This window comes from Camellia sinensis, chromosome 11, assembly GCF_055761805.1.
Source record: "Camellia sinensis isolate YWXY chromosome 11, ASM5576180v1, whole genome shotgun sequence".
NCBI lineage: Eukaryota > Viridiplantae > Streptophyta > Magnoliopsida > Ericales > Theaceae > Camellia > Camellia sinensis.
Window position 1 is genome coordinate 166,555,524 of NC_138971.1, and position 72,089 is coordinate 166,627,612.

The following is a 72,089-nucleotide window of genomic DNA, read 5'->3' on the forward strand; positions in this document are numbered from 1 at the left end:
TCAGTTAGTTATGTTCTCCTCCATTGCCCTTTGGTTTGGAAAGTGTTGGCTGCAATGTTGAGCTGGTGGGATGTGTGTTGCGTAACTCCGTGTTCTATTGAAGCTCTGCTACAATGGTTGTTTGGCGCTAGATTCAAGAAAAAAGTTTTGTGCATATGGAAGATTGTGCCATTGGTTGTATTGTGGTCAATTTGGAAATTTCGAAATGAGATTGTTTTTAATAATGGACAGGCAAATTTTACAGATTTGGTGGGAGTTATAAAACTTAGAGTAGATTTTGGGCCAAGAGTTGTGTGCCAGGTTTGCAAAACTTTGTGCATGACTTCTTGTGCAATTTTCAGCAGATCAGGATGTGTTTGTAAGGGGTAGTTAGCTGTTGTTGTAGGTGTTGTTGCTGGTGGCTACTGTCTGCTGTTGCTGGAGTTAAGCTGAAAAGTTGGAGAAGAAGATTTGGAGAATCATCCCATTTGCAGTATTCTAGTCTATATGGACTTTAAGGAATGATTGTATTGAATCAACAACTACTTGGGGGAGATGGTAGTGTGGATGAATGCCCAGTCTAGTTGGTGCTCTGTCTATTTGTTCTGTTTTGGGCAGCAGCAGGAGAAGGTTGCAAATTTGGTCTAAGGTTGCAAATCTGTCTACTACTGGTTGGTGCAAATCTATGTATTGAATCAACAACTACTTCATCATCAAATCACAATATCAAGAATTGCACACTTACTAGGAAGTAAACAAGAAGATACAAATTTCCTAAATGCTGTTGTGTGCTGCTGTGGTGCTGAGATTGGGATCTGTCACTATGAGTAAATTTTGGCATTTTGGCTGGAATCTGATAGAGTGCATTGAGCAGCAGGGGGCAGTTTTCTTTGGTTTGTTTCTGTAGGTAGTCAGTTTTCTTTGATGATGTTTTTGCGGTGTTGGGTGTTAATTACTTAGTGTATGTTGTTTTGCTGGTGGAGTTTGCTAGAGGAGGAGTTGGCAGCCCTTACTGTGTGGCTAGGTGGCTTTTTCTATCTTTTGTTTTGTTTCTCTGTTTTGGATTGGTTCCTCGCCAATTTGTGGGTTTAGTGCTAACAGATGATTGTGCTTCCTTCTTGGTGCCAACCTAGTTGGGATTGTGGAGTGTTAGCTATGATATTTTTTGCACTTCCCTCATTTATTGATGTATTTCAATGCTTGTTCTTTCTCATCTCATCAATAAAGTTTCCCTTTTTCTTTGCTGATAAAAAAAAAAAAGAAAAAAAAGAAGAAAGAAGTGTGAATTGAATGTCATTTTATTTAAATTTTAAATTTTAAATTTGGATTGTTTTACTATAATAAAAATTATAATAATATAATTGTAAAAAATTATTACTTAAAATTCTTATCTAGTGTCAACAAGCGGAAAAAAGAGGAAGAAGTTTGGGGCGACATGTAGGGCTGAGAAAGGGAGAGAGGGTGGAAGGTAATGAATATGCTGGTTCAAGCTTATTAGAAAACAAAGATTGATTATTTCTTTTTATTATGAACTCTAGGGTTAAGTTGTTTTTTTTTCTAGATTGGGGATTGCTAGTAGGCTAGATCACAAAAACAAATCAAATAAATGAATTAACCAGAGGCAGATCTCCAGAGGGACGAGAGATGGCCATAGCTACTCGTGCCCCCCAAGTTTATCAAAATTATATTATAACCTCTATATTTCATTATTATTTGTAAAATGTGTAAAAGGTAGCCTCTAATTTTAAAAAAATTATTTTAGTAACTCTCAGTTTTATTAGTATTTCATAATATATAATAAGATGATTTCTAACTGTTTCACATGTGAGTTTTATCAAATCAATTTTATTTATACAAGATGTTTTGGGTTGAAACTTCTCAGCCATGCTCTCTTTTCTCTTTTGGATGAATCGACATTGTAATGAAGTTGGTTGTACTCATGAATGAGGGCCTTTTTGCAATGTATCAAAGAATTTGAAGGCCATGTCAAAGTAAGTCGAACTTTTGAAAACGAAAGAAAGTCCCCCTATTATTTATGGCTAATGCTAATAGGAGCACTTTTTTTTTTATCAGCTAAAGAAACAAAATTCCATTGATAAATAAAAGTACAACCATGACTGTTACATCAACATATAGGATGGAGTGCAAAGAGCATCACAATAGTCTTGTACTATCCCAACTAGGTTGGCACCGTGAGGACTATTCGATCATATACTAGCACATCTCGAACTTGGTGAGAAACCAACAAGCTAACAGGACACAACACACTAAAACTCCCAAAGCTACACAACCACAACATAATAAAGCTGCTACTAACTCAATGCTACAAATTTCCTCCCAAGCACACCCTAATTTGACTCAAATTAAATATAAAATCATTGATTGAGAAATGAAAGTCCTTCAGTTATGGACTCAACTACAGAGTTACCCTGGTCTTAATCAGCTCACACAACTCAGCCCTGTTTGGAGTAGATGATTTGAAGATGCATTCATTTCTAAGATTTCAGATTGACCACAAAACAGCTAATGTGATAGCACTCCAGATTTTTCTTTCCATCTTCCCACCTACCCACCATAGCAATAATTGCTCCACAGAGCCTGGTAAAGTCCCTTAGATCCCCCACCAATTTAGCATATTAGTCCAGACACTTCACACAAAAGGACAGCAGACTAAGACATGATTCACAGATTCAATATCAACCATACATAACACATACAGATTAGACTCATACACATTTAGGAGCCCAAGTCTTTGTAAAAACTCCGTTATCTTGATTCTCTTTTTCCAAGCCATCCACCCAAATACTTGCACCTTAGGAGGAATAAACTTTAACCACACCAGCTTACTAATTATGAGGGTTGAACCAAGGTTATCAACCACAAACTTATACATTGATGCTACAAAAAACTCACCAGAGTTAGATGCTGACCAGATAGGCCTATCCACCTGTTCAGGTCTTAACCCAGGTCTTAACACAGGGTTTGCCAAGCCATCCACCAAAATACTTGCACCTTAGGAGGAATAAACTTTAACCACACTAGCTTACTAATTCTGAGGGTTAACCAAGGTTATCAACCACAAACTTATACATTGATGCTAAAAAAAACTCACCAGAGTTAGATACTGACCAGACAGGCCTATCCATCTGTTTAGGTCTTAACACAAGACCTACTGCTAATTAGTTTAGAAGATTCTGAAGCTTTACCACCTCCGATTCATATAGATCTCTTCTGAATGCTAGATTCCATACACCTGATGCATCTTTATTGTCAAAGATATCTTTCAATGTAGCACTTTTCTCCGGGGATAATCTATAAAGGCTTGAAAACTCATCTTTAAAGGAAGGTTGATTACACCATCTATCAGTCTAAAAAATAATTCCTTTTCCATCTCCAATCTTCAACTGATAATTATTAAAAAAGATCTCTTGTAAGCTAGTACTCTGCTCATCAATTATTATGATTTCTTTCCGTACAACTGAATGGTTATTACTAGCAACAAAGGATGGCAACCAGCTTCCATCCTCCAATTTGTATCTGCTGCAAATAACCTTTTTCTACAGAGCTCCAGTTTCACAACCAAACCTCTACCACCTTTTTAACAGTAGGCATTTATTAACATCTCTCACCTTCTTTTTTCCTAGCCCTCCCTGCTCCACACTTTTACATAATTCCTCCCATCGAACCATGTGAATCTTTCTCTTTAATGTTGAACCACCCCACAGGAATAAGGCTTGAAGCCTCACAAATTCTTTAGTAACCCCTGCAGGTATCTTAAACAGAGATAGATAATACACTAGCAATGAAGATGTCACAGCTTTAACAAGTGTTTGCTTCCTGACAAAGGACAACAACTTTCTTTTCCACCCAGCCATCCTACTTCTGACTTTATCCAACACAGGTTTCCATGTGGATTTCTTCCTTGGATTAGCCCCAAGAGGTAGCCCAAGGTAAGTGAGTGGCAGGGATTTCAACTTACAATTCAACACTGAGGCACAACTGAGCATTGTATCATCTGAGACCCCCACCCTACACACAACACTTTTATGGTAATTAATTTTCAACCCTAACATTAATTCAAAGCATCTAAGCACTCTTTTCACATGTTTCACCTCTTCTACACTTGCTTCACAGAATAAAATTGAATCATCTGCAAATTGAAGATGAGATAAAACTACCCCATTTGAACCTACTTTCACTCCCTTTAGCAGTCCTAAGTCCTGAGCTTTGGATAATAATAAGTGCAGGCCTTCGGCAGCTATGTTAAACAAGAATGGGGACAAGGGATCACCTTGCCTTAACCCTCTATGTGGACTAAATTCTTCAGTTGGAGACCTATTGACAAGCACTGATACCCTAGCAGAGGTTACACATTCCTTAATCCAGCTGGACCATTTAGCACCAAATCCAAACTTAAAGATCATAGAGAATATAAAGCCCCAATTGATGGAATCATATGTCTTCTCAAAATCGAACTTTATAATTAGCCCATTTTTCTTAGATTTTTTCCACCCCTCTACAACTCATTAGCAATTAACACCCCATCTAAAATATTCCTTCTAGTTACAAAGGCTGACTGTGTTTTACTAATTATCCGAGGCAGCACTAATTTTAACCTGTTGGCCAATAGTTTAGCAATGATCTTGTAGATTGACCCCACCAAGCTTATAGGCCTATAATCTGCTAGCCCTTGGAGATTCTCTTTCTTGGGTATAAGGGTTATAAAGGAGCTGTTTATACCCTTTACCAGCCTTCCATTCTTATGGAACTCATTCACAAAATTTATAACTTCTCTTTTCATCACATGCCAGAATTTTTGAAAACACCCTATATTAAAGCCATCAGGCCCTGGTGTTTTGTTCCCATCACAATCCATCACTACAGCTTTAATTTCAGCTTCTGAAAACACTGTCTCTAGCCTTTCAAACCCATAGCTGCATTGTACTGATTTGAAGGAACCTCCTAATTCAGGTCTCACTTCCTAATCCTCAGAAAAATAAGTCTTGAAGTACTCAAACACTTTTCTCTTCACATGACAAGGATCCTCATACACCACCTCCTCATCTGTAATTGAATTTATTTCATTCCTTGTTTGTCTACATTTAGTCATAACATGAAAAAATCTTGTATTCTTGTCTCCCTTCAATGCCCAATTTAATCTTGACTTTTGGAGCCACATTTTCTCCACCATCTTGCTCAACCTTCACTCCTCTTCTCTAACCTCACATCTTCTTGTTTTTTCGGAGTCATCAAGATCTCTAATCTCAGCAACAAGATCAAAATTGTGTAGTTCACTCTCTACTACTTTTAGATTATTGATTACATTTCCAAACACCTTCACATTCCAAATTTTAAGGCCTGTCTTCAAGGTCTTCAATTTATTTAACAGAATAAACCCAGACCAACCTTCTATACTAGCCTCTTTCCAACTATTTTCCCAAAATGAGTGGAGGCTTTTATGTAAGAACCATGCATTCTGAACCTTGAAGGGTTTAGAGCCCTAGTCCATTTCATTCTCCATCAGTAGTAGGGGACTGTAATCAGATATCAACCTTGGCAATCCCCATAATTTTAACTTGAAAGCCTCTAACCACTTTGGGTCTACTAAAACTCTATCTATTCGACTCCACTTTTCACCTTCACCTAAATTGCACCAGGTAAACTTCCTTCATAGTAGTGGTAAATCAGACACTTCACATCTATCAATGAACCCATTCGATTCCTTCATGCCCTTATTCCTTCTTGAACACCCTTTTCTTTTACCAGTATTTCTTATCTCATTGAAATCCTCATCCATGCACCAAGGCTTAGGGAAATCCTTATTCAGCTTTACTAAACTATCCCATAGCTTTCCTCTTAGGCCTACATCGTTAGGTGCATAAATATTTAAAATAGCACACTCAAAAGAATGAAAGAATGTACCTGACATAAAGAGAAATCTCATGTTGCTGTAGCTCTTTGAGATCTAGAATACATCTGGATCCCAAACACAACGTAATCCTCCAACTGAACCTTCAGAATCCACAGCCAAAAACTCAATTTTGTCTCTCACCCACATGTATCTTATTTCAACTTCAGAAATTTCTATTTTTTTTTGTTTCTTGGAAGAGCACCATATCCACATTTCTTTCCTGGAAAAGCTTCCTTAGCTTATCATGCTTTCCCTTTTTCCCCAGCCCTCTAATGTTCCATGATAGTATTTTCATAACAACACATTGAGACACCTCGACAGCCCCCATAAGGTATGCTTCATACCTCAGTTGTAGCCCTCCCTTCAATTCTTCCTTAATCCTTTACCTCGAGCTCAATTATCTTGTTTAGCACTTCATTCTCCATCGCATTGTACTTCGTGCCAAAATTTCTCCCATTTTCAAAGTTGCTTGTGCTTTCTTCAGTAAATGTCTCCCTTTATCAACCTCATTCTTGCTCAAGGTTGATAGGGAAACTGCTGCTACTGTTGCTCTCCATACTGCAGGCTTTGAGACTGCCTTACTTGTTGATACCCCTCTTTGGGCATACTTCCTAAGTAAACTGAAAGAGCCCTTATTTGGATACTAATAACATTTAGCTGATTTACTTCTTATCTTCTTCCTTCCCTTCTTATGTTTGGCAGGTTAAGATCTATGCTCCAACTCTTAGGCTTCAGACACATTTGATTCTTTTTCAACTGGCCCATTGGCACCACATCCTTCAATAGTGTTACCAACCTGGTCTCTGGGCCCAGGTTGGAGTTGGTTCTCTTGGTTCAGCCCATGTCTCTTGCATATCCTATGATTACGGCTCAAAACAACGTCAATTTCTACTCCAAGCCTATTTAGACTTGGCCCATTTAAGCTTCTAACATAGCCTGGTGTGAGCACATGCTCATCAATGCTCTGACATTTGCCAGCGCCCACTTCAGAGCCGTTTTTTTGGTTCTCTACACCCATCATGACCTTGCATGCCTCTCCATTAGTCTCTTTCCTCACGCCTCCACTAGACTTTGCAACTTTTGTAACACTCTTCCCACCCAACACCTGCTCTACATCCTCACTCTTGTTCTGTCCACATGCCTTACAAACTTTAGCCACTTTATCTTTGAGTTCCAGTGCATAGTCTGAGTCATCTTCCATGTCATCCTCATCTTCCTCCTCATTGTTACTCTTTTCTATGCCCTGTTTCTCTAGGTCGTTTGAGCTACATTTCTCTTCCAACACTTTATCCTTCTGGCACTTGCACACCATACTCATAGTTTTTGCCATCACCACTTGTTCTTCACACACTCTTACTGGATACAATAAACCTTTGCAATGCAATTTAACAACCATATTGATTGGTTCCATGCATTTGGTGGAGATCTTAAGCTTGGCACACTCAAAGGACTTAGAGTGGCCACTATCTCTATCGAAACATAGGAAATTTCCCTACAAACCACCAATTCTCCTCAGATTTGTACTTTTCCATAAGTTTAATGGAATACCATAGCAGCTGATCCACACACACCTTTCATGTTCCAAAACCCGTCCATGTTTCCCTTCAAACATAACCTCACACCAATCCAAAATTAACTCCTTAATAGGCTGTATTTTTAGAACCATATCTTCCTTTGACTTGAATGTTAGCACCACATCATGGCCTCCACTCTCTCATATCAGAACATCTTTCATACCTATACCTTCAAGTTCCTTCTTCAGGTTGACATTGGCATACTTATCCTTCAAGCGAACCACCACACTTTTGCATGGCCACCCATTCCCTATTTCCTCAGCCTTCAGAGTAATGATGTCTTTCCCAACACTACATTTTCCTATCACTGCTTTTGCATATGACCTCTGATCGGTAGATACTCATACCCAGCTTCGTCCTTCGTTTTGGTAGCCATTGTATCTTGTTGCTTGAAGACGCACTGGGCCTGTTACGCCTTGTCCCCCTACCTTTTCCATGCCAAAAGCTGCATGCTTTACCTCTATTGCCATATCATCCACCTGTAATCCATTTGCTTTTTGGACTGCTACTTTTGCAGCCATAGGGCTGTCAAACCTTACAAACCCAAAATATGTAAAGATGTTGAAAGGGGACCAAGGGATTCTGCTGTGAGAGTAAGTTGCCGCAACTATCTGTGGTGCCTCTGTGAAGATTTTTTTTTGAGTCTTTTTTGATAATCCGAACCATTAATGTTATAAGGTTCATTGAATAGATTATCCATACAAAAAATCAAATTGATTGGAAATCTATAACTCAATAACAATAAGACATTTGTTTGTTTTAAAAAAATAAACGGTTAACATAATCTTGATAATTTTTGTAAATAATTTGAATCTGATCATGAGGTTGCTGATTTTTGATTAACTTAATTTTTTGTATGAATGATATATTCGACAAACCTGACAATATGAATAGTCCAGATTATCGAAAAAGACTCAAGAAAACCCCCATCGGACCACCACAAATCCCTTTTGTGACTAAAGTCACAGCAAGATCCCTGAGTCCCATTAAAAGGTGTGTTGATTTCAATAAAAGTGCATCAAAATTAGTAAAAATTGTATTATATTCTACAAATATTTTATCTTTTATTGTGTCCGTACGAGCACTTATTAGCAAGACCCATTAGTCAAAGTTTAACAAGTTTTAAGATTTATTAAACGAAATGAAGTATTATTAATTATCTTTATTTGTTAGCATTACCTCTTCATTTTTTTTTTCAATATAAGAAAAGAATGGTGTTGTTAGCAATAATATTACGAATTCAGGCTTAACTATTTGGAAATTATTTAAAATAATTATTTTGCGATTTAGATTTATTCTACGTATAAAACTCAGAATATATAAATTTAATTTTCATCACACAATCACCTACCCAAAAAAATCTAGGTAGATAATTTTAGAATCCCAGGCTTATTCTGTTGGTGGGCATCGGCGCCACTATGGGATTCATTTTTTTATATTGTTGAGTTTTAATCTGAAAATCATAATTATATAATTATATTATATTTATCTTTAAAAAATAAATAATTTATTTTTAAAATTATAGTTATGGTTCACTTTTTAGATGGTTGCGTCAAATCACATTTATATTAAGTTTTATATTTAAAATCAAACCTGTCATTAATTTTTTACATACAAATATAATTTGATGGAAATATTATTAATGTCAATTAATTTGATTTTTTGCACGACAATTAAAAATTATTTTTTGTTAAATAAAATTATTTTTATTTTAATTTTGGATTGAAATTTGAGAGACAACTTAAAAGAGATATCAATAATGTTAAGTATTATGAAAAAATATCATGAAAAGTCCCCATAAAGATTATTCACCATTAGATTAGTTGTAGTGTTTTATTGTATGTTATGAAATCATTTTAAATTAGTTTCATGAAACACAACATTATTCAAGAAAGATTTAGGAAAAAATAATGGTAATTAATAATTACTTTTCAATTTTGTTTCATTATATATGGCAACTAAATTCAATTCAGTAACCCAATTCAATTTGATATTTTTCAAAATATTAAAAACCCAAATAAATTACTAAATAGAAAAATGATATATAAGTCTATTTTTTAGATCCATTTTATAATCCCAATGATGAGTAAGTGATATAATTAGTTAATGATTAGAGAAAATAAGAGAGATAGTGCTACATTTAATATTTTAATTGATTGTCACATCATTAAACTTAAAAATTAAGCCTCCGTTTGGGAAGTGGGTTGGCTTTTTGGCTTTTTGACTTTTTTGGCTATTTTAGCCTGGGCTTAAAAGCTTGGTTTGGGAAGAGTTTTTTGGCTTTTTGACTTTTTTGAGTTTTTTTGTGAGAGAAGAATGTAATGATTATGGGTTGGATGTGATGTTTTGTTTGTTATGGCTAAAATAACCTATTTTGTTTTTTGTGGCTAAAATAGCCAAAAAAGTCTGCAAACCCACTTGCCAAACACAGGCTAAGTCTATTTTTTTTTTTTAAAAAAAAATCTTAAATAGCATTGCTCTTACTATTCTATCGAATGTGTGGACCCATAGGGTCTATAGTGAGATACACCCATATTGTATGGAATAATTACTAATTTATTTGAAATTTCTAGATTGTGCAATAAAATATGCAACAATGATATATCCCTCTAAAACTAGAGCTCTTTGAGCTCTAGTAAGGTGAAAATATTTTTTGTAAAATATGCCAATTAAATTAGAACTCCAAAATATTTTTGTAAAATATGCCAATTAAATTTAGTATAGATAATTTTCAAAATATTCTTTTTAAGAGCACGTAACTTTTTCAATCTATTTATGGAAAATGATATATAAGCCTACTTTTTAGAGCCATTTTCAAAATCCAATTTATATAAGTGATATAATTGGTTGATGATTAGATAACATATGATAGAGAGTGTTGCCTTTAATATCCTAATTGATTATCACATCATTGGGCTTGAAAATTAATTCTAATTTTTTGTTTTTAAAACTCCCTCCACCCCAAAATATTAGTCCCTTATTTTATTTTTTATTGTCCCAAAATATTAGTTCATTTTCAAAAATTAAGAACTAAAATAATATGAATTACCTATTTTGCCTTTTTTTTAAATTCATTAACAACACAAAAAGTACAATTATGACAATTGATATTCTTAAAAAAAATATACTATCAAAATGTAATTTTGAAAAATTAATATTTTTAAAATGTAATAATTGTACTATAAAAAAAAATTAGATTCTCCAAAAAGACTACTATTTTGGGACGAAGGAAGTAGTAGCTTGGTTCCTTTTTGCCAAAAATGCTTTTCAGAAAATTCTACTTTCTTGTTTTTCGTGTTTTTTTTTTTTGTTTTTACTGATTTTTTTTAATATTTTAAGGAATTGTTTTACTTTTTAAACACACTTAACATAAATACACCTAAAACGTAAAAAAATTGTAAAAAAAATCTTTTAAAAATTCACTAAATATCAAAAATACAAAAAAAAAAAAATACAAGAATTCAGTATATTTTTTGTATTTATTAAGTTTTTTAAAATATTTTTTCATAAATTTTTTACTTTTTAGATACATCTAAGTAAGGTGCATATAAAAAAATGAAAAAAAAATGTTTAAAATTTTAAAAATATACACTAAAAAAAATATGAAAATAAAAAAACTCAATTTTCTTATTTATTTATTTAATTTTCTTTCAAAAACTGTAAATAGGTTCATTGTAAGCAAAAATAAGAGATGATTAATGTACCCTGTCGATCATGTGTACTGTCAATGTGGGGATCTGAATAAAGCCTTTTCTACTGAAAAACATCATACAAAAACCTCTCTCTCTCTCTCTCTCTCTCTAAAAAGCCTCTCTATTTCTAAACCTCCATCCCGGGTCTCGCTGTTGGCCAACCGGCCATCGCCTTTGGCGATGGCGGTCGGCTGGCCTCGCCTCTTTCGTGTATGATCGTTGTTTTCTGTTTTAATAAACTTGAATCCCTATAGTTTTTCCATTTCTTTTTCAGTTATGTTGGGTGTTTGGGGTGGTTTTCAGTCTTGGGGGGTTTCGATCATGGAAGGCGCCTTGAATATGGGAGGGTTGGATTTGTTTTGGAACTTCATTCGTGCGCTCCTACGCAAGTGAGAGTTTGAGGGGTGGATTTCAGTCAGATCTGTGGAGGCCGGCGTTGGGCCGATTAAAGAGCTGTTGGTCTTGGGGGAGTCCGGAGTGGGTGAAGTCCGGTGTGGGAGTTACGGCCATAGTGCGCAAGTAGCAGAACAGCAGATCGTGGGGGTTCTTGTTGGGTGTAAGTGTTTGTCTCGATGGGTGTCTCGATATTGGAAGTACCGCAAAGGGAGCAGTGCTACGGCGTGGGAGTTCCGCCAGAGAATTCGAGTAGCAGCACAGCAGAACGGAGATGTCAGGCGTGGGAGAAGGCTGGTGGAAGGAGTTTCTTTAGGCGTGGGAGAAGGCAGGTCTGCCGGGTTTGTGCAACGGTGGAGGCAAGGAGTTTTTCCGGCCATGTTGGCTATGGAGTTTTCCGGCCATGGAACATCCAGTGATGTGTCTTTATAGGATCATATTTTGCACAACTTTTGTACTTATTGTATCGGCTCACACAGTGTGGTAGATTACTAGTAGGAGTGTTAATGTGAAGGGTGGAGTCGGTAAGTGGGCGTTGTGCAGGGTTTTGGGCTGGCAAAGTTGAGCAGGGTTTTCCATAGCTGGCAGGTTCGGCGTGGGTGTGTAGCAGCATATAGGTGAATAGACTAGTGTTGTCAGGTGTTGGAGTGTAGCAGGTGTCGTTGGGTGTTGTAGCAGCATAGGTGAATAGACTTGGTTTTAAAAAATAGCAAGTTGGCGTAGGGAGTGTAGCAGATTTGGATTTGGTGTTGGGTGTTGGCTGTGGCTTTGGGTTTTGTAGGTTAATTTTGTGGGGATTCATGTATTTTATTTTTTAGTTAAGTCTTTCTTGACTTTTTTTTTGTTTAAAAAAGAAAAAGTGAGGCCAAGGGGTTGGTTGTATGGGTGCGAGTAGCAGTAGTAGGGGTATTTTATACTTTCCGAACCTCTCTCGATGCATGTCATCTTCCTATACTTTTAATTTCATGTTATTAATGAAATTTTTCTTTGCTGATCAAAAAAAATGTGGGGATCTGAATCACATTAAATTTCTTTCCATTCAATCTTTGTTCTCTGATTAATCTATGAACTAGTTTATATATATAGTTCTCTATATATATAGATGTATAGTTCTTTTACAATCATCGATAACATTAAGCATTGTGAATTACTCATGGCAAGCATGGCTTTCATATTGATTCTGAGTCTCGTATGCATTTTCAATTCACACCCCACCATGGCTCAAACATCAGAAACTCCATTGACAGACCCAACCATTTTAGAGACCTACATCGTTCACGTAAACTCGCCCAAGGCCCGAGTTTTCTCCTCCGACCCTAATGATATCGAACACTGGCACCAGTCATTTTTACCATCGTCGTCTCGCTTGGTTTATTCTTATCGAAACGTTGTCACTGGTTTTGCAGCCAGACTGTCGCCAGAGGAAGCAAAAGCCATGGAAAAGATTGATGGGTTTGCGTCAGCTCAGCCCCAAAGAGTGTTGTCATTGCACACAACGCACAGTCCAAGTTTCTTGGGGTTGAACTTGCAGCAGAAATCAGGGGCTTGGATGGGCTCAAACTACGGCAAGGGCGTGATCATTGGAGTTCTCGACAGCGGAGTTAATCCGAACCATCCCTCGTTTAACAAGGGAGTCCCGTCTCCGCCGGCGAAATGGAAAGGGAAGTGCGAGTTAAACGGGACGATGGCAGCGTGCAATAACAAACTAATCGGAGTGAGGACTTTCCAGTCCGATCCAGCCGAGGGCCCCCTTGACAATGTCGGACATGGCACCCACACAGCGAGCATGGCTGCCGGGAATTTTGTGAGGAATGTAAGTGTGTTTGGACAAGCCAAAGGCACTACGGCGGGGATGGCCCCACTTGCTCACTTGGCCATTTACAAAGTTTGTTCGAGAATTAGTTGTTTGGAATCTGACATTTTGGCGGGAATGGATGCTGCCATGGAGGACGGTGTCGATATTTTGTCTCTATCAATCGGCGCACAATCGGTCCCTTTCTACAAGGACAATATTACAAAGGGCGCGTTTTCCGTAATACAAAAAGGCATTCTTGTAAGTTGTTCAGCGGGTAATGATGGTCCTTTACATGGTACGTTATCAAATGAGGCTCCATGGATTCTAACTGTTGGAGCGAGCACCATAGATAGAAGCATACGAGCCACGGCGGTGCTTGGAAACAAAGAGGAGTTTGACGGCGAGGTGCTTTCCCAGCCTAATAATTTCTCGTCTACTTTGTTGCCTCTTTTTTATTCCAGCACCATCAATCCGTTTTGTGACTTCGACAAGCCAGCCTACGGCTTCAAAGGAAAGGGAGTGTTGTGTGATGGTGGCAGCTACACAGACAGCAACCTGAAAGGACTGTCGGTTTACACCGCTGGTGGGGGCGCCATGATGCTCACGAATGAAAAGAAAGACGACTTTACTACGTTGGCCAACGCTCATTTCTTGCCAGCAATCAAACTGAGTTATGCTGCTGGACTAAAGATGAAACGTCATGTTTGATTCACAAAATTAATAGTAATATATTAATAATCTTATTAAATTAGTGTGGTATTCACTATCTAATTGGATTAATATTTATTGGATTAATAATCACTACAAGAATTAACACTTTTGGCAACAAAAAAATTGGTCGCTAAAAGTCAATTTTTGGTCGGCAAAAGTTATCCGCGACCAATTTTTTTGGTCGCTACTTTGGTCGCCAATTGAGGGTCGGCAAAAGTAATTCGCGACCAAAATTGTGGTTGGTCGGCAAAAGTTGAATTTCGCGACTAAATTTTTAGTCGCTAAATGTTTAATTACCGCGACTAATTTATTTTGTCGCCAAAACACTTTGGTCGCAAAAAGTGATATTTTCGGGACCAAAAAGTTTGGTCGCCAATTATCACATTCAACGACCAAAAAGTTTGGTCGCCAATTGTGACATTCCGCGACCAAAAAATTTGGTCGCCAATCGTGACATTCCGCGACCAAAAAATTTGGTCGCCAATTGTAACATTCTGCGACCAAAATTTGTTTGGTCGCCAATTGTGACATTTCGCGACCAAAAAATTTGGTCGCCAATTGTGACATTCTGCGACCAATATTTTTTTGGTCGCCAATTGTGACATTTCGCGACTAATCAATTGGTCGCCAATTGTGACATTCTGCGACCAAAATTTGTTTTGGTCGCCAATTGGGACATTTCGCGACCAAAAATTATGGTCGCCAATTGTGACATTCTGCGACCAAAATTTTTTTGGTCGCCAATTGTGACATTTCGCGACTAATCAATTGGTCGCCAAAACTATAAAAACCAAACCAAATTTTGGTCGTCAATACCCAACAAAATAAACCTGTAATTTATAATAATTCATCCAATTTATTCAATATAATCTGTAAAAAGAAGAAATCATTCAAACCATCAAATAAATTGAATCATCAACATTCAACAAAATACATATATCAACCATTTCTGAACCTGTTTAATTAAAGTCAGCAACTATTATAAGTTTACATCCGCAAATAATTCGAAACTACATATTTCATTTAGCATAAAAATTAAACACATAACAAGTACTTGTTATTATGTTTTAAATTTTTATCCATGTGCATCAACCCAAAAATATAACTAGTAGTCTACCAAATATTTTCTATACACACACATCCAAAAATATAACTACTAGTCTACCCTAATATTTTCCATATACATCTATACAAAAATATATAATCCTTCCAAAAATACAAAAAGTGCCAATTTGTCCTGTACAATTTAGCTTTGTGCACGAGTTCATCCATCTGTACCAAAGAAAAAGAGAAATAATGTCAGTTAAAATTGGACAAATAATGAAAAATGTCCATGAAAAGCAAAGGTCACATTAGCAAATTAAAATGACTACCATTATCAAATTGTAAATAAAACAATAGCATTCTTATGTCTATAGAATAAATTGGATGAGCCACAATTCCCCGTTTAACCAATTTGTGACTATTGGATAGTTTTATTTCTAATCGTTTTTATTTAGAGATAAGTATTAGAAAAAGAAAATACTAATATATTACTTTATATTTATCATGCATGTATTGATCAGTGATATAAAAAAATGTTTAAAACAAAAAATAACATATAGCAGCTCTCTAATAAATTTGATACATCGATGATTAATAGTTTGTATTTATAGTTGACTGTCACCTATAAATACAAACTATGAATTGGTGTTGATAGTCACCACCATATATAGCACACCACCGAAAGCATCCAGACAGATCTGATGCAGACCACCAAAATTGCTCCAGATCAGTCCACCTTCATGACTGATGCAATACTTCACCATGCAGACCACCAAAGGAAGAGAAAAGAAGGAAAAAAAAGAAATAGAGGAGCTAATTCAGAGCAGTTTTGGACCCCAAACGCCCCGGTTTTGCCTACTTTGTCACACTTTTATGTCCTACATAACTAATAATGCGTCCTATCGAAGCGTTGCTTGCTTTCACAAGTTTGTTTGATCTAGGCCGAGGTGACCGCTACGATCTCGGGTTGTTTCCAGGCTGTTTCCAACTTTTTGCCCCAACCGGCTCGTTTTTGCCTTATCTATCACATTTTGGTTTCCATGGAACAGTCACGAATTCTTATTTAACTAGTCATACTTGGATCAGTGGAACATTACAATGTTTAAAGTTTCTATACTGGTCAACATAAACTAAACTGTAAATTCCATCTTTTATATAGTTAAACAAAAATTAGTTTAAAGACAATAATTTCTCTATGATATTCTCATCAAACGTTTATTTGCCTTTACTTTGAACATAAATATAATCAAATATGGTTTAACACACTTACCAATTACCATGACTATCTATTGTCGAGAATTTGGTAGATTGCGATTTTCCAAAACTTGCGCCAACATGCTCTGAAGTCCAAAAAGCTGCCGCTGCATCTCCTCACGTTGTCTTGTATTCTCTGCCTCTTTCATTTGTAAAAAAGCTATAAAAAAAATTAAATTAAAATTAAAAAAAAAAAGATACTAAATATCACTACTGAATGGATAGCAGAGAGAGAGTGGTTGAGAGATGACTATCAGTTTCACTACTTGCCTACAAAATTAACATACTAAATATGCACTAGTTCATTTTGATGACAGGAAAAGATTATAAAAAATAAATAATTAAAAAAAAAGAAAAAGAAGAAGAAGAGGAAGAAAGAAGAAAATGCATTAGTTACGTAGCTTTGCATACACTATGCATTTAATCATAGATGTATATATGCACATAGGTACACATAATACATGCTCGGTATATTGTTTTCTCTTGATCTGTTGTTCATGTTATAACAGGCTGGAAGACATTCTTGATCATAATTTTCTCAAACATGAATGTCTAATTTTCTCAAAAAAATGTGCCCACCTGAACATAATAACCCACTCGCGAATAGGTTAGTCAAAAAGTCAACCTGGTTTACTCCTTCCAATAGCCTCAACTCCATCTCATTATGTACAGGAAACAGAACTACTCACTTATGTCCCAAACTATCTTGGTAAAAACTAATGTGTAGTCTAGATTTTTTTTCTGTATTTTGGTATATAACTAGTCAATAGTCTTTCTTCACCAAGAGTGATCGATGGGGCGGCCCCTACCACCTTGCAACCAAGTTTCTATTTTGTCTTGGGTACTTGATGTTCTTGCTATTTTAAGGCAATTAGGTACGTTTATCATCGACTAGAGAAACAATTTCTTCACACATGACTGCAAATTTGGTACAACTGAGTTATGGTTGATGGGGAGGCCCCTACCAGAGTGTAATGCTGTTCGAGCTAAGTCTGCCAAATGAAAATGGAGTCAGATTTTGTACTAGACAGTTCATCCTCAGAGAGTATGTCTTGGTTTGATGACTAAGAAAATGATACATGAATATTTACCCCCCTTTCTTTTTACCTCCTACGTACGAACCATATGTATAAATATAGGACCTATCATATCTATAAAATAATAAGATCCACCATTATTTTTCAACAGATCATGCTAATGACAAATTAATGTGTAGTCTAGATTGTTGCAGTGTTTGTGGCGGGCTTCATCCCGTTCTTTTGAAGATCCTTCTCAATGTCAATCATATCACGTGGTAGTTCAATTCCTCGGAATAGCAGTTTCAGGTCGTCATCAACCTTGATTGGCACTCGAGGGTCATTTGGATAGGCTATGTCCTCTTGCGAGTCGAAGTTCGACAACAGCCAGATTTGACCAGCAGCTTTCAAAGCCTATGAAGAAAATACAAATTTTGCTCTAAAACTCCAAGAAAAACGAAAATTAAAGGTTATAATGCAAAGTCCATGCAAGTATTTGGCTATTATTTTAGGCGGTAACACAAACCTGTAGATCCTCCATGACAGTTGGGTATGCATCCTTGAGATCAATAACAGCAATGCCCTCTGGAAATTTACGTATTAGGATGAGTAGTTGATTCTTGTCCTTCAGAGCATGTTTGGACTGTAATCAAATAAAGACCAAGTAAATTCTCAGCACAAAGACAACTTTTTTTCGAAGCTTTTTGGGCAGGCACCTGTAACAATCTATGAACTCTTGGGGAAGATAGAGAAGTTCAATTGTCTGCCAGGGTTCCAGGTGAAAAGATTAGGATTTACCTTGTAAGCGAAGCACCTCCCATCATAGTTCACTTTTGGGTTATTCCTCAAACTGTCAAAGACAGCCTTGTTGGAATTAATGTCAACATAACATGCTTCATTTATTTGCTCTGGTGTAAAGGCTTGCCTTGTCTGCAGAACAAGAAACATAAATAATTAAGGTGTAATTAATCCCTTTCAAGTGAGCCTACAAAAAATGAGAGGACAAATCAACCAATGACTTCCCACATGCCCCTGCCTCGCGCACTGGCATCCTGCAGGGGTAGGTGGGTTGTGCAGCAAGTATCAGCAGCAGGAATAAGTTCAAGGCTCACAGCATAAGAAGTATTGGAGGAACTATAAAACTTCTACAACCTCTATATTTTTTTGCTAAGTCTATAACATAACCTCTATATTTGAACACTGTAGATCTACCCAAAGAAATCTCACATTACCCAACCCCCAGCTGGATGAAAAATCTCGAGAGATAAATAATGCTAAAACAGAACACTTCACCACTGTATAAAACATAACACTTCAAGAATAGATCCAAAAGCTTATAGAAGTTAGTTATAAATATCATTATCATACCCCTCTCCTTTGCTTGGGAGAACACAACCATCTGGAAAAATGATATTGCCTGATGAACTTCCCCTCCTCTGATGACCTTGCACAGCCGTGCCGTCAACGTTTCTTCCACTGACATCTGAGCCAGGTTTTCCAGACAAATTATTTTAACATTATCCTCAAAACAGGAGGCAGAATTTTGTGAAACTTGGTGTTCATGGTTTGAACCAGCAATGCTTGCATCATCATCGGATTTCTCAAATTTAGTTCTGGAAAATAAAAACAAAATTGTAGTTTCGTTTATACAGACTGACGACCTTGCCCATGCAAAGGTCATAAGAAACAAATATATTAAATGAACATTAAAATTTGTCTTAGCACCAGCACCACTCTTTCATATCATAGAACTCCTAATAAGCAAATTATGTGTAAATAGATCGCAAAACATATAACAGCAGGACAATATGAGAGGAAAAGATATGATTGAACGATCTACAACAAGAAAACATACAACGCATTAGTCAGAGTTACGTCGGCTGATAGAGAAGATGGTTTATTCTGCATCAGATCATTATCTTCCTGTGAAGTACCATATCGTTAGGAACCGCAGAAAGACTCAGGTTTCACTAAAGAAAACCATGCAAAGAGTGTTAACATACTATATCTGAAACTTGTGAACAGTAGCTCACTGAAGACAACTGATGCTGCAATTCCTTTTCATGGTCAAGCCCAGAAGAACTAACTGAGCTTCCACCCAGATCTTTTTCAGATATAATGTCCTCATCCTGGATCTAGCAAAATAAATGTTGATTAGTAAACCTAAATTTACAATAGCTCAATGGATTCAGAAAGGAAAAGCTGCACAGAAGAAATAGCTAGTTACTTTACCAAGGAAGCTTGAGCCTTCACGTCTTCAAGATTGAAGTTCTAACCACTAATCCCTCGTTTGTATTCATTCTACACATGATTCACAAAAATTAATATAAGAAACGGCAAGGTATAACATAGAAAGATCCTACCCTTAAACTTAAACAATCCTGCATACAGAATATTCTGTGAACAAAAACTAGAACAGTATTGACAGGAATCCCACCACAGGCAGAAACAATATAACAGAAAGAGAGATCTATCAAATCAGCAAGCTGTTAACAACCTGCCATGTTTGGGAAGTGTTATGTTGGCCACGCTTTATTTTACTAATCAAAAGTTCTTGACAATAGCATTGCGGGTTCAAATTCCATAACCACGCATTTTGGAATCAAGGCTTCAAATTAATTCTAACCCCAATCAATAATAACTGTATTTAATGTCCTACTCACTGCCTGAGTCAGAGCATGCTCGCACAATCATGATAGAATCCAGCAAGAGGACATCTTATGACAAATTGTCCTTAACAAAGAGAAATAGTCATGCCAACCAGGGCATGACCACTGACCCATTTAAAAAATGACGCATGAGAGAAAGAAAAAAAGGGTAAAACAAAAAATGCAGAGTTGACAAGTGGCATATTTTCTATCATGTCTCTAAATGTTACTCACTTTTTGCATCATTGAGATTTTGTGATACCCCCTGACACAATGAAGTGAAAGAGTGGGGATCATGTAATCCAGGAATGTTAAATATACAAATAAGTAGTGACAGTTACAAATCGAAAGCCCACGTGTTTTAGAAGAACACATCAGCCGAACATATGGTGATTTTCACAGTAGAAGAAAGAAACACAACATGAATTGGATATCCAAAAATTTGTTAGATGTTAAAGGAATCACTAGACTGCATAATTATCATAACAGCCAGTGCCATTTAACAAATGTAAAATGATTATGACAGACAGTTCACATTCACCTATTAGACTAAAATAATAGTAAGGTGCACATGTACTAATTAGCTTTGAGAGGAAATTGAAAACAAAAGAATCTAAACATACTATCAACCACCAAAGACCAAAAATTTTATACCAAACAACCAATGTTGAACACAATCTACCCAAAACTGTTAAGTTCATCTCCATCTAGAATTGCAAGGATATTGCACACACTATTATTCACACACTATTATTCAATTTAAAGGTAAAATCATTCCCTACAGGCAAATTAAAAACCTATAACTATTAACAGAGGATCACTGAAAAAATATGAGGTTAGCAGTTCAATCATAGTTCAAGAGGTCACTAAACCGGAAATTCAATAGAGACAAACCCAAATACAGAGTTTGAGCATAAAGTATGAAATGAGCGTATTCCCATGCCAGACAACTCCTTTGAACGGTTGAAGAACACTTCAACATGTTCTGCAGGGAAATTTTTTTATATTTTGACTTAGTGTTAATTTCAAAAGATGACCACAAGACTTCCATAGACAAATCTAACATATATTTGACAAGGCACTCAAGATCTATGAATAGAATTGCCAGAATCAAGAAAACTACAGACCACAAATTCCACCATGTGCAAACGAAAAAGAAAGAAACTCACATTCATAATTTTGCTTACACAACCACAAAATAAATTAATATGAATGTCATACACAAAACCACCTGGCTCTCATTAAACATCATTTCATACCTCTGAGCCACTCTGTGAGGATCCATGACAAACAAGAATTATCCGATTACTGGTTTTTCTTCCCCCAGAACTTCCAGCTGCAATAGGTGAATTTGGGGTCTGCATCAATTACAACAAAAATTATGTTCTGCCCTCCAAGGCAACCTACACTACAGGGAAGCTAAAGCCTATGCTAAGTGCTCACAGTAAATGGGTTCTTTACCCTAAAAATTTAGGCATTCAACATATACTAGACCACGACTCTGATGGACAAAATGCTTAATGATCAATACCAACCATTTTGTAGGTTAGAAAAAAAAAAAAAATTCAATGTCATAATGTCATTACAGATATTGTTGATTAATTTAAGCAAATTGGATACAGAATTTGCCGGTTCATGAAGGGAATAGACAACTCAATGTCATGACTGCATTGAAATTATAAAGATAATGTTGGATCACCCTTTAAGTAATATTGAAGAATGAATAGGGATACCTGATTTAAGCGATTAAGACATATATATGGAGACCCAACCTCTAGTCGTGGGGTGAAATCCAGCACAGTCACACCACAATTGCTCTGCAGTAAAATCCTGAAATACTCGGTGCCTAAGCCTGATAAATGGGAAGAAGCAACGAAGGAAAAGAGAAGAAACTGCATTCAAAATGACATATTAAAATTTCTGTTGGCAAGTCATAACAGAGAAAGTAGAGAGTACCAATCGCTGTTGCAACGAGGGCCTGATTAACAGCATTGTGAGCAACCACAAGAACAAACATGCTTTCGTGAGTTAAGATTTTGGTCCAGCAGCTTCTAGCACGATCCCACAACTCCCTCACTGGATAATGACCATCAATATTAAAATTTGCCGCATCAGTTTGCCACTGCTGGAAAGTCGCACCAAACTTTGCTTTTCCCTTCTGCTTTAGGTGACCCTAAAGTCAATAATGGAATCAGCAACCATTACTATACCATTTCTTTGGCATGTTACGTCTTAATATCATTAAAAAATCATTGAAGCATATAATATAACTGCACATCTGATGGAAGAGATGTTGAGAAATTAAGCTAACTTGAAAGAAGTACAGGTCAATTTCCCTTAGATCAGAATCAGTAATAATCTCCTCCTTGCAAGCACTCCAAATGATTTCAGCTGTTCTCTTCGACCTATTCAGTGGACTGAAACAAACAAACCCATATGGTCAACTGACTGTGAAGAATATGAAAGAATAAATTCTTGATCATCACTCAAGAATCAACTCAATATAAATTTGGGTGTCATATAAAGAATGGATTGAACCATTCTGTTGTATAGTATCAAAATTCAACAAAAAAAAAAAGTACGTAAAAAGTTAATGCATTACATATTTTATGGTCTTATATCTAAATGGGTAATGCTATACAAACTGACTTTTTATACAAAAAATTTATACAGAATGATATGTCTCAGGAAGCTTCTATTTCCACACACCACATTATCTCAATTCACACACTTAATTTTTGAATTTTTAGTTCAGAAGTCCGAACCAAAGATAGAGCTGAATCAAATAGTTTTCCACGTAAGTTGATTTCCAAAGAAAAAAAAAAATGAGTGCACTAAGAGGAAACCATGTGTGGAAATATAAGCTGAGTGCTGCTAATACCAAAATTATCCTTAAGAAAATTTCACTCACTCAAATGCACACCCCCACACCCCTAAAAACCAAAGGCACCTTGTCTCTACCTTTCCCTTTCTTCAAACTCTGAATTGTACATAGAATAATCTCTTATCGAGGTTGATGAGCTGATGGAGCAATTTTTAAATTATTATTATAGCAATTCATATCTATTAAGCGAAAGCACTAAAATAGAATACACTAAAATAAAATAAAATACCATAATTTCTGCCTTATGTCCCCTCAACAAAACCATCAAAGTTCTCAAATAGAGCTTCCTTGCCCCCTATGGGACCATTAATTCCATATCAAAGCCAGGCCTATTCTCCTACAACTTAAAAGGGATATCTCTCTCTTGTCTTGTGGGTTTTCGAAAGACTATTGATTAATTGTCCCTCTTTTGTCTCTTGTTCAGGTTCATGGTTTCTCAAGCCAACCCCCAAAAATCTAAACACAAATATCAATATCAACTAACAATTAGCACATACAAGTATCAATAGTACTTTATTACTTTCGCTACCAAGTCATCTTGGTGTATAATAATTAAGATCCAATCAATTAACATAACATGAAAGTACCAAATATCAGCAATCATTTCTTATCCGTAGCCTACACCAAAAACTCACAAAGATAATTTCCCTAACAATGCAAGCTTGCGTATTCAAAGATTAGAAATTACCCTCACAAAGAGCAAGCTTAACCTTCCTTCCCTTGCAATGTTTGAAAGCAAAAAGCTCGTACATATCAATCTCTGCTATGTGATTCATGGAACCTATATGTGACTGTGAATCTTAAATGCATCCCCATTATCACATTAAAATGCTAATAATATTAAAGAACAAATCATGAATGTTCATGGAATATTTTTTTTTCTTTTTTAATTGGTAGAAAAATATGAAAAGAATTACATTCGGAATTATAGTCCAATAGTTGTAAAAACTCTAAAAACCAATCTAATAACTAACCAAGTTAAGAAAGAACACCATAATGGGGATATAATAAACAATACAACAAAGACTATCATAATTATTAAATTTAACATTAAATATTGCATAATTAATTGTTTGTGTATTGGTTGAATGGTTTAAATTGATGCATGTTATGTTTTCAAAGTATGACTTTTAACCCTAAAAAATTTTACTTGCAGGCCCATTGGCGTGGTCATAGAGCTTTTTTGTACTACAAGAAACTAAAAAGGGCATCCATTGTTACACAATGCAGATGGCGGGGAAGAGTCGGCAGAAAAGAGCTTCGAAAACTAAAGATGGTAGGTATCGGTATTCTCGTGCTAGTGACGTTGTAAGAAGTTATGTATGCCCCTTATCCTTACCTTAACTTGTGGGTATTGTTTGCAAGTTATTTAGTCGTAAGAATTGGATGTAATCAGAGATGGTTTAGGCTTAAATGCTGCTTATAGCATGAGGGCATGTTTAATTGCTTTGGGACATTTGAAGTGGCAATGATGAGCATTTAATGCACTGGAAAAGCATCCATGTGATAAATGTGGAATTCAGATGGAAAACATGATATTTTTTGTTGATGACATTTTCACGTAATAATACATGTGAATGTGCGCATATACACACCCCTGATTATAGAGCATAAAAGTTTGTACATGGTATTTTTTGCTACACCAATTTAGAAGCTTGTATTTTCCCTAGCAATACTCTTATATTTGAACATACCTTGTGTGCATATGCAATATTTTTTAGGCTGCAAGAGAAACAGGTGCACTGAAAGAAGCAAAGGCTAAGCTTGAGAAACAGGTGGAAGAACTCACATGGCGTATGCAGTTGGAAAAACGTTTGAGGCTAATTTCTATACATATCTATATATGTTGTGCAAAGTACTTTACATTTTCTGCAGGATATATAAAATTTGGTCTGTGGATTTTCTATGATGAGGATTTAACCTGACTTCCAAAGCCTCCTATCAGAAAAATGAGTTGAAATCCAAATCTATGTAATCTATGGCAGTAAGCACTAAAGTTTTCTTCCACTGCTTATTGCTTAATGACTTTCATTGGCAATAGCTAATCCTCTGATGATTATTTTATTTCCTATTTGATAGAAGCATAATTAATTTGCATAATTAATTGACAATAAATATTGCATAATTAATTTAATTATTAAACATAACATTAAATATTCAACCATAACTACATGGCTCCAATAGAAAACCAGTGGCCTAACCACAAGGAAAATTCAAGCATACCAATAGAAACAAAGAACAGAGCAAAAAAGGAAAAAAGAAGAACATTGAAACTCCCTTTATGCAAAGATTAATAATTAACATTTTGTCATAACTCAATTTGAACACATGTAGCCTTCCTTCTGATCACGTAGCAGATATATATATGCAGTTTGTGACAAAATTGAAGGAGAGAGAGAATGATGCAGTTCAGTGAATCAATTTCCTCCAAACCATTGTTCGATCAAATATGAAATTGCTATCTCATTTCTCTCTAGAAGTACGAATTAGTTACCTGGTGAATGAGAGAGGAGAGATCGGAATGGACGAGAAGGAGGCAATCGATGTCGTCATTTTCGATTGATCTTCGTTCACAGGAAGAAAATTGATGCCGATGGAGAGAAAGGAAAGAGAGAGAGACATCCAATCTGGGTTCCTTCTCAACAAAGGAAATTGTTTACTAGAGATCCAATATTAGGAGAAACTTATTACATATCATCATATTAAACCAAATTACCCCAATCTGGGTTCGATTGATGCATCAACAGTGTGAAGTAGAAAATTATTGGCGATGGCGATTTGCAGCAGTAGCGACGTGCGACCGACGTGAGCAATGTTGGTGAGGGACTTCGGTGAGCTAGAGAGAGTGGGCACCAATTGAGAGAGAGAACACAGAAAGAGGGAGGGGCGGGCCAATAGAGAGACACAGATTAGGGCTTTTTTTAGATAGAGACAAGGGAGATAAGGGCATTAATTTTTTTTCTTTTCATTCAATTCCCGCCCAACGTTTCAAATTTTCCCCAAACTTTTGGCGACCAAAAATCAAATTAGTCGTAAAAACAGGTTCTTTCGCCGACAAATTTTTTTAGTCGCCAAATATCAATCAACGGCGACTAAAATATTAGTCGCTAAAAGTATTAATTTGGCGACTAATTTTTTTTGGTTGTTGAAAATAAGTTTTTCCCGACCAAATTTTTGGTCGCCAAAAAATATGTGACCTTTCGCGACCAAATTTGTAGTTGGTCGGCAAAAGTATACCACTTTTTGCGACCAACTCATTTTTGGTTGCCAAAATATAACCTTTTGCGACCAATAATATTTGGTCGCCAAAAATAATGATCATTCGCGACTAATTAATATTTGGTCGCCAAATGTCATTTTTTTGCGACCAAAATTTTTTTGGTCGGCAAATGTGTGAATTCTTGTAGTGAATCTCACCCCTATCCCATTACTAATAATCCTACAAATTTGTTGGATTAATTATCCATTGGATTAATAATTTTAAACCAAAATGATAATTGGACCCACGGATTAATAATCCTAATCCCATGCTCTAATCCACCCAATCAAACATGCCAAAAGAGTATATAAAATCAACAACCACACCAACAGCTACAATTGTGTTTAAAGGAACCATCATAGGGGGTAATTCTGCTCCCATCGTGAGTTTCTTCTCATCAAGAGGCCCGAGCTTGGTTAGTCCGGGCATCTTGAAAACCGGATGTCATTGGCCCGGTGTGAATATTCTTGCTGCTTGGCCTTCCTCTGCCGAAAACAAGAAAAATTTCAAATTGACATTTAATGTGATTTCGGGTATCTTAATGTCACTAAAACAAAAAAGGCCTTTGGTGATAGACTGTTTTTGTCTCCAAACATCAAATTTTCGTCACTAAAGTGATTTGCGACGAAAAAAATTTGTCACCACGTTTATGGCCTATACGTCGCCGCTGAAAGTACCTGGTGACGAAAAACAGTTTCGTCGCCTATTTTTGATTTTTGGCGATGAAATGTTTCGTCTCCGAATGTTGAATTTTTCGTCCTCTATAACTTCAATTTCGTCGCCAAAACTAAATAATATTTTATTCTAATTATTTTTCGTGATGAAATATTTCGTCACCAAATGGATTTTAGTGACGAAGGTTTTCCTCACCAACGATATGGATTAAGGTGACAAAAAAATTCGTCACTAAAATGAGCAGAAAAGAAAATTCTTTAATGACAAAATATTTTGTCACCAAATATTTCAATTTAGCGACGGAATATTCAGCAAATGTGACGAAATTATTTGTTTCGTATTGTATCATTAGTGACAAAATTATTCGTCATGTTTTTTGAAAACTAATGGCGACAACTCCCTGTGCATTTCAATAACCTGTTTAATAAAATATCTATTACAAATCAATACAGAAATCTGTTCATTTTCATAAACATTACAATTGAACTTCAGCACTATCCACAAAAATACAATATGAATTGCATGCGAATAATAAACATGTCTCCTAATATCCACAAAAAACGTCTACTAATATCCACAAAAATATAATATCAACCGCATGCGGATTAGCAAACACATCTCCTAATATCCAACAAAAAACATGTCTACTAATATCAACAAAAATAACCCAACATGCCCTGTAATACCAACAAAAATAGAAAATTTACAACGCAACCAAAATACATGTAAGGTAATATGAACAAAAACACAAAATGAGCTACCATATGCCCTCCAAATTACCACACATGTCCATATCAAATCTCGAATCTGCAAAAAAATGAAAAAAAAAATGCAAGTTAGAAAATTATTATCTTATCCATAAAATATACAATTTAACAGGCATATTTCAAATTAATTTTCAAATCGGGAGTCCTGTGCTAGTTCCGTAAGTTTCCACAACTCACATTGGTCCCTCCCGACGTGTTTGAGGTGTTCCCCGGGCCGTCTCGTGGGTGTTGCACGATTTTGGCCCCCGAAGGTCTATTTTCAAGCTTAAGTGCGAAAAAGTGCATTTTTGGACTTAGTTTTCGACTAGTTTCATGTCTACATGTTGGAATAGTTTTCGCCTTAGTTTCATGCCTACATGTTGGAATAGTGCAAATTTCAAAGTAGTTTCCTAATTGTGAACCACGTGCATATTTCAGTGTTTATGATGTTTCTCGGGCTTTTACATGCATAGTTCACTATCTTAGTTGAAGAAGAAATTTCTACTAAATTAACATAGAAACATAATATACTAACCAAGAAGCTTGTCCATCAGAATCTAAACTTTCCCCACTCTCAAAATTTCCCGTGATACCTTTCTGCCTCAAACACTCGATGATACTTTGTATCTTCTTGCTTTGTTTCTTCTCTGACTTTTCAAACCTTGCAATTTGTTCATTTTGTTATGCTATTTGCAGTTCGAGGCGTTGAACATAGTCACTCCAAGATTGTTCATTACCTCACAGTTCTCCTTGATTTGCTTATTTCTTTGTTTTTCGTATTCTGTTAGCTTCTTAGTTCTCAAATCACCTGGTTTCAGCCATTGTTTTTTGCCTCGGACCATTTTATACAACTATATAACATAATTTAACTTTAATTGAAAAATATAGACAATGTCATCATGCACCATTACATGAAAGAAGAAAAAGAAAATAACATTATCATATTAAATAAAAATTACATTAATTAATAACATCTGTTCGAAAATAAAGTGATATACTAAAAATTAAATATCATAATCCATATCAGGATCCATATCAACATTAGGAATGTTATGTTCTTCATCTCCTTCATCATCTCTATTCTCTTCCATTATCGCATCTAATGACCCTACTTCCGAAATAACATTGAATTCAACATCATCCCCAAATTTTAAGGGCATCATCATTCTATCATCTGCATCACCACCTAATACAATTAAAGTCATAATGAATGCTCATCTGCATCATCTATTTTACAGATTTGTAATTAACTTTCAAAATATATTCTGAATTATTATTTCCCAATATATATATATATATATATATATATTGCAAGAAAACAAACAAAATGGAAGACAAGATTGGTTTCTATCTCATTTTTTATTTTTAATCCATAAATTGGTGGTTGATAGGCAATCATCAATCAAGTTAACCAACACCCGTGATCTGGTTATTGAAGAATTCGCCACTGGCCAATGGGAAATAGTTGCCAATAGAAAAAGAGATCCATACAAATGGGATCCATGAACTTGCCAATACAAAATCTTATACAGCTGAAGATATCTCATCACATATATCTTTAATCTTTTCCTCAAAACACCTGCATGTGTTTGGGTTCAAGGAAGATATTTGGAATTTCTCACAAACACTCTACTTAGGTTCTTGACAGACACTGTAATTTTCTCCTTCTCTATTCATCTACTTTTTTGTCTTTTCTTTTTTCTTTTTTTTTTTTAAAATTCACTTGCACATGTTTGGGTTTAGGAAAAATCTTTGGAATTTGTCACAAGCACTACTTGGGTAGTACTTTTTTTCAAAGATTGATCACTACGTCAGTAGTACTTGACACAGTAATTTTCCTTCTTTTCATCTACAATTCTTGGCAGCCAAACAACAGCAAAAAGAAGGAGGGAAAGCAAAGTCCTGTGTGTAGTGTGCACACAAGTCCTGCATCTATATATATACATAGGTAAGATTGGTATCTGCAACAAGCAAAGACTAGTTGGGTTACCAATCATGAAGCTATTTTTTAATTGTATTTGGTTCTAATGCTCGGTTTTCTCAGCAAACAAACAGAGAAGAGAATTTTCAAAAAAAGAAAAAGAAAAAAAGAAACAATCTTGCATCAGAAACAAATATACAAACACAAGGGTATAAAAGAAAAATAAGAGAGAAGCACCGATCGATTACAAATCAATCAGAAAGTCTATGTATGAAAATCAAATGATAGAGATTAAAAAATAAATAAATCAAAAAGTATGTATGAAAATCAAATGATAGAGATATAGATATAGACATAGATATGGATTCTTCACTAGAAATAGAAATGAGGGCAGTGAGTTGACAAATTGCAGAGAGCATTTGATGAAACAAGATTGATTAGAGGGATCCAAAAAAAAAATCATTGTATATTGAGATATATATATATATATATAGAGAGAGAGAGAGAGAGAGAGAGAGAGAGAGAGAGAGAGAGAGAGAGAGAGAGAGACTGACTTGGTAAGCACAATGGCAGAGCCGAAAAGGGTTTGATGAACCGATCAGAAGTGATGAGTTGCAACGATGAAAAAGGAAGGTCAATCGATCGATTATATATATATATACATGAACAGAGAGAGAGAGATTGAGAGAGATTGAGAGAGAGAGAGAGACACTAACCTGGTAAGTTCAAGGCAGATGTGAAGATGAAGAGCGGCAAACCCAGGGGACGAAGTGAGGAGATGGTGGGTAGGGCTTGATGAACCGATCAGAAGCTCAAGGAAACAGGCAACATTTTTTTTTATTAAGGAAGAGGGCAACAATGAGGGAAGCTCAAGGCTTAGGAAACATAATTTTTGATTTAAGAATTTCAAAACGATGTAGTTTTGTATCTTCACCAAAGATAAAAATATTGGCCACAAAAATAGTTTTGTCACTAAACGATATTAAAATATTAAAAATTATTGGTGACAAAAATATATTCGTCATTAATAATTTTATAATTAGTGACCAATTTTTTTGTCACCAAAAGTCTATTAATTTTGGCGCCCTCCGAAAATATTAGTGGGAAAATATTTGGTGACAAAAAAAAAAAAATAATGACGAAATATAATTCCGTGACCTATTTTTTTTATTATGATTTAGATTGGTGACGAAATTTTATTTTTGTCTCAAAAAATGGTACATTTGGAGACGAAATATGATTTTCGTCATTAAAAGATACGTATTTCGTGACAAAAAAAAATTTCGTCATTAATTTTCGTGTCTAAAGATTATTTTTGTTGTATTGTCCTCGCCTCAGTGGCATTGCAGCCTTGTTCAAAAGCGTGCATCCTCATTGGTCGCCTGCGGCTATCAAATCTTCAATCATGACTACAACTGACTTGACAAACTTAGCTGGCAAGCCCATTGTTGACGAAAGGTTACTACCGACTGACATATTTGCTACCGGTTCAGGTCATGTCAACCCATCAAGAGCCATCAATCCAGGACTTGTCTATGACCTTGAACCCAATGATTACATACCTTACTTGTGTGGTCTGAACGTACACTGACCAAGACATCTATTTCATTACAAAACATAAAGTAAAGTGCTCAAAAGTACCCAAAATACCATAAGCACAACTAAATTATCCTTCTTTTTCTATCACCCTTGGTGCTGGCGATAATCAGGCTTATACGAGAACTATGACAAATGTTGGAGAGGCTAAGTCGTCTTATGACTCAGTCATTGTTGCACCACCGGGCATTAAAGTGACTCTTAATACTACTAGGCTAGAGTTCTTGAAAGTGAACCAGAAAATAACATATCAAGTGATGTTTAGCGAAGTAGCGACCAATGGAGACGCCTCTTTCATCCATGGATTTTTGACGTGGAAATCTAGTAACAACATACAATTTGTTAGAATCTCGATATCTGTGAAGTTGGTGTCAGGAAAATGAGCAAAAGCTCAAGAAAATCTTGGGATTTCAATTACACAACACAAATTTACTTTTATATCATATTGTTGTGCTCTGAAATGTTTCAATTGCATATATTGTTTCAAAAAATTAATAAATCAGAATGACATGCATTGTTTTGAAAACATGATTGCTCTAATGGGTAGAATTGATAATCACAACGACGTAGAATATTAGGTTTATCATTTTCAGATACCATAATTGAGTACGAAAATATTTCTGATATTTATTTAACTTCAAGAAATTTAAATAACTAGATGATTATAAATGACACTTTTTTTTTTTTAATTTTATATTAATAGTTTAAATTTATTTTTTCCGAAGTTTTGAAAGAAACTTTGCAAACAAAAGAACACACTTCAATTGATGTAATGAATCAAGTTTTGGCTGAGATCAGCAACACAACACTACACATTCAAAAAAAATTACCTGAAAATAAAATATGCAATTTAAATTTAATTAACCGCTATTTTCGACCCCTCTGCTCCAAAGCTTCTGTCACGCACATGGTGTCCACAGCTGAAGACCCAAGAATCCTAACTACTTGATTGATTGTTCAAGTCTACTTCGACATTCACCATTCAACAGTCTGGAACTTAAAATACTCTGTGTCAAATCAAAATCGAAATATCAGAACACCAACATAATTCACCTGAATGATCTAGTGCACACACACTGTTAACAGCAATAAGCATGAATAGTTGACCAAAAATTAGCTCGAACAACGTATAATTACCTAAATTCACGACATCAACTTGCGAATAAAAAAATCATAATCATGTAGGGGTATACACGGATTAGATTGATCCGGTTTAAAGTAAATCAGAAACCAAACCGATTCTTCCAATTTTAGAAAAATTGAAACTATAACCAAACTAGAATTAAATCATAGAAACTGGATTGGTTCGGTTTGGTTTTACGCTTACCAATTTTACAATGATGGCTAATGTTCAATTCTTAAAAAAAATAATAAATAAATATGTTACGATCTAGTTTGATTAGAAACCGTGACCAAAGCCTTACAACCGGGAACCGCGTAAAAAACAAATATGTCACGGTCCATTTCAGTTGGGAATTATAAACAAAGCCTTAGAATTGGAAACTGGACCGATTTGAACAGTTCCATCTGTGGGGACATATTTTTTGAATAACAACACTTGGTTAAGGTGGCACCGAAGTGCCAGCCGAGGTGCCACGTGTCCTGGTCTTGGCGTCGAGGTGATCTCAGCTAGGCCGAGATTACCTGAGAAGATACCGGAATCCAAGATGAATGGATAAGGGATAAAAGTCCTAGAAAGAGGGAGGACCTTAGCCTGGATAAGGATAAAACTCTTAGGAAGTTTATCTTTATATATTGGAGAGTCCAGGATGAGCATTGGGCCAGAGTCCAAGAGAAGCTAGGCTTCTACAGGGATCAGGTTAGTGCTGGCTATAAAAGTAAGGCACCCCTGTGGTTCTAAGGTATGCTTTTTGTATTTTGACTAGTGAGTAAAAACACTATTTGCTATCTTTGAGAGATAATTGAGTATTGACTTGATCGTCGGAGTGCCCCCGAGTGGAAGAACCACCGCCGGAGTTTTATCTTTCTGTAATAGGTCATTCAGGCGCAATCTATTCTGCCGGTGTTCTCCAGCTGAGTACCTGTTTGGCAGTGTGGTCAGAAATCAACACACACAATTTGACGCCGTTTGTGGGACAGAAAGGAGAATAGACGGCCAACGACGGACAGAAAGAGAAGATTGGGGACGACATCCCCACTGGAAGTGGTAAACACATTAACCTTAACATAGAGGAAGATAACTGCAACGAAGAAACTTGGGATCAGAATCCTGGAGAGAAAGACGTCGGCCAGGAGGGAGACGTACCAAATAAGACAGATAGAGGCGGGTATTATAACGAGAACGACCTTCAGGTATGGAAAGATAGATGCCTACGAAGGGATGGAGAGATAAAGAGAATGGCAAACAAATTGGCGGACCTGCAATCGCTCATCAATTTCATGATGCAGAACAACGTCATGCAGTCACTGTTTCAGCTACAAGACACGCCAATTCCAGCAGCCAAGAAAGATGCCCAGAAAGGGGGGCAGAAAATAGTTCCTGCAGTCCCTTAGCACGACAGAACCAAAGAATATTCTCACCGGCCTTCAAGGGAGGTCAGGTGAGGAGAGTCAATGAAAGGAGAGTCTCGGAGGACACATCGTACCAAAGAAGCTTACACCAAAGAACATCAGCATGTTCAAGGAAATGAGTTCTGTTTCGACGCAACTAATAGAGGGAGGTCCAAGAGGACTCATAACGACACCGGAAGTAACGCACCAAAAAGGCTGAAGTCTGTGGACAGCTGAGCTCTTGGACGGACCAAGGAGGATTTAAGAGATTACCTTCAGAGGAAGCGACAAGATGCCGAGGTAACCTTTACGGTCAAGCCGAGAACGCCGTTTTTGGTAGAATTGGACAAATTTGAGGCCCCGAAAAGGTTCCACATGTCAAGATTCCAGATATACGACAGTAAGTCTAACCTTAATTTTCATGTCGGCTTGTACCTGAACTCAATGGCACTGTACACCGGGAACGAGCCGTTGCTCTGCAAGGTGTTCCCCTCGTCTTTTGGGAAAATCGCATCAGACTGGCTTCACAAGTTGCCCAAAGGAACTTTGAAAAGCTGGGAAGGCTTGGCCGAGATTTCGTGGCTAGGTTTGTGGCAAACAAACTACAACCGTTGAGGGTCGACTCCCTGATGGTTCTGAGAATTGGCGAGGATGAAAGCCTTAGGGCATATGCCAAAAGGTATTATGAGGTGTTCAACCGAATACCAGGATGCAACCAAGAGGTGGCGGTCGTGTCTTTTAAGAACGGCCTGAACGATGATTGTCTGCTTCAAAAATCACTGGCAAAGACACTGCCAAAAAGTATAGAAGAACAGTAGACACTCCATTTTTTACCGCCCTTAAGACTTGGGCACTACTGATGGTTTAACAAGTGGTGAAAGATGTGCATGGCAAAAGGTTCAACTTCTTCGGCAAGAGGAGTGTCAGATCCTAACCTCACACCCCATTTTGGACCAAAGCTATTTTGAATGGTTTTTAGATCTTAAAATCCTCTCTTTCAAAATATTTTTGAAATGAAGTTCCTACGATGTTCCGACGCTCGCATTTTGTCAAATGTTGCGTTTTTTGGTAAACCGAGCAAGGACAAAGTGGAAATGAATGAAAGAGAGATGAACTCTTTGAAAAATATTTCAAAACACATTGTTTAGGGGTTTGGAGTTGAAGAAAAGAGGAGAAGAGGGAAGAAACCCAGTTGGGGAAGGAGTTGGGCATGAATCGTTAAGAGAGGGTCGAGCAGTCCTCGCCAAATCAGGCCTATCCTTTTGAATACTTGGATTTCAGCTATGAGGCCACCACCATTGGAAAGCTTACTTATGGGGCTTCATTTTTAACTTAAGAATCTCCTAAGGCCGAGTCCGGATGAGGGAGATATGATTGGCTGAAGTTGGGCATCATTCTGGTTGGACCGAAACTAAGTAGCCTTCACTAAAAGAGGGTTATCTCTTAGAACAGATGGAATTTTGAGGTGAATCTTCCAAATTTGGAAAGAAGACTTCTGGGGCTACAGTTTAGGCTCAAGAATGACCAGAAAAGGAGTCCAGATGAAAGAATTAGGCTTGCTTCAAGTCAGGGACTAGGGCTGATTTTTTCCATCGGCCTTTATGGAGGTCCATCGGCCACAATTTGACCTCAGAAGCTATGAGTCGGCCAAAAGTGAACATTATCGGCCAAAAATCATGGCCGGTCGGCACCAAAGATGGTCGGTCAGCCAGAAGTGTCCAGAAAGCCCAGAATTGAAAGATATTTATCCTCCAGCTGTTATACACTGCATCAGATATTTCCAATTGAGATATTTCGGCCAAAAGCTCTTGGATTGCTATATAATGAAGCTTATATATCATTTTCAAGGGTTAGAACGTCTTCAGCAAGTTTTCAGAGCTCCTCTCACTAAATCTCTGCCTCTCTCTTTCTAGTTTCCTCTCTCTCTCTTGCTCTTTGTTGCATAGAAGTGCATAGAAGTAGAGAAACATGCCTAGTTTGCCTATGCATCCTTGATCAAAGTTGCCTATCTTTGGGAGGAGGTTTCTTGAAGCTTACTTGGGACTTTTTTTGTGTTCCAAAAGGTGTTTTGGCTCAGATTTTGGGCTGGTTTTGTAACTGTACATCAAGGGTAAGATCTCCCTATTTTAAGCTCATTTTTGTACACTATCTTGGCCACCTTAGCATGCTTGTTTTGCCACCCTTTCAAATTGTTTTGGGCTTGATTTTGAATTGAAGAAAGGTCTGATTTTCAGTCCTAAAAATGTTGGTTGAAGCCTTGTTTGGGTAGGGGGTTGTCTCTCCATTTTGTTCCTTAGCTTGTATAGATTTTGAGCCATCTTCTAAGGCCTTTCAAAACAACTTTTCATGGCCTTTTAACCACTAAAATCCAAAGGATTTTCAGTGGTAAAAACCCTATTTTGAGGTCCCAAATGGAGGGGGGTTGTCCCCCCTCTTTTTCTCTTGTTGCATGTCTTATTGGCCTATCAAATGAGCATATGTTTCTACCATTTTGAGGCTTAGTTCAAGCCCTTTTTTGTGACTTTTGGGACCTTCCTTAACTCTGTCCTTGCCTGGCTTGGTCACCTTATACACTTGTAATGTAATTCTTGCAAACTAGTGTTATATGCCTCATGAAGTTGCATGTTTGTTAGGCATGTATAGGCTCCATTTCAGCATGTTTTTGGTTATTATTTAGCATTTCATGACTCTGTCTAAAGTTGGTTTGATAGTCTCTTGCATGCACCATGCACTTGTAGTGCAATCCTCTTCACTAGCCTAACATGATTTGTGCTTTGAGCCTTTGTTCTAGCATGATTTTGGCTCAACTCAAAGAAGATTTTATTCATATTTAAGCGTGTTTAAGCTTTGTTTGAAGTGTTTTGGGTCATGCATGCCATGCTTTGTATAGCCATAGTGCATTTTAGCTCACTAGCCTTGAGTTTCCAAGCCACTAGCATGCATTGCTTGGGCTATTTGCATGATTTAGCATCATTTGGAAAGATATTTCAGAGCACGTTTCATTGCCATGCACTCACATGTTTCACTCCTTCAATGCTTTGAAGGGTTCATGCTTTATGTCTTAAAAAAGAGCCCATGTGTATGCCATCTTGACTAGGCTTTTGGACCACCATTTCAGTGTGTTTTGGGTCTTATTTTTCCATGATATAACTCTATTTTTGGTTGGTTAGGGCATCCCTCATTTGCTTCTTACACTTGTAGTGTAGGTCCTCTTTACTAGTCTTGCATACCTAATGAGTGAGCTTGTTATTCTAGCATGTGTTGACCTGGTATTAGCCCATTTTTGGTGTTAGTTTGATATGCCATAACTCTGATTTTTGTTGGTTAAGTCATCTCATGCTCGGCTTTGGTAGGTGTAGTGTAAACCTTCTTATTGGCCTTGCATACTCCATGTTTTGACCCTTCATGCTAGCTTATTTTGGCTTTGCTCCATGCATGTTTTAGACTCATTTTGGCATGATCAAGGGCTGTTTTGGATTGTACTTGCCATATGCTTCATGTTTCATATAGCTATAGTGTAAAGGCATGTGCTAGTTTCAAGCTTTGAGCCCTCTTGCATGCCATACTTGTATTGTTTGAGTGGTTTGGCACCTTTCCGTACATCATTTCAGAGCTTATAGGTGTTGTCACATGTCCATGCTTGTCACTCTTTAAATGCTTAAGAGTTGTTATCTTTATGCCTTGCTGGTGGACCATTACATGTGCATGCTTGTATGTGCATTTCATGTCATCATTTCATCATTTTGGCCACTGATTTGGGCATGGCCGAGGTCCTCCCATTTTGGTTTAAGTCCATTTTCGTATGTTGTTGCATGCTTGCCTTGCATGTTGTCACATGCTTGTTGCATACTTAGTATATTACATGTTGTTGCATGTTAGTATATTGCATGTTGTTGCATGGTAACCCCATTGCATTTTGTTGCATGCCATGCTAGCTTACATGTTTAGGTTGTATGCCTATTGCATATTAGTTGTATGCTTGCCTCACATGTTGTTGCATGCTTGGGTTCTTTGCATGCTTGCTTGCATGCTTAGGTTGCATTGCATTGAGTGTGCATTCTCTTGCCTCTTGATCAATCATGATAGAGGTTAGGGCCCCTTATGTGTTTTGTGTATTTCATTCCATATTGAATTGCACACTTGGCCTCTTTGACCATTATGCATTGAAATGCGTGATTGGTGGTCCAAGGGTCGAGAACCATACTCCCTTGAGCTCATGACATGATAGGGTGGGTGGTTGTGCACACGTTGTTTTGAAAATGCATTCCCGTGCTCTGTTTGTACTCTGCTGCAACAAAACAACATTTTACAGGAAGGTATGGTCGACCGACCATGTTCAGTGCCGATCGGCAACAAACATTTGGCCGAGAGCCTTATCATTGCTCGATGGCACCATTCCCTTGGCCAATGGCCCTATCTCTTGGCTGATGGACTCTTAGCATGTCCCCAAGGTGGTTTAGAAGTGTCACAGAAGTTGGCACAGTTTTCAGAGGTGCAGAGCAGTGCAAACAGAGACAACATGAAGCATGGCGATGTATTTCCGAGCGAAGCCGTCCGAGCATGCATGCATCCCTCTTCTCGAGGCTTCTTTACTGCTTTTGTAATTTAATTAATTTGTTTAATTAGTTAAAGTTTTGTAATAATTAATTAGCTTGTTAGTTAGTTAATTAGTTGGCTTGTATTATTTATTCGGACCCTCCGTCGAGAGGGCGAACTTTGTAATAAGTGTGCGTGAGTGTGTGAATGTCTTCCAACCCCACGTCTTTCTCCCTTTTACTTACCTGCTTTTGATGGTTAGTTTAGGGCATATTTCAATTAGCATCCTTATGCTTCGCATGTTTGCATTCATTCATTTGTTTTGCATACACCGGGCTCGGCGCATCATACTAACTGCATTGTATTTCAATTCCAAGTTGAATACATATATCAACTGTTGCATTTCATATGCGATCTTAGAATAGCCGAGCCTATCTTAGTTGCATTCTTACATGTGTTGCATTAGCCATCTTAACATAAACCAGGATCATGCATTGATTACTAACTAGTTGTTGTTTTGGCTTGGAGTACTAGGTAAGCTTTTATGCTTTAGCATCTTGCATGAGTATGAGTGTTGCCATAACAGCATGCTTGCCATGAGGCTATTTGCTTATATGATATAACTCCCTGAATGCCTGTGGGTGAAGGTTGGATTGCTTGAATTGGGACAATTCATTGAAATTCATGTTTTAGCCTACTTGCGAGTAGCAAACTTCAAACCATTTCCAATCAAACGGATATGCGATGCTTTGTTCCAAATTAGGCGATCTAGTCTATACTTGTGTGTTGTGCGCATCACATAATAATTCTAGCTAATTAATCGGAATAAGAACACATGTGTTTTCAAAAATAAAATATCATATTTAGTAGTGGCCGATCTTTGATCGGACGAGCAGGGGTGCTCATAGATGACCTTCCCCAATCGTACCTAAGTTCCCGAGCTGAGGCAACTTTGGTGATGACGGACACGTGACCTTAGGCACGAGTCAGGGTTTTCTAAATTCCCCCAAAATAAAATATTTAGGTGGCGACTCCGTATCTGGCAAAGCAGTTCATGTTTGACACTTCTTTCTTAAAAATCAGTTTTTCAAAACGATTTGCTGGATTTGGACTCTTTGGTGATTTGTCGGTCTTGCATTGCACTTTTCGAGACTAGATTCAGAACCGTGACATTTGAGTCCGAATTGTAGCATGAGGCCCTCGGGGCGCGTCTACAGTTTCTGGCGACTCTGCTGGGGATTTAGAGAACTTGACTCAAAGTCATGATATCTTGTTTTAATTACACTTATGTGTCTCTTTGCATTGCATTTGCATTGGTGCGCCTAGGACACCGTGTTTTCCGTATGCTATTCTTGAACGGTTTGCCGGAGGCATGCTTTGAGAAGCGTGCCATAAGGCTGACCGATTGCGGGTTCTGCCATGACGGGAACACAAACCTCAGTTTTTACCAGGGCACCCTTTTCGACCATTCGACCTAGTGCATATCGGAATCCATAGTGACTATTCCAAACTAGGACAGGTTGCTTACCCGATTATAGGTTGTTTGAAACCGCTGTGTGCATAGTAAAACCCTAGCTCCTGACAAAATAGGATAGGAAAATCCTACCCCAACATAGGGGTGTTTTGGCTCTCACTTGCTTGCTATGTGCTTTTAGAGTTGGCCTCTACAGGGAATGCACGTATCAGTTTGCAAGTCTGGGTATCAGGCCTGTGGGCATCGGTATTTGGGAATCAATTTTACCTGAGGGTATCAGTTTACAGGCAGAATTTTGGGCAGAATTCAGTAGAGAGCACAGTCATTCAGCTATACTTAAATCTGTTCTGGTGAAATTGGGCTGAGATGCTGCCTGTTTTTTCTTTTGCTAGGGTAGTCCTGGAACTATAGCTTCAGAAGGCTCTAATATCCCCCGAGTACACCGGACTTGTATTGATAGACTTTGTCAGGTGTAGACGTCCCCGAACGCCCCCGGGAGGAACGAGTCCCCCGTTCCGTTCGATATTGGGCTCACTACCGTTTAGGACTCTAAAATTGTCACGGTTCTAAGTCTGAACCAAAGAGTCCAAATCCGACAAATCGTTTTGAGAAAACAGATTTTGAAAGAAGTGCCAAACATGGACTGCTTTGCCAGATACAGAGTCGCCACCTAAATATTTTATTTTGGAGAAATTTAGGAAACCCTGACTCGTTTGCCTAAGGCCACGTGTCCGTCATCACCAAAGTTGCCTTGGCTCGGGAACTTGGGCACGATTGGGGAAGGTCACTTCGTGAGCACCCTCGCTCGCCCGATCAAAGATCGGCCTCTACTAACCATGATATCTAGTTTTGAAAACTTTATGCGTTCTTATTCCAGTTATTAGCCTAGATTTACTATGTGATGCGCACAGCATACAAGTATAGACCGGGTCGCCTGAATTGGAACAAAACATTTCATGTTTGTTTTTGAAAGATGGTTTGATGGTGCTACTCACAAGTAGGCTAAGACGTGGATTTGCCACCCTCGGGTGGGCTTAGAAAACATGATTTTGCCACTATCTAGTGGGCTTAAAACACACAGTGAATGAATTGTTCCAATCCAAATAACCCAACCTTCACCCACAGGCATTCAGGCAGTTATATCACATAAGCAATTAGCCTCATGGTAAGCATGCTATCATGGCAGTCACTCACACGCATGCAAGGATGCTAAAGCATAAAACTTACCGAGTACTCCAAGCCAAAACAGAAACTAATTAGAAATCCATGCATGATCCTAATTATACAGAAATGCTTAATGCAACACATGCAAAAGTGCAACCATAGCAGGCTCGGCTATTCTAGACATGGCATATGAAATGCTACAGCTAACATGTGTTCAACTTGGAATTGAAAATACAATGCAGATAGTATGATGCGCCGAGCCCGGTGCATGCAAAACAGATGAATGAATGCAAACATGCTATCATACTGTATGCTAATTGAAACATGCCCTAATCTAACCATCATAAGCTGGTAAATAAAAGGGAGAAAGACGTGGAGTTGGAAGACATACATCACACACACGCACACTTATTACAATATTGCCCTCACGCGGAGGGTCCGAATAAATAATATACAGTCCCGAATAAATATTACAGTCCAAATAATTACAAAATCCTAATTAATTTACAAATTTAACTAAGAAAGCTGTAAACTAGCATTCAAGCTAGGGACTGCCTCGACTCCGCTCCGGATGATGAATGATGCATGCTCGGGTTGCTTGGCACGGAAATCCACTGCGATGCCCCAATTAGCCTCTGTTTGCGATTGATGCCGGAATGCTGTGCAAGGCTTTTGAAAGGCTATTGATTCTTGATTTGTTGCAACAGAGAGCAGGAAAAGGGCATGGCAATGTATTTTCACAAATGTATACATGCATCGATCCTCGTGCCACCAATCACGCATCTCGATGCATGATGGCCGAGGAGTCGAATTGTGCAACTCAATATGAAATGAATGCACATATGGACACAACAAGGCCTAGACTCCATCATGGATAATCTGGAGTGTCGGCGACCAGGAATTGAGATACGTTCCGTCACTCGGAGTACGAAACGTATCTCGTTTTCCGTGCTCGGGCTAACTCCTATCCCAAACACAATGCAATATGCATGACATGCATGAATGCAACTAATATACAACCTAGCATGCACAATGCTATGAAATGACATACAAAATGCACGATGTAACATGGCATACGCGATGCTCTAACATACAACCTAGCATACGCAATGCTACGAATTGAAATGGCATACACAATGCATAATGGACTTACACCAACATGAGTGGACCTTAGCCACACTCACATCGGTAGCCATGAGATGAAAAATGAGACACTCGAAATGCGTGCACACATGCACGCAAACCGAGGACCGATCCTAAGGCACAAATGCCATTCTAACAAGGCATGGCAAGGCACGAAATATGGCATACAAACATGCAAATTTCAGCGCTGGAATATGATGCTAAACAGCCCTGAAACATGGCAATATGGCACCCGATGCATGGAATGAGACCCGAAACATGAAATTAGGTACATGAAATGACCTATGGCTATGCAAATCATGCATTATTTGAACATGAAGTGTGAAGACAGAATCAAGACAGTCCCAAAACAAGCATATTTACAATTTTAAGCAAGGCCAAACAATGGACACAAATAGGACTAAGCTAGCATGCAAAAATGGCCCCGCAAGAGAGGTAATGAAGCAAGTAGCAGCTTCTGGCCCTAAATGGCCAAGAGCCCTTCAAGAAATTTGAAGAGAGGCTCAAAATTAAGCACTTTACAGTTTATAACAAGCCACGAAAAAAAACACAAGTATGGCTAAACTATTGTGCAAGAAATGGGCCAAAAGGGAGACAAAGAAGCAAGTGATGGTAGTTGGCCTCAAACAGAGGATGGCCCTTCAACAAAGTTGAAGAGGGGCCCGAAACATGGTGTTTTAAAGTTAGTGACCAAACCCAAAACAGTACACATGCAAGCTTACAATACTATGCAAAATAAGGCCTAAAGAGAGGTTTAAACACAAAGAGAAAAAAGAGAGCTTCAAACAGAAAAAGTCCCTTTATCAAACATGAAGAGGGTGTCAAAATGAGGCTATTTACAGTTCGGACCAAAGTCCAAAAATATAAGCACAAGGGGATAACAAAACATGCAAAAATAAGGCCAAAAGAGGGATAAAGAGGCAAGTAACAAAAGGAAGCCTCAAATAGTAAAGAGCCCTTCAAGAATGTTGAAGAAGAGCTCAAAATAGGCCACTTTTCAGTTCATAGAAAAACTCAAAACAATTAACAAATAGGCCTAAAATACTATGCAAGAAAGAGGCATACAAGAGAGGTAAAGAAGCAAGTGCAAAAAGGAAGCCTCAAACAGGGAGAGGCCCTTAAAAAAACATGAAAAGGAGCTCAAAAAAATGCTATTTTCAGTTAGGGTAGGAGCCCAAATATGCAAGAAAGAGGAGCTAATTTATTGAGCAAAATAAAGCACAAAAGAGGGAGAATGAAGACTCACCCTTGTAGACCAAGCTCCAGCAGCTCTTGGCTGGAGGAAAGGTGCTCCTAAGCTCTGGAAAACCAGCTCCAAGTGTTGGAAAGGATGGTGGTGGTGTGGTGCTATATGGTGGTGTAGAAAGGGGTGTGGGATTTAGGGTTTTGGAGCTTGGAATGGAGAGAGAGAGAGAGAGAGAGAGAGAGAGAGAGAGAGAGAGAGAGAGAGAGAGATACAATGTAGGAGCTTAGAGCAAATTTTGTCACCCAAAATGCAGCTGGAGCTTCTGGTTTTATAGAGGGAGGAATGGAGGAAAGGGGGGGAAAAATTGGGGGGGGAAATCAATTCAAATTTCCCCCCAAAAAGGCCAAACCCTCGGACATGGGTGAAGTGCAAAACAAAATACATGGCTGGAATGCACTTGGGACAAGGATCATGGCCGGCCAGCTCAAAAGGGCAAAAAAGGCCATTCACCAAATAGGTGGCCGGCCTGCTAGATTTTCTGGCTGGCCTGCTACTTTTCAGAACAAAAAATGGTTCTACTGGAAAGAAAGGTGGCCGGCCGGTGATTGGGAAGTCCAATGGTGGCCATTCAAGTGTCCAAATTGAAGCCCCGGAAGTTATCTTTCCAATGGAGCAAATCTTGCATTAAAATTCCTCCTGTGGAAAACGTTATGCAAGTTTCCGTGAAGCCGCGCAGATTCGGTCCTACCCGGATCCATGCCGAACTTCTCCCAACCTTGTTTTCTTCTCTCCTCTCCTCTTTTCTTCAACTCCAAACCCCTAAACAAGGTGTTTTGAAAGATTTTTCAAAAGAGTTCATCTCTCCTTCATTCATTTCCACTTTGTCCTCGCTCGGTTTACCGAAAAGCGCGACATTTAACAAAATGCGAGCGTCGGGACATCGTAGAAACTTTATTTCAAAAACGTTTTTGAAAGAAAGGGTTTCAAGGTCTAAAATATTTTGATCAAGATTGTTTTGGTCCAAAAAGGGGTATGAAGTTGAGATTTGACTCTCTCTCCTTGCCGAAGAAATTGAACCTTTGCCCTGCACATCTTTCAAAACCATCAGTCGCGTCCAAGTCTTAAAGGCGGTCAAAAATGGGGTGTCTACATCAGGTCAGAGATTCAGTTCAAGGGCAAATCAGTGTTCCTTCGCCAAAGGCATGGTAAAAGGGCCAGTCAGGCACAAATCATCTGTTCAACAGTCTTCGGATCAACGGTCATTATCCATCTCACATGTGCGTAGTTGGGTTGAGATATCTACTTTTACCTCAGGGAGATACACCTGTTATTCAGTTGGACCAACACAATATGACAGGCTTAGAGGAGATGATACGTCAGCTCCAGGAGACTATACAAGCCATGTAGCAAGATGCTGCCCGCCAGGCAGAAGTGGCTGCATGTCAAGCAGAAGTAGTGGCCCAACAGACAGCGTTAATTGCCAAGCTACAACAGCAAACCGGAGCATCTGCTTCACATCCACGCCCACCCCCACCTAGAAATATACCACTCGGGGAGACTGCAAATGTCTAGGAAGATACGGATGCCCCAACAAGACTAGTTCCGCTACCAGTTCTACCATAGATTTCAAAGGCACCGGCCTTTTCAATAGATACACCGTTTGAATATGAGATGGACCCAACCGCCCTAAAGGTCAGTAAGCTTGAGAAACTATTCAAGAGGGCTTAAGGTGTGAATTCCATTTCAGACATAGAGGATGGTTATATCGACTCAGCGGTGACATTGCCGGACCGATTTAAAATGCCACATATCGACCGCTTCGATGGCTCTGGAGACCTAATGGTGCACCTCCACCTGTTTTCTGATATCCTTAGGCCAATGGGCTTGACCACGGCCCAAAAGCTGTCACTATTCGGCCGAACCATGTCTGGGATGGCCGCAATTTGGTATGCGAAATTGGAAAACTTTGTGAAACAGAATTGGGAAGAGATGACTGAGGCCTTCATAGCTCAATACTCCTATAACACTCAGATCGAGGTCACAACTCGTGATCTCGAGACAACCTGGCAAGAGCCAAATGAGAGCTTCTCAAATTTTGTGACCCACTGGAGGGCTAAAGCCTCGATGATGACCATCAGGTCCGTTGACAAGGATCAGATTCGGATGGTTGTGCGCAACCTCCAACCCAAGCTCATGCAGAAGATGATCATCCTCCCCCTCTCCACCTTCGCAAATTTACATGAGATCGGGGTGCAGATCGAGGACGCAATGAAACAAGGCCTAATTGACCAGGAGAAGGAGCAGCCCAGGAGGGCGTTTTCCCACAGTTCGAATGCGACCACCAGTGGTGATGCAGTTGCAAGATCTTCAGATGTGGGCATGGTCACCACCACCACACCAAAAACAGCCACCCTATTCACCGGTGCATCTGGAACCAGCTCACAAACAGCTAAATATCCACCCCGAGCCAAGAGGGTTTTTACCCCCACTTTATATGCCTTTGTCAAAAGCTCTAGGGGTCCTATTCAGGAAAGGACATCTGAAATCGTTGGAACAACGACCTTTACCCGATCCTCTTCCTCCAAAGCATTACCAGACTAAGTACTGTGCCTACCATTAACAAACCGGTCATGACACTGACAGTTGCTTTCGTCTACGCCATGATGTACAAGATCTGTTTGACAACAGGGTCATCGCTGCACCAGTCTTGCAAAGTCTATCGGCACTTGATCAGTGAACTTGTAGGGGATAATGTGACTATGTGATCGGGGTATGAACCACCTGCGGATGGCGCTCGATTTACTCCAGATATGGCGTATGGCATGCACTGTTTTGAGCATTTTGCGAATGTTGTTTATTTTACATTTTGACTTGGGTATTGAGTCAGTTTTGTTGTGTTGTATAGAGTCAGTCTTTTTGTACTGAGTCAGTCGGGTCTGTCTTGTTGTATCGAGTCAGTCCTGTTTTGTTAGAGTCGAGTGATTTCGGGGGTGTTACCTCGGACATCACTTGCTTGTTTTGTGTTTGTCTTTTCCCTCTCTTTTGAGTCTGTTTCTACCATGGAGCCAATTGCACCAGAAGATCTGAATGAAACAGCAGTGTTTTTTGCACTTTTGAGTTTGTTTCTACCTTGAGCCAGTTGTGCCAGCAGATTTGAATGAAACGGCAGTGCTTTTCACCTACTTTTCTGTGCCTTGAAATCATTGCATTGACCTAAGTTTTTTTCAAAACTTTTTGAACACTGTAATGAAAACAAAGAGAGAGGAATTCCTCTGGATTTGCAAAAATCTGATCAAATTAAAAGGAAGAGAGGCATGCTAAACCCTTAATGAATGAGATCATGTTTGTTAATGTGAGTACTGAGAAGGATCCTGGCTTGATCCAGATTGGTTCTATATTGTCTTCAGCGCAAGCGATTAGTCGCTTTCTTAAAAGATTTCAAAAATTATTTTGCGCCGTCTTGCGAAGGCCTGTGTGGAATCACTATTGAGATTGTGCAGCCCAGGATCGCTCTTATGCCTCAAGACTTGACCCATTTTGCTTTCAAACCTTGAACTTGGATTCAGAATGTTCAACAGTCAACCACAATGTGAGGCCTGTGTGGCCAGATTCGAAGCAGCCCACGAACTAGAGGCAAGGAAATCAGATCAAGAAAATCAGACGTCAACAACAGAAGCTCGCAAAGCTAGATCAGAAGCACCCCTCGAACTAGGGGCAAAAATGTCAAATGTGCTCGAAGAGTGAAAAATTGGGACATTTCTCAAGCTAACGAAGACTGGCAAGAATGCCAAATCTCAGAAGAGAGGAAAGAAGAAAAGTATTGCCGAAGGACAACTAAGTTCTTATCCACAACACTAAGAGCAAATTCAGCCCCTATTAGATGGACTTCTACATCATCAACAAACATCAGCCATTCTCTTGGATTCAGATGGCTTCGAGATCTCAAAGCCATTTGATATGGACAAAGCTACACTTTTACCCTTGAGAGGCTCGCTGGGCCGAAAACCCAAAAAGGCGATCCAGGCAAAAGTTAGAGCAAATGAAAAGAAAAGAAAAGAAGAAAAAAAAAAGAAGAAAAATGAAAAAAGAGAGGAAAAGAAATGAAAACAAGAAAAGAATTGAAAAGAAAAGAAAAGAAAAACATAGCTCGCAGGATTGAAAACCCAGAAGGGCGGCCTTGGCAAAAGTTAGAGTGCAAAAGGAGAGGCTAATACCCGAGTGTACCTTAACCCGGAACTCCGTCAGGCTTGATTCCTATGTTTAGGATACGTAGGCAACTTCATTCTAAAGTCCAGCCACAAACACTTTCAATTCGATTGTTTCCATGTAATGGTTTTGATCATCTTTGCCTTCTCTGTATCCGAGAGTTCGGTTGTGATCGTCACTCTGAGGACTGATTACAATGCACTGGGTGCCATTCAGACAAGGGGCAACTTTCTGTTGCCATACAATGCGCTGCGGTGCCATTCAGACAAGGGGCAACTTTCCGTTGCCATACAGTGTGCTGCGGTCATATTCAAAAAAGGGGCAATTTTCCATTATTTCGGATCTGAGGTTGTGCATCTCAAGAGTAAGTTCTGTGTTGGTCGAGCAGTGGCCATTTGTAAAAACAGTTTTTGAGAATTTTTACTGAGGTTGACTAATTCTCTCGAAAATTATTCCATTATTTTCTAAAAACTGGACCATTTCTTGGACCCAAAAAAGGAAAATTTCCAGTGCAAATAGCCTGACTTGCATGATTTTGAATTAGAAAATCGAACAAGCATGTTAATCTAACTCTCATTTTGGTCAAAATTGTTTTAGTAGAAAGTCAAAAACAAAAAATGGTCAAAATGATGAACTAGGGGCACAGTTGAGTCAGGCTTCCTGTCTTTTCCCCCGTTGTCAATGCATTTGCCAGAAAGGATACCATACTTGCCAGAAAGGGCACTGCACCTGCCAGAAAAAGGCACAACTGAAGCAAACAGTAAAGGGCCGAAAGCTCTCTCACCCTTCAAGCAGCGAGGTATCAAGCTAAGTGCGAAGCATGAACTGGAATGGAGCAGGATATTCCACTCTTTCATCTGAACAGATTTGATCACATCCAAACTGGCCAAGTGCATCGTCAACCGATGTCAATTGCAGATCTGCTGCACATCTGGTCGCACCAGAATCCCTTTGAGGGAGAAGTTCACTATTGTGAGCAGAAGAAGAAGAAGAAGAAGAAGAAGAAGAATCTAGCAGAATGCTAGGGGCAAGAGCCTGCAACTTCTTGTTTATCCATCAACCACCCAGGGGAGGGATAAAAAAATGAGAGATTGAAGAATAGAGAGATGTGCCCTGAGAGAAAAGTGATGGAAAGGGCTTTTCAGAAAATAAAAGATTGAGCGCCAGAGTGATGTGAGAATCACAAATAAGAAAGGGTAGGAAACAATACCCGAAGAAACTGGCTCCTCATGAACTGAGAGGTCTCCCACTGTTGGAACACATTTGAGTGTTGTGTGTGCGTTTTGTTTGTCTCGATTCTTGTTTTGAGTCGTTTCGAGTGTTTCTCGATGTGTTTAGGTTGTTTACCTTTTATTTTCCTTTGTTGAGTCGTGGTGTGCTGTGTTCAGTCGTAGGCTCAATACCCGGTCAAAAACTCATCTCTCAATTTCAAAATGATTTGTTTTGTGCTCAGAGTGCTGTGCCATTCTCCACATGTGTACAAAACAAGATTTGTTCTTTCATAAAACTGCAGGGTTCAACCCAGGTCATGTGAGAACAGTAAAACCAGGACCTATCTGAAGCTATATAGGTTCTAGACTGCAAAGCAAAAGAAAAGAGGGAAAATCGAAGCATCTGAGTTTGTTTCAAATTCCGTGATTGTACTCCGAATGCACCTCCTTAGGCCTTGTCAATGCTCCGAAGTATGAGTGTGCCTCTACCTCAAGCTCGAGTTCAAGTCTGTTTCAATGCCAGAATGGCGATCAGAAGTGCTCTCCCTGAGTACTGTTCCATACCAGGGGCATCTTGGCAATGTTTGCAATGAGTTCCTAGGAGACCGACTGCGACGGTGGAAACTAGAGTTCGAATGGCTGATGCCTAGAACGCAAAAGTTCGGGATTTTCGAGACTAAAGTTTGGTTTAAATACCCAGGGGCGTGTCCCCGGCTTGAAATCTGTATGGAAGCCCCATAGGTTGAGATAGCACGTGCGCACCTCAATTCTGGATACTGAACCAACCTAGTCTGTCACCCCGTTAGAGAATAGGGAAAGTTGTGAATATGATCGGGAACGAAAATGACATTTGTGGTTTCTACATGCAGAAGTTACCCCTTGTCAGCGTTTCAGAACCTTTGTACTATGAGTTGAAGGTAAGTGTTCAAAGAACACAAGGGGAGATCCCCATCAAGAGTAGAGCGGTTCATCGCCACTCACCCCGTGAGGTGCTTTCTAAAGTACCGCTATGTTTGTTCATTGCATTCCTTAAACATCATGCATTGTATTGCATTGTACCTATCAAGTTTCTTTCTCATTCATGCACGAGATTGTATGTATGGTTCATTCAAAGAAGTTCCGTTTAAGATTGCTCACTTTAGTGTATCTATCACACTTTGCTTTACTTAGTGTATCTATCACACTTTGCTCATATATTGTGTATCTATCACATATGTTTCTCTTTGTGTATCTATCACACTATTCTTCTCTTTATATCACACTTTGTTTCATTTAGTATATCTATAACACTTTGCTTCGCTTCATGTATCTATCACATGTTTGCTTATGTGTATCTATCACACTCCGTTTGCTTCATGCATCTATCACATGTTTGCTTAGTGTATCTATCACACTACGCACGCTTGGTGTATCTATCACACGCTCACTTTTGTGTATCTATCACACATGTTCACTTAGTGTATCTATCACACTTTGTTCACTTTTGTGTATCTATCACACTTCGTTCACCTTTCGTGTATCTATCACACATGCTCACTTAGTGTATCTATCACACTTCGTTCACCTTTCGTGTATCTATCACACATGCTCACTTAGTGTATCTATCACACATCGTTCTCCTTTCGTGTATCTATCACACATGCTCACTTAGTGTATCTATCACACTTTGTTCTCCTTTCGTGTATTTATCACACATGCTCACTTAGTGTATCTATCACACTTCGTTCACCTTTTGTGTATCTATCACACTTTGTTCACTTTAGTGTATCTATCACACTTTGTTCACCTTTCGTGTATCTATCACACATGGTCACTTAGTGTATCTATCACACATGCTCACTTAGTGTATCTATCACACTTTGTTCTCCTTTCGTGTATTTATCACATATGCTCACTTAGTGTATCTATCACACTTCGTTCACCTTTTGTGTATCTATCACACTTTGTTCACTTTAGTGTATCTATCACACTTCGTTCACTTTGTGTATCTATCACACGTTTGCTTTGTGTATCTATCACACATGTTCACTTTGGGTATCTATCACACTTCGTTCACTTTGTGTATCTATCACACGCTCACTTTTTGTATCTATCACACTATACTCACTTTGCGTATCTACCACACGCTCACTTTGTGTATCTATCACACGTTCACTTTGTGTATCTATCACACGCTCGCTTTGTGTATCTATCACATATGCTCACTTTGTGTATCTATCACACGTTCGCTTTGTATATCTATTGCACATGTTCGCTAAGATTGCATGATTTTCTTACATCCTTTCTGCATGAGATGTAGTTTGGATTGTGTTTACTTGCTTGTGTACGAGTTTGCTGTAGCATTTCTTCGCATAGCATTCGCTTAAAATGTTACATTTATTTTGCATAATTGCTTCATCACAACTCTCTTTGCATGATCATAAGTTATGTTCGGCATTGTGCATGTCATTTGCATCTTGCCCCTGCTTGCGGGTGCATCTCTTTATTATCTTGCATGTTTGTCTAAGTCTTCGGCCTTGTCAAAAATGGGTTGTCTCGGGGCTTTGACATTCACTCTCGTCACTTCGTGACTTTCGAGTTCTGTCAAAGAGGGGCAACTGTAGACACCCCATTTTTGACCGCCCTCCCCATTTTGGACCAAAGATATTTTGAATGGTTTTTAAACCTTAAAATCCTCTCTTTCAAAATATTTTTGAAATGAAGTTCCTACGATATTTCGACGCTTGCATTTTGTCAAATGTTGCGTTTTTGGGTAAACCGAGCAAGGACAAAGTGAAAATGAATGAAAGAGAGATGAACTCTTTGAAAAATCTTTCAAAACATCTTGTTTAGGGGTTTGGAGTTGAAGAAAAGAGGATAAGAGGGAAGAAACGCAGTTGGGGAAGGAGTTGGGCATGAATCGTTAAGAGAGGGTCGAGCAGTCCTTGCCAAATCAGGCCTATCCTTTTGAATACTTGGATTTCAGCTATGAGGCCACCACCGTTGGAAAGCTTACTTTCGGGGCTTCATTTTTAACTTAAGAATCTCCTAGGGCTGAGTCCGGATGGGGGAGATATGATTGGCAGAAGTTGGGCATCATTCCGGTTGGACCGAAACTAAGTAGCCTTCACTAAAAGAGGGATATCGCTTAGCACACATGGAATTTTGAGGTGAGGCTTCCAAATTTGGAAAGAAGACTTCTGGGGCTACAGTTTAGGCTGAAGAATGACCTGAAAAGGAGTTTAGATGAAGGAATTAGGCTTGCTTCAAGTCAGGAACTAGGGCTGATTTTTTCCGTCAGCCTCTATGGAGGTCCATCGGCCACAATTTGACCTCAGCAGCTATGAGTCGGCCAAAAGTGAACCTTATTGGCCAAAAATGATGGCCGGTCGGCACCAAAGATGGTCGGTCGGCCAGAAGTGTCCAGAAAGCCCAGAATTGACAGATATTTATCCTCCAGCTGTTATACACTGCATCAGATATTTCCAATTGAGATATTTCGACCAAAAGCTCTTGGATTGCTATATAATAAACCTTATATCTCATTTTCAAGGGTTAGAACTTCTTGAGAAAGTTTTGAGAGCTCCTCTCACTAAATCTCTGTCTCTCTCTCTAGTTTCCTCTCTCTCTTGCTCTTTGTTGCATAGAAGTGCATAGAAGTAGAGAAACATGCCTAGTTTGCCTATGCATCCTTGATCAAAGTTGCCTATCTTTGGGAGGAGGTTGTTTGAAGCTTACTTGGGACTTTGTTTGAGTTCCAAAAGGTGTTTTGTCTCAGATTTTGGGCTGGTTTTGCAGCTGTTCATCAAGGGTAAGATCTCCCTCTTTTAAGCTCATTTTTGTACACTATCTTGGCCACCTTAGCATGCTTGTTTTGCCACCCTTTCAAATTGTTTTGGGCTTGGTTTTGAATTGAAGAAAGGTCTGATTTTCAGTCCTAAAAATGTTGGTTGAAGCCTTGTTTGGCTAGGGGGTTGTCTCTCCCTTTTGTTCCTTAGCTTGTATGGCTTTTGAGCCATCTTCTAAGGCCTTTCAAAACAACTTTTCATGGCCTTTTAACCACTTAAATTTAGAGGATTTTCAGTGGTAAAAACCCTGTTTTGAGGTCTCAAATGGGTGGGGGTTGTCCCCCCTCCTCTTCTCTTGTTTGCCTGTCTTATTGGCCTATCAAATGAGCATATGTTTCTACCATTTTGAGGGTTACACTACAAGAAAAAACAGTTTTAGCGACTAAAAATATAAATTTCATCGCTGAAAGTAGGACAATTGGCGACTAAAATTGAATTAGTAGCCAAAAGTGAAGAATTTTGGTGACTAAAACAGTTTAGTAGCCAAATGTGTAGTTATTGGCGACTAAAAATCAGTTTAGTCACTGATTATATGGGTTTTAGCGACTAAAGCAATTTTAGTAGCCAAAAGCGAAGGTTTTTGGCGACTAAAAAAATTTAGTAGCCAAAAGTATAGGTTTTGGCGACTAAAAAATAGTTGGTCGCTGATTATAGGTGTTTTACCAACAAAAAAATTTTTTGTAGCCAAAAGTAAAGGTTTTTGGCTACTAAAAATAATTTAGTAGCTAAAAGTGGACAATTGGCGACTAAAATTCAGTTTAATCGGAAAAAATGGAGGTTTTGGCGACTAAAAATAACTTTAGTCGCCGAAAGTGGTTATTTTTAGGCGGAAATTAATTTTTTTAGCGACTAAATTATTGGTAGTAGCCAAAACTAAGGTTTTTGGCGACTAAAAAAAAATTTAGTCGCCAAAAGTGGCTTCCTTTTTTTTTTTAATAAATAATTTATTATTTACATAAATTATATTGAATAAAAATAATTATGTTTATATATATAGTTTTATATTAATACGGGTCAATATACTATATAAATAATATATTTTGCATATATATTCATGTGGTGTTATTGTGGCATAGTGGAGAGAGTGTGTTGCTAAAGGTTTAGAATATTGGAGGTTGGTGGTTCAAAACTTGGGAAGAGTAGAGGGAAATTTTTTATTTATTATTATTATTATTTTTTTTTTCTGAAATAAGCTTTTGGCGACTAAAATGGGTGGTCGCTAAAATGGTAAAGGTTTACAGACTTGGTTTTTGGCGACTAAAAGTTTTTTAGTCGCCAATACCTTTCGTGACAGTTTTCCAGCGAGCAAACCGGCGACTAAAAAATTTAGTTGGGAAACTTAAAAACCGACTTTTGGCGACTAAAAATTTAGTTGCCAAATGTGTTTTTTCTTGTAGTGTTAGTTCAGGCACTTTTTTGTGACTTTTGGGACCTTCCTTAACTTTGTCCATGGCTGGCTTGGTCACCTTATGCATGCTTTATACACTTGTAGTGTAATTCTTGCAAACTAGTCTTATATGCCTCATGAAGTTGCATGTTTGTCAGGCATGTATAGGCTCCATTTCAGCATGTTTTTGGTCATTATTTAGCATTTCATGACTCTGTCTAAAGTTAGTTTGATAGCCTCTTGCATGCTCCATGCAGTTGTAGTGCAATCCTCTTCACTAGCCTAACATGATTTGTGCTTTGAGCCTTTGTTCTAGCATGATTTTGGCTCAACTCAAAGAAGATTTTATTCATATTTTAGCGTGTTTAAGCTCTGTTTGAAGTGTTTTGGGTCATGCATGCCATGCTTTGTATAGCCATAGTGCATTTTAGCTTACTAGCCTTGAGTTTCCATGCCACTAGCATGCATTGCTTGGGCTATTTGCATGATTTAGCATCATTTGGAATGATATTTCAGAGCACATTTCATTGCCATGCACTCACATGTTTCACTCATTTAATGCTTTGAATGGTTCATGCTTTATGTCTTAAAAAAGAGCCCATGTGTATGCCATCTTGCCTAGGCTTTTGGACCACCATTTCAGTGTGTTTTGGGTATTATTTTTCCATGATATAACTCTCTTTTTGGTTGGTTAGGGCATCCCTCATTTTCTTCTTACACTTGTAGTGTAAGTCCTCTTTACTAGTCTTGCATGGCTAATGAGTGAGCTTGTTATTCTAGCATGTGTTGACTTGGTATTAGCCCATTTTTGGGGTTAGTTTGATATGCCATAACTCTGATTTTTGTTGGTTAAGTCATCTCATGCTCGGCTTTGGTAGGTGTAGTGTAAACCTCCTTATTGGCCTTACATACTCCATGTTTTGACCCTTCATGCTAGCTTGTTTTGGCTTTGCTCTATGCATGTTTTAGACTCATTTTGGCATGATCTAGGACTACTTTGGGTTGTACTTGCCATATGCTTCATGTTTCATATAGCTATAGTGCCAAGGCATGTGCTAGTTTCAAGCTTTGAGCCCTCTTGCATGCCATACTTGTATTGTTTGAGTGGTTTAGCACCTTTCCATACATCATTTCAGAGCTTATAGGTGTTGCCACATGTCCATGCTTGTCACTCTTTAAATGCTTAAGAGTTGTTATCTTTATGCCTTGCTGGTGGACCATTACATGTGCATGTTTGTATGTGCATTTCATGTCATCATTTCATCATTTTGGCCACTGATTTGGGCATGGCCGAGGTCCTCCCATTTTGGTTTAAGTCCATCTTCGCATGTTGTTGCATGCTTGCCTTGCATGTTTTCATATGCTTGTTGCATACTTAGTATATTACATGTTGTTGCATGTTAGTATATTGCATGTTGTTGCATGGTAACCCCATTGCATTTTGTTGCATGCCATGCTAGCTTACATGTTTAGGTTGTATGCCTATTGCATATTAGTTGTATGCTTGCCTCACATGTTGTTGCATGCTTGGGTTCTTTGTATGCTTGCTTGCATGCTTAGGTTGCATTGCATTGAGTGTGCATTCCCTTGCCTCTTGATCAATCATGATAGAGGTTGGGGCCCCTTATGTGTTTTGTGCATTTCATTCCATATTGAATTGCACACTTGGCCTCTTTGACCATCATGCATTGAAATGTGTGATTGGTGGTCCGAGGGTCGAGAACCATACTCTCTTGAGCTCATGACATGATAGAGAGGGTGGTTGTGCACACTTTGTCTTGAAAATGCATTGCTATGCTCTGTTTGTCCTCTACTGCACCAAAATAACATTTTGCAGGAAGGTATGGTCGACCAACCATGTTCAGTGCCGATCGGCAATAAACATTTGACTGAGAGCCTTATCATTGGTCGATGGCACCATTCCCTTGGCTGATGGCCCTATCTCTTGGCCGATGGACTCTCAGCATGTCCCCAAGGTGGTTCAGAAGTGTCACAGAAGTTGGCACAGTTTTCAGAGGTGCAGAGCAGTGCAAACAGAGGCAACATGAAGCATGATAATGGATTTCTGAGCGAAGTCGTTCGAGCATGCATGCATCCCTCTTCTCGAGGCCTCTTTACTGCTTTTGTAATTTCATTAATTTGTTTAATTAGTTAAAGTTTTGTAATAATTAATCAGCTTGTTAGTTAGTTAATTAGTTGGCTTGTATTATTTATTCGGACCCTCCGTCGAGAGGGCAGACTTTGTAATAAGTGTGCGTGAGTGTGTGAATGTCTTCCAACCCCACATCTTTCTCCATTTTACTTACCTGCTTTTGATGGTTAGTTTAGGGCATATTTCAATTAGCATCCTTATGCTTCGCATGTTTGCATTCATTTATTTGTCTTGTATGCACCGGGCTCGGCACATCATACTAATTGCATTGTATTTCAATTCCAAGTTGAATACATGTATCAACTGTTGCATTTCATATGCCATCTTAGAATAGCCGAGCCTATCTTAGTTGCATTCTTGCATGTGTTGCATTAGCCATCTTAACATAAACTAGGATCATGCATTGATTATTAACTAGTTGTTGTTTTGACTTGGAGTACTAGGTAAGCTTTTATGCTTTAGCATCTTGCATGAATGTAAGTGTTGCCATAACAACATGCTTGTCATGAGGCTATTTGCTTATATGATATAACTGCCTGAATGCCTGTGGGTGAAGGTTGAATTGCTTGAATTGGGGCAATTCATTGAAATCCGTGTTTTAGCCTACTTCCGAGTAGCAAACTTCAAACCATTTCCAAACAAACGGATATGCGATGCTTTGTTCCAAATTAGGTGATTTAGTCTATACTTGTGTGTTGTGCGCATCACATAATAATTCTAGCTAATTAATCGGAATAAGAACACATGTGGTTTCAAAAACAAAATATCATGTTTAGTAGTGGCCGATCTTTGATCGGGCGAGTGGGGGTGTTGATAGATGACCTTCACTAATCGTACCTAAGTTCCCGAGCCGAGGCAACTTTGATGATGACGGACACGTGGCCTTAGGCACGAGTCAGGGTTTCCTAAATTTCTCCAAAATAAAATATTTAGGTGGCGACTCTGTATCTGGCAAAGCAGTCCATGTTTGGCACTTCTTTCTTAAAAATCAGTTTTCCAAAACGATTTGCCAGATTTGGACTCTTTGGTGATTTATCGGTCTTGCATTGCACTTTGCGAGACTAGATTCAGAACCGTGACATTTGAGTCCGAACTGTAGCATGAGGCCCTCGGGGCGCGTCTACAGGAACTAATGGCTAGGATAGAGAAGTATACGAGAGCCGAGGAGGACACGCTAGGGACAAAGGCGTCAAAACAAGAGAAAAGAAACGGCTTGCCGAAGCGAGGCCAAAGTAATAGTGGATACAATAAGCAAGAGACAGGACTGAGGGCTACACAGACAGTCACAACCGTATTCCGAATTTCGGTTTACAAAGTCTTGGAAGGAATCCGGAATCAGCCCTATTATAGAGCACCCGAGAAGATTCCTGGTGAATTTATGGGAAGAAGTCTGGGGAAGCGCTGTGCCTACCACAATGAAGATGAACATCTGACACAAGGGTGTAGAGCCCTAAAGGCACATCTGGAAGACCTAGTAAGACAGGGTCATTTAAGGGGCCTGGTAGATGAGGCCAGGACAAGGGAAGAGCAAGCAAGACTGCCTCAGGCACCGGCAGCACCACCTCCGCCAGCACCACAACCACAAGCAGGTGGACCTCGAGTGATCGATGTGATTCACTCGAATGCAACATGTGTATCAGGTCTGGCAGAAAAGACCTAGGGCAAACGAGCACCAGGGACCAATAATGTCTTTTATTGAAGACGATCTAGACATAGTGCAGCATCCACACAACGATGTCCTGGTAATATCCCTCAAGATTGGAGAGTGCCAAGTAAAGCACATCTTAATTGACTAGGGCAGCTCTTGTGACATCATGTATGTCAGGTGTTACAAGGAGCGTGACCTTCACCAAGATGATCTGGAGCAGTCCAATGGTCTAATGATTGGGTTCAACGGAACACCAACGTGGGCCCTAGGAGCAATAAGTCTGGAGGTGCAGGCTGGCACCAAGAAGGTAAAAACGAAGTTCTCAATAATTGACACCCCTTTCCCTTACAATGCTATCCTGAGAAGGCCATGGCTGCATGCAATTGGGGCTGTTCCCTCAACATTGCTCCAGTTGTTGCAGTTCCCAATAGAACATGGAATTGAGGAGGTCAGAGGGGATCAAGTGCAGGCAAATAATTGCTCCATGACAGTAATGAAATCCATCTACAACATACGAGAAACAGAAACAGTAGAGATTGAGGATGAGGACATGGAGGTCCTTGAGGACGTCGGCAAAGAACTAGTCGAGAAAAGTGAGGAGGCCTTGAAGAAGATCTTAGTCCAGCAAGGGGATGAAGAGCGCTTCTTCCTTCTTGGCTCAGGCTTGGCCGAAGAAGATGAAAAGGAATTAGAGGCGTTCTTGAGAGCAAACCTTGAGGTATTTGCTTGGACACCATATGAGATTCCTGGCATTGACCCCGAGGTCACTTGTTATAGACTAAATGTGGACAGGTCGGCCAAAACTGTCATCCAGCGAGCAAAGAGGTCTACGTTGATGCATGTTGAGGTAGTAGAAGAGGAAGTAGATAAACTTCTGGAGGCCAGAGCTATTCGAGAGGTAAACTACCCAACATGGTTATCAAACACGGTTGCTGTGAAGAAAAAGAATAGGAAGTGGAGGGTCTGTGTGGACTTTACCAGCCTAAACAAGGCTTGTCCCAAAGACAGTTTCCCACTCCCCAAAATTGGCCAATTGGTGGATGCCACCTCAGGACATGAAAGGATAAGCTTCCTGGATGCTTATAAGGGGTACCATCAGATAGCCATGTACCCCCCAGATGAGGAGAAGACCGCATTTATCCCCCCAAAAGGGCTGTATTACTACAGAGTGATGCCTTTCGGGTTGAAAAATGTAGGAATAACTTACCAGAGATTGGTGACTAAGACGTTCAGACATTTAATAGGCAAAATAGTGGAGGTATGTATTGATGACATGGTCGTGAAGACCAAGGAACCTGAGGATCATCTGACCAACCTCAAAGCAGTCTTCGATATCCTGAGGACATTTCGGCTCCGACTCAATGCGCCAAAGTGTGCATTTGGAGTTGGGTCAGGAAAATTCCTGGGATCCTTGGTCACCAGAAAGGGCAATGAGGTAAGCCCAGATCAGATCAAGGTCATCTTGGAGTTGAAGAGCCCAACGTCGGCAAAACAAATGCAGATGTTCACTAGAAGGGCAGTAGCCCTAAATAGATTCATAAGCAGAAGTTCTGACAAATGCAATCCTTTCTTTAGTTAAGTGAAGAAAGCCACGGACTTCTTGTGGACAGAAGAGTGTGAAGTCGCCTTGGCCGACTTGAAGAAATACTTGACCACCGCTCTAGTTCTCTGAAATCCAGTACCGGGAGAGGAGTTGTTCTTATACTTGGTGGTTTCAGAGCATATAGTGAGTGTAGTGGTAATCGGAGAAGAAAAGGGAGAACAAAGGGCGGTTTACTATGTGAGCAAAACCCTAGCAGATGCAGAGACCAGATACTTACCCTTGGAGAAACTGACACTGGCTTTAGTAATGGATTCCAAGAAACTGAATCATTACTTTCAAGCCCACAAGATTGTGGTATTAACTGAGCATCCTTTGAAGTCACTGTTACAACAAGGAGATCTGACAGGCATGATAGCCAGATGGGCAGTGGTGTTGGGCCAATACGATTTGGAATTCAGACCCAGAACAACAATCAAAGGCCAAGTTTTGGCCGACTTCATGGCCAATTTCACACTAGGCGCCACTATACATCGGGCTCCGTTGAATCGCGGTTTAGGATGTCCAGATGAACAAGAAAAAACCCAGCGAGGGATAGCAAAACAAAAGAAAGAAGAGAAACTCAGGCCCTGCGGTATTTACATCGGCAACTCGTTTTGCTTGTTTGTTAATGGGAGTTCAAACCAACAAGAAGCAGGGGCAGGAGTAGTGCTAGTATCGCTGGATAGGCAGATACTGGAACAATCCATTCGTTTGGGGTTTAAAGCCTCAAACAACAAAGTAGAATATCAAGCACTGATCGCAGGATTGAAGTTGGCAGTAACAATGGAAGCCGACGAGGTGATGGTCTTCTGTGACTCCCAACTTATCGTCAACCAGGTAACAAGCGAATACACAGACCGAGATGAAAGGATGATGGCCTATGTAAAGGATGTGGGCAGACTGGTAGCATTATTCCAAAATTTCCGACTACAGCAAGTTAGCCGAGATGACAACAGCCATGCTGATACCTTGGTCAACCAGGCTAGTGCAATGAAACGAGGAGAGGCAAGGACAATAATGGTTGACTATTTGTCAGGTCCAAGTATAGAACCACTGAACACAGACTATGAGGCAATGTGTGTGGAGATGAGACCAAGTTGGATGGATACGATAATAGTATTCCTTAGAGATGAGAAACTACCAGATGATCATCAAGAAGCACACAGGATCAGACTGAAGTCGGCAAGATTCAGTCTGACAACAGAAGGACATCTTTACAGAAGATCTTTTACTGGTCCCATTTTGAGGTGTGTGCATCCTTCACAAGTTGAAGACTTCCTGTATGAAATACACGAAGGAGTATGTGGAAGCCACGCTGGGGACTAGTCACTTGCTCATAGGGCCATTACTTAGGGGTACTGGTGGCCCTATATGCAGAAAGATGCTGAAGCTTATGTCCGAAAATATGAGAAGTGTCAGAAGTTTGCATCTTTGATACACCAACCAGCAATGAATTTGAACCCAGTGTCCAGCCCTTGGCCATTTGCCCAATGGGGCATGGATCTTGTTGGACAACTGCCTCAAGCGACTGGACAAAGGAAGTTCCTGCTAGTGGCAATAGATTACTTCACCAAGTGAGTAGAAGTTGAACCCTTTGCAAAGATTCAGGACATTGATGTAAAGAACTTCATATGGAAGAACATCATCACTAGGTTTGGGATCCCAAGGGCGATAATAGTAGACAATAGTACGCAGTTTGACAGTAAGCTAATCAAGAGCTTCTGTGCAAAATACAAAATCAAGAACTACTATTCCACTCCAAGCTTCCCTCAAAGCAATGGACAAGCAGAAGCATCCAACAAAACTATCTTGGATGGGATTAAGAAGAGGCCAGAAGCAGTAAAGGGGAAGTGGGTAGAAGAGTTGCCCAATGTACTTTGGGCATATTGGACTACGCCGAGAAGATCAATTGGGGAATCCCCATTTGCCATGGCTTATGGCACAGAGGCAGTAATCCCATTAGAAGTCGGCATCCCAGGGATCAGAACCCAGGGGGTGGAGAATGGGACTAATGATGCATTTTTAGCCCGAGATCTGGACCTACTGGAAAAAGAAAGAGAGAAAGCAGCAATTCAGCTGGGGGCATACCAGCAGCAACATCTTGCTAGGGCTTACAATAAAAAGGTCAACCCACGAGAGTTTCAAGTTGGTGACCTCGTCTTGAAAAAGGTCGTCGACGGCAAGAAGGATCCCAGAGAGGGCAAGTGTGGACGCGCCCGAACGTCCCGGGAAAATCCCGTTTTGTTCATTGGGCTCACTACAGTTTAGACTCCTTGTCACGGTTCTTAATCTGATCTCGCAAAGTGCAATGCGAGATTGATGAATCACCAAAGAGTCCAAATCCGGCAAATCATTTTTGAAAACTGATTTTTGTAAAGAAGTGCCAAACATGGACTGCTTTTCCAGATACAGAGTCGCCACCTAAATATTTTATTTTTGGGAAATTTAGGAAACCCTGACTCGTGCCTAAGGCCACGTGTCCGTCATCACCAAAGTTGCCTCAGCTCGGGAAGTTGGGTACGAGAGGGGAAGGTCATGTAATGACTACCCCCGCTCGCCCGATCAAAGATCGGCCACTACTAAACATGATATCTTGTTTTTGAAAACACATGTGCTCTTATTCTGGTTATTAATATAGAATTACTATGTGATGTGCACAGCATACAAGTATAGACTGGATCTCCTAAGTTGGAACAAAACATCTCATGTTTGTTTTTGAAATCGGTTTGCTACTCGCAAGTAGGCTAAAATGTAGATTTTGCCACCCTCAAGTGGGTTGAGAAAACATGGTGATTTGCCACTCTCAAAGGGGCTTAAAACTCGCAATCAATGAATTGTTCCAATTCAAGTAATCCAACCTTCACCCACAGGCATTCAGGAAGTTATATCACATAAGCAGTTAGCCTCATGGCAAGCATGCTATCATAGCAGTCACTCACACACATGCAAGGATGCTAAAGCATAAACACTTACCGAGTACTCCGAGCCAAAACAAAAGCTATGTTAGAAATCAATGCATGATCCTAGCTATGTCAAGAATGACTAATGCAACACATACAAAATGCAACTAAGATAGGCTCGACTATTCTAAAATGTCATGTGAAATGCAATTTGATACATGCATTCAAACAGGAATTTGAAATACAATGAAGTTAGTATGATGTGCCGAGCCCGGTGCATGTAAGACAAATAAATGGATGCAAAATGTGAGCATAAGGATGCTAATTGAAACATGCCCTAAAACTAACCATCGTAAGCTGGTAAATAAAAGGGAGAAAGAAATGGGGGGTTGGAAGACATGCATCACACGCACGCACACTTATTTACAACAGTTGTGCCCTCTCGACGGAGGGTCTGAATGAATAATACAGAACCAACTAGCTAATCTAAGCTAAATCTAATTAAACTAGTTATTACACAACATAATGAATAACAAGCTACAGCTAATTATTACACAACTCTAACTAATTAACAAATTAACTAAGTTAGCAATTAAATAAGCATATAAACTATATGATATAGGCTGCCTCAGCTCTGCTTTGGATGACAAAAGATGCATGCATGTTCAAGTCGTCTTGTTTGGAAATCCCTCGCGACGCCCCGATTTGCCTCTGTTTGCAATTGATCTCAGAAACTTGCACCAAGCTCCAGAGAGATGAAACTCCACATTGGGAATCTGTAGGGATGATGCCGACCAGATATTGGCCTTGGAGACCACCTGCCGACCACTTTTTGTGGTGAAAACCAGAAAAAGTGGTCGGCCGACCAGTTTTTGCTGCTGGTTTCTGCTTTTCTACAACATAGGGCAAGAAAGGGGCATGGCAAAGTATTTACAACACGTGTATGCGCGACCACCCTCCCTATCATTACATAAGCTCAAGGGAGTGTAGGTCTCGACCCTCGAGCCACCAATCATGTATCTCGATGCATGATGGCCGAGGGGCCGAATTGCACAACTCAATAGGGAGTGCATGCACATACAAACCCCTAAAGGCTAGAACTTCGTCATGTATAGTCAAGAGTGTCGGCGACTGGGAATCGAGGTACATTTCATCACTTTGAGTATGAAATGTGCCTCATTTTCCGCGTTTGGAGTAATGCCTATTCGAAACACAATGCAACAAACATGGCATGCACAATGCGACTCAATCATGCGACTTAATGCAACACATCTTGGACATGCAAGCATGCCAGGGATGAGCATGCAAGCATGTAAACTAGCATACACGATGCTATGAACTATATGGCATACACAACGCTCATGACACTAACATACACAATGCACGTGGTAACCAACATACATAATGCAATGAAAATGGCATGCACAAGTGCAATGATCAATCATGTAACAACATGGCATGCTCAATGCTACGAACTACATGACATACTCAATGCGCAATGGACTTAAACCGAAATGAATAGGCCTCAGCCATGTCCAAATCAGCGGCTATTGATGATGAAATCAAGGCACCAAAACACACAAAAACATGTATAATGCAATGACCCAAGCCTAAGGCACAAAATACAACCCTCCAAGAGCATTGAAAAGATGAAACATGGAGTACAATGGCATGTATTCCAGCACTGAAATGGCATACAAAATGACTTCGAATCATGCAAACAACTCACGCAATGCATGTTGAAAGGCTCAAGTATCGAAAACTAGTGAAGCGTATTACACTAGAGACATGCAAGGCGATGCTCAAATGACCAAACTAACCCTAAAAAGACCCTATGCAGGCCAAAACAGTAGCAAAATGAGTTGGGATGATGGCTTTGAAAGGCACAAAAATGCGACTCATGCAATGGCTCACAAATAGGGCATAAAAGCATAACTCTAAAGAGCACTTAAAGAGTGGAAAAAGATGGAAGTATAACAACCCTACATGCTCTAAAATAACATTCCCAATGATGCCAAAACATGCAAATATCTCGAGTGAAGCATGCAAGAGACCTCAAAACACAAAGCGAGTCAAAGCTATTACATAACAAGCATCCATGGCAAGCATCATTCGACCAAGAGGCCCAAAATATGAACAAAACCATGTTGGAGCAAAGCCAAAATGTGCTAGAATAAAGAGCCAAAACATCATGCGAACCAAGCTAGTAAACAAGATTTACACTACAAGCATATGGAGCATGTGAGAGGTTACCAAACCAGCCAAAAAAAGAGCCATGACATGTCGAATGATGACCAAAAAGACACTAAAATGGAGCTAAAACATGCTAGATTGACATGCTACCTTGATGAGCCATAAATGAGAATACACTACACATATGAGAAGCATGCCAAGGATGACCAAACCAACCATGGACAGAGTCTAGGCAGGCCTAAAAGTCACCAAAAAGTACCTGAACCAAGCCTTGAAAGTATGAAAATGTATGCTCCTTTGATAGGCCAAAATGCAAGTAAACAAGACAAAAAGAGAGAGGGTCACCCCTCTCTGATTTAGGACCTCAAAAGCACATGCCAACCACTGAAAATCCACTGGATTTCAGTGGCTAAAAGGCCAAGCAAGGATTAGCTCAAAGGCCCTAAGGCATGGCACAAAACAAGGCCAAACAAGGCATGCAAGAGGGTAGGAGACCCTCAAAACCCAAGAGGCCTTAAACAAACATGTTAAAGGCTAAAAAATGAAGCTTTTTTTAGTTGAAAACAAAGCTCAAATAAACATACAAGTATGGCTAAGAGAGTGACCAAAACAAAGATTAAAAGGGAGAAAAGAGGTTACCCTTGAAGCTCAGCAATACCAGAAAGTTTCTCAGCTAAAAACCAGCTTTTCAACCTCCAAAAAGGTCCTCCAAGAACCTCAGTTCAATGGTGCGGTGTATGGTTAAGAGTTGTAGTGTAAAGGTGAAGAACAACACACACTTTAGGCACCAAATATAGAGATATAGAGGGAGATATACACTACTTAGGCAAAATTTCAGAACCTTTGCCATGGAGAGGGAGAGCCTATCTTATAGAGGAACCAAGTTAAAGATTCCTTAAGAAGCTAAAACTTGGATGCAATCCCTCCATACACGTGTATAGAGGATATAATCTGTGCCCTCCAGCTGGCAAAACTGGCATCCATTCAGTTTGGCAAAACAGAAGGAAGGCTGCCGACCAGAAAAGGTGGTCGGCTTGCTACTTTTAGTGGTCGGCCGACCACCCAAAGTGGTCTCTCGGGCAAAAAGTGGTCAGTAGGGGGAAACTAGAAAATGTGGCCCAAAGACCAAAAAAACCAGTTTCCCTACGAGAAAATCGGCTGGCGGGGAGAAAAGTGGTCTCAAAGGATAAAAGCTGGTCTCCCACCCTTGTACCACTTCCCAAACAAGGAAAGTAAGGTTTGTACCTAAGACAAACCAAAACGGATGCAAGACGAGGGTTTGGGAGGCAAGACGTGTGGCCGGGAGCCCTGAAAACCAGCTGCCGAGCATCAAAAGTGGTGTACGACCACAAAAGTGGTCTCCTGGACCACAGTGTCCCTCTAGATAGAGGAAACGAGGTGTGTTCCAAAAAGCGTGCCAAACGGAGAATGTTAAGCGGTTCCGAGTCGAGGCGCACGGCTGACTGCTCCGAAAATCAGAAACTAGTCTCCAAATGGAAACAGTAGCCTATGACCACGAAAAGTAGCCTACGACCACTGAGAGATGGTCTACAAGACCTCTCCCTCCCTCTGGGAAGAGAAACAGAGTTCGATCCTTAGACCGAGCCGAAGCACAAAGAGTTCGAAGACACGAAGGCAAGGCTCTCAGCCAAAACTCCAAAGCTCGAAACGAGCACGACATGCGCAATCACCGAGCGCTCAATCGATGACGTCTGAGTCTTAAGGTCGGTAAAAAATGGGGTGTCTACAGCAAGCTTGGCCCAAATTGGGAGGGACCTTATAGAATTATCTCAGTCCTGGGCAATGGGGCATATCGGCTTGAAGACAGTGAAGGCAAAGAGTTGCCAAGACCCTGGAATACTTGCAACCTGAAGTTTTTCAATCATTAGAATTTTTATTTTTTTAAGTTTTTTTTGCCAAAGTAAATAATAAAATTTTAGCTCAATTTTTAATTTCAAACTTGTGTAATACGACTAACCAGTCCCTTGGCAATGTTTCTGATTGAAACATGATGAATAACTTAGACTTATTATATGGCAGAGTTGAATTATACTTGCATATAATAGAGTTGAACTAAGTTGGCGATGTCTTTGATCGAAACATGATGAATCACTTAAGACTCATTATATGGCAGAGTTGAATTATACTTGCATATAATAGAGTTGAACTAAGTTGGCGATGTCTTTGATCGAAACATGATGAATCACTTAAGACTCATTATATGGCAGAGTTGAATTATACTTGCATATAATAAAGTTGAACTAAGTTGGCGATGTTTCTGATTGAAGCATGACGAATCACTTAGACTCATTATATGGCAGTGTTGCAATTATACTTGCATATAATGGAGTTGAACTAAGTTGGATTAACCCAGATTTGCCATCTCGGCAGAATCAAACCCAGATTGAAATCAAGTGCATTTCAGAAAAGATTAACAGAGAAACTAAGGTTGATAAACCTCGATTAGTCTTTGTTTGAATTTAACTTCGGCAACAAGATCATAGGCACATGCTTAATGTGAACATAACTGAAACTCAAGTTCACATTAGGGGGCAGATAGCTGGAGAATGATGCTTGGGAGTTGGAATTTTACAAGCTAAAGTTAGCTTAACACTTGTTGATATTTTCAGAAAAATTTACAAGTTGAAGTTAAGTCGAGGTTATATTGAAAGATGTATCTACGTATTTTCCGAGATTACCATGTTGCCAAAACTTGGAAAATATGGAAGACCGAAGTCTTAATAAAAGACAATAAGTAAAGTGGCAAGTTTTAGATAACACTTATGAAAATATTTTTTACAAATGTTTTTAAGTGTTATGACAAGGCCGAGATAAACAAGCTGGAAGTTATATCCGAGGTATTCTACTCCGAGGATACTGCACAGCTAAAAGAATAAAACTGAAGACATGCAAAATATTCTAAGTATGGAAATAGTAAAGCATGCAAACATACAGAACACTTGAAAAAAGAAGTTATACTTGCATTCAAAAGAAGAAAAAGGGCACTTCGGCCTACAGAGGGATTACTTGTTCGGATTACTTGTTCAGATTACAACAGTGGCATGTCGGCCAAATATGAAAACTAAAAACATTATTCAGAAAAGTACTAAGTACAGAGAAAAAGCTTATAGTCAGACTACTCGGCGTCAGTGGCAAGTTGTGTCTCAGCCCCAGAAGACAACTGGGAAATTTTTTCAGCAACCTTCTCAGCCTCGAGCTCGGTGTCGATCTCTTGTAAAGTTTGATCGAAGCTCTTCTTGGTGATTGGCACCTCGGATGTTGTCAGCTTGGGGGAGGCACCTTTTGAAACCTCGTCCTCCTCATCCTGAGTCAAGTCCAAGACTTGCTCATTTAGAGTTGGGGACTTGGCCCCAGCAAGAACTTCAGCATCAGCTGCCACCTAGACCTCTTCGTCTTTGACTTCCTCTTCTTCTTCTTCTTCTTTCCCCTCAACCTTAGCCTCAGATTGGCTTGAAACGAGAGGGAATGACAGCACAAGTCGGCTTTCGTCTTTGAGAGGAGAGTCCTCGGGGACAGCCAACTCCTTCAGAGCAACCATCCGACCAAGGGTGTAACCCTTGTTGCATGCCTGTCTGACTTATTTTTTATATTCCTCGCAGACGTCGGCTACCACCTCGGCATAAGCCTTCTCGTCCGCCACTTTGATCTTGGCGGCTTTGGTGGCCAAGGCACTCAGAGCTCGGCTTAGGCTACGGTTGTTTTTGCTTTGGCCTCTTTTTTCTCGGCCTTGAGAACCTCAGCGACAGCCTCTGCAACCCTGGTCCTTTCTTCGGCCTCGTCTTGAGCTCTACCTTGGTCTAATCTATCAGCACTCTCATCTTGGCCTTGGCGTTGTTTAATGATTTAAGCAAGCCAGCAACTTCCTTGGTCTTGTGGACCAACTACTTCTTCATTTCCTCGGTCTGCATCGCGAAGGAATGGGCGTGCTGGATCGCCTAGAAAAAATGAAATGAAGAAAGTTAGTAAACTTTAAGTTTAAAGACAAACAATGAAGAGTACCAAGTATTAGGGATTTACCAGTACAGAATACTGCTCTATCAAAGCAAAATTTTCATATTCGCTGACTTCAGCCATACGATTGAGGTCATTAGGAAGGAGCAGCGTAGTGGAGAGGGCAACGTCGACCTTAATATCAGAGGCGCTGTCACCGGCTCTGACTGGCTTATCCTCAATCATGATGAAGGGGGCCTAGGGGTCATCAGATTTAAGAGAACGCGAGATGGCTGCTGAGTCCGACCTCAGCTTCTTTGACTTAGTGGATTCAAAGGGATCAGCCTCAGCGGGCCTCTTCTCGGTGGCGGAGGAACTTTTTCCTACCTTGGCCATTTTTGAAATTGACAAGGTATGCTCAGAATCGATCTGAGTCACCGTTGCCTTTTCTTAGGCCTTCTTCAGCCTTTTTGGCTTTGGTTTGGGCTGGGACTGTGAAGGTGAAGATTGGACTATGACAACGTTGGGAATGTCGGCTAGAAGGTCTTCAACAACAGCCTTTTTTCGCCCCATCTTGTTGGCGGCTACGGCGACAGTGACTTTAGTGCCAAAGTGGATCGCTGAAAGTGCAGTCGGTGGGTTGGTTAGATCGTAAGCTGACGCCTTAGTACTTCGGCATCTTCGGCTACGAGTTCTGCCTGCTGAGGCAAGCAATGGAGCTCGACGTCGGCGTTGACGCTGAGAAGATGAAATCAGTTGTGAAGCAGAAAGTTGATGGTTATTCTGCTAGGTCAGATGTTAAGGCCTGGTCAAGCCTTGGTGATGAGGTAGTAGGGGGAGTTGTTGCTAAGGGTGGAGACTTGCTCTTCTTGGGGACGTCGGGCAATGTGGATTTATAAGTCGGGATGTAGTTCAGGAGCAGAGGAGCCTTGCAGTGATTAACAGGTAAGTCCAGCACCCTCTTGAAGCCTTTGTTGGGGAAGAATGCCTTGTAAAAGTCTTTGGGTGGCTGAGAAAGGATTGCAAGTAAGAAACAGATATTAGAACATACAAAAGTATCAAAATATAAAGACTTGAAAGCAAGTAAAGTGACACTTCACTCTTATCATTTCCCTCTCTGAACACTGTTCGGTTTAAATGGTAGAAGTGAAGGTCATCATTTGGTGAGAACTCCCAATTGCCCGAAACAATGAAATAATCGTCTCCAAAACTCTTGTTGGAGTCTGGGAGATCGGAAATGAGTTTGTATTCTGTGCACCTCGGCTGAAGGTAATAGATGTAGCCCTTTTCTGACTTCAAGCCACACATGGTGTAACAGTATTGAATGTCGGCTAGAGTAATCCTAGCGTTCTCTTTGTTCGCTAAGGCAATTATACCGTTTATGACTCTATAAGAGTTAATGGCTAATTACATCGGGTTAAGCTTATAGTAGTGAAGGACTTGGCGGAGCAGAATGTCAAGAGGGAACCTAAGTCCGCACTCAAGGAAAGCTACTACTGGGAAGGGCATGGAATTGTCTTTGGGCATGATGGGGTCCTCCTCCCCAGCCAACCTAAGATGAACATCAGCAGGGATGGAGAACTCTTGCCAAAAGTATTCAATCTTCTCTGGGGTATCTATCTTCCACCTAAACATACCCATGTCGTCAGCTAGAGGGACAAGGTGTGAGAATTCAGAGAAAAGAGGTTTGTGTGGGTTTCAGGGACCTCGGCTACAACCTAAACGAGTGCTGGGGCAAGAGTTTTTGAAGATCTGAGGGGAATTCGTTTCAATTTTTTCTAAAGAATTGGAGTTCTAGGGCAAATCCTAACCCTAGAGTTGCTAAAACAGGAGTTGAATACAAGAATTTGGCAAATGCAGCAAGAAAACAAAAAACAACAATCATTTAGACTCAAGAAGGCAAGCAAGAATTCAAAGAACACCGTAACGAAGTGTGTGCAGGGGTGCAAGGCCAAGAACAGTGGCAAAATAAACAAGTGTATGAGCGGTGTGTATATATGTATACTTAGAAAGAGATTGGGCAGAAGCAAAATCATGAAACAAATGTGCTCAATACATGAATGATGGAATTCAATGCACAGGTAAATATTCAAGAACATGAATAGGTTTGCAATGGCAGCAATCAATGCTGTGGAGTTTTTAGGTAAATCACAAATTGATAAGGGGGAAATCAGTGACTTACCAAAGGCAGTAATGCCGATGTAGGGTACGCCGAAGTTGAACGATGGTGGTACGGGTAGCAGAACAGTGAATGCCTCACCGGAGGGAAAGAATGAAAGTAGTTGCAGAAAGCTTCGAGAAAACAGAAATGGAGGTTTTGGGAGAGAAGTGTTAAAGAGAACGGTGATGCAAAGGTGAAAAGACGGAGAGAGAGGGATGTTTTGATCAAAAACATGAAAAAATGGCAATATCGCAAATAGTGTGCCTAGGACGACATGTCTGTCAAGCAACGCACACAGAAGCGACGCAACCTGATGGTGTGTGTCAGGTACGGTTCAATAGAGAAGAGACGTGTGGCGAAAACGGTTGAGAAACCATGCGTGACAGCTCATGCGCATATGGAACTCTTGGAGTTCTTGATTTAATAAAGCAAAGACCTCGGCTAGGGGGACGATCTTGGCTAAGGAACCCGAAAAACTTGGTTCTTGGTTCTAAGGCATTGAGAAAACACACTATAACCTTGGTCATATGGAGCCGACGTGTGACGACCTCAGTAATGAAGGGTAGAGCAAGTCCTAGCCGACATGCTATGTGAACGAATGATATAGGTTCCATCACCTCAGGATGCTGAGGTAATAGAACCTAGGGGGCAGTTGTGGGGACATATTTTTTGAATAACAACACGTGGCCAAAGTGGCACCGAAGTGCTAGCCGAGGTGCCACGTGTCCTGGTCTTGGCACCGAGGTGATCTCGACTAGGCCGAGGTTACCTGCGAAGATACCAGAATCCAAGATGAACGGATAAGGGATAAGAGTCCTAGAGTGAGGGAGGACCTCAGCCTGGATAAGGATAAAGCTCTTAGGGAGTTTATCTTTATCTATTGGAGAGTCCAGGATGAGCATTGGGCCAGAGTCCAAGAGATCAGGTTAGTGCTGGCTATAAAAGTAAGGCACCGCCGTGGGTCTAAGGTACGCTTTTTGTATCCTGACAAGTGAGTAAAAGCACTATTTGTTATCTTTGAGAGATAATTAAGTATTGACTTGATCATCGGAGTGCCCCCGGATGGATGAACCACAGCCAGAGTTTTATCTTTCTGTGACAGGTCGTTCGGGTGTAATTTATTCTGTCGGTGTTCTCCAGCTGAGTATCGGTTTGGCAGTGTGGTCAGAAATCAACACATACACTATCATTTTCAGAAATAGAACTAAAGCTAAAAAAACCAGACCAAATGGGCAATTTAGACTGGATTGAATAGATTTACCAATTCCACTGGGTTTTTTTTAACATCAACATGTAAAGAGTGAGAAGAAATGAACTCATCAACAATTTTAGCAACTCAGAATCATTTTGCAAATCAAATTAAGAAACTTCATAAGTCTAGATTGAAATTCATTATGAGAAATAGAGATTGGGGTTGTGATACGAACCTAAGAAGAGGAGGGGAGCAAAGCACTTGCCGCTGTAGACTGCCAGGAACTCCGCTTCGCGCCCGAGGGCGCGAATCGTTGTTCTTAGCTACTACAGTTCGGACTCATGTCACGGTTCTGAATCTAATCTTACAGAGTACAATGTAAGACTGATAAATCATCAAAGAGTCCAAATCCGGCAAATCGTTTTGGAAAATCGATTTTAATAAAAAAACGCCAAACATGGACTGTTTTGCCAGATTTCAGAATCGCCACCTAAATGTTTTATTATGGGAAATTTAGGAAACCCTGACTTGTGCCTAAGGCCACGTGTCCGTCATCACCAAAGTTGC

The 72,089-nt window shown here is 39.5% G+C and overlaps 1 protein-coding gene, 1 long non-coding RNA gene and 1 pseudogene across 3 annotated transcripts; 1 reads left to right on the plus strand and 2 right to left on the minus strand.

The window, feature by feature from the left end:
- The first annotated feature begins 12,711 nt into the window (after nt 1–12,711).
- Nucleotides 12,712–31,481, plus strand: LOC114261281 (subtilisin-like protease pseudogene; annotated as a pseudogene).
- Nucleotides 14,961–18,592, minus strand: LOC114260990 (uncharacterized). 2 transcript variants are annotated; one of them, XM_082896044.1, is made up of 5 exons: nt 18,168–18,592; nt 17,896–18,012; nt 17,691–17,783; nt 16,370–16,513; nt 14,961–15,327 (listed from the first exon to the last, which is right to left on the minus strand). In XM_082896044.1, the coding sequence occupies exons 1-4, from the start codon at nt 18,315–18,317 to the stop codon at nt 16,499–16,501; spliced, it is 375 nt and encodes a 124-aa protein (XP_082752170.1). In that variant the 5' UTR covers nt 18,318–18,592; the 3' UTR covers nt 14,961–15,327; nt 16,370–16,498. The 2 variants fall into 2 exon arrangements, with proteins under 2 accessions (XP_082752170.1, XP_082752169.1); XM_082896043.1 differs by having other exon boundaries at nt 16,933–17,783.
- LOC114265170 (uncharacterized) lies at nt 18,744–19,672 on the minus strand. Its single transcript, XR_014344924.1, has 3 exons — nt 19,602–19,672; nt 19,373–19,504; nt 18,744–19,292 (listed from the first exon to the last, which is right to left on the minus strand). It is a non-coding gene; the product is annotated as an uncharacterized LOC114265170 (long non-coding RNA).
- Nucleotides 31,482–72,089: the final 40,608 nt, after the last annotated feature.

What these genes read in the sequence shown, in the direction of transcription:
- LOC114260990 (XM_082896043.1), bottom strand. Translation starts at nt 18,317, where the DNA reads ATGTTTCTTGTTCTGCAGACAAGGCAAGCCTTTACACCAGAGCAAATA. An exon ending in GGAGGTGCTTCGCTTACAAG is followed by an intron (nt 18,013 to 18,167) that starts GTAAATCCTAAT and finishes ATTTGATTACAG; the next exon opens with TCCAAACATGCTCTGAAGGA. An exon ending in CTGTCATGGAGGATCTACAG is followed by an intron (nt 17,784 to 17,895) that starts GTTTGTGTTACC and finishes TTTTCTTCATAG; the next exon opens with GCTTTGAAAGCTGCTGGTCA.